Here is a 72,089-nt window from a genome sequence, read left to right on the forward strand (position 1 = left end):
TACGTTTTCTTTACCCGAACAGGTCAGGTCAAAATGGACCCCATTGTTTGGGGATGACAAATCCACAAGTAGGGAGAGTAACACGCTCTCTCTACGTCAAAAACCTTAGCAACATCTCTCTGAGGGGTTCGTAGGTGAGTTTGTTGCAGGGCAATTCTTCTGTTCCTATCCAACACACAAGTAGCCTCATTTTCAAGATGGACTTCAAATTTTCATCCCTTTATCCCGGCCGACTAATTTTGCAGAACACTGCTAACTCGGTTTTATTTTTTATGTTTACTTTCTTAAAAATTCCCAATGGTTAAATCGGATGTAGAAATAATCCTAGCCTTGGACCATCACCTGCTTTAATAAACGGTTCGTCCGTTTGACTTTGCTGGATGCTGAAATACGAAGCTACGTCCGGATAGAATGTTGACCTTACTAAATCATAACTGCCCTGTTCTTATCTTGTCGAAATTAATAATATCTAATATATATATATATATATGTCACAGGATGTTTAGTAATTTTCTGCATTCAAAAAAGTATATCTCCGTCCATTTACCATGCTTCAAATATTTTTCACCGGACCGTCCTCGTAATCAGCAAGTATTCAATTCAATCAATAGAACCTTTTACAATTGTATGGAATGGAAAAATTGTTTAAATGACTTTTACATATGGTATTTGAAAATGCTTCCTTCTTATCACGTTAACGTCAAAACTCAACTGAACGTCCTTTTCGGATTACGGCAGATAAACATGGAATAAAATTTAGCATCCTCATCTTCAAAATTTTTCGGGGAGAACAAAACTATTCAATAACAAATAAATGGCTATCGATTCTGGATCAATTTAAATGTACCTGTATCTGAAATATAAAACCAAATGTCCTCTGCTGCATTTTCATTTCTGACCTCTCTTCACTAGGAATAAGGAAATAAGAGTTAAGCTACACCACTGAAAACTACTTCATAGACTTTCCCCGAGTGGTTATTTTTTATTTTCTTATTTAAAAAAAAACGGTGGTCTTTCCAGTTTATGAAAATATAAGTATGATTTTCGATTTTTTTGTTTTTACGTTGTAAAGTTTGTTGCTGTATCAACTAATGCCACATTTGTGATATTGCAAGAGAGAAAATCAAGCCGTCGATAGAGGGAATATAAAACATCAGATTATTTTCATGGATATGTTTTGATAAGCAAAATTAATATTTAATAAATACTTCAAAGATTTAAATTTTATAAAAGTATTGAGGTCAGTGTTACGTATGTACATTTAAATTTGTTAGGTAACGTTTTAAACATGACCTTAAACCTTAGAAATAAAAGAACAGTACCACAATTCCGTGTTATAACATTCTGTGAAGTTTATTTTATTTGGATATGGTTATTTAACATGGAAATAAGAGAGAATATTAAAATAATGAGCTATTAGTCCACAAAACGGATAACTACGGTCATAACTGGGGCCCATATATAGATGTATTATTTCAAGGTCAAGTTACCTTTCTAATCGCTTTTATATTCAAAGATGACCACTCTCTGGCAATACAGAGGATTTATATATGAACTGATTCAATATAAGCCAAACTTCGAACTTCCTTTCAATAACTTTATCCGTTTAAAAAAAATACAAAGTAAAAAAACATCAACAATATTACGACGAAATAAATGATGGTGAACTAAAGTTATGTTATACACATTTTACGATAATATCCCTTGCATACTTTCATTGTCCATTATTTTTTTTCAGCATGACAGCATAGGAACCAGAAATTAAATACATGTACGGCTGCAACAACTTGCTTTACTTAATCTCAAAAAACGGATAAAAAATTTAACATGTCAATTTCACTTTCTATGCTAGATAGTTCCATTCCTATTGTCTTATTTAACTATGTATATGTTATATTTTAAATTAACACGATTGTGCATTGCAATGTTTCTTTTTTACACAAAATACGCATTACCCTCAAATGACCTCATTTCTATATACAAAAAGTCGCAATTGTATAATATATATTTACTTGAATTTTGAAGGCCATTTACTTTTCAGTCTCCTTATATAATTTTCCAGTACACTTATTTTTATTTTTTCACTTGAATAGGTTTTCTGAATGTTGAAAAATTATATAAATCTACAGTTGTTTACAGTATATACATAAACCTTTATGTGTTGTCACTAAATTAAGAAAATACTTGTGAACAATATTGGAATGTAACTGCATTGCAAGTTTTGTCTTGTATCATAAAGAAGTTTTTGTTTCAGTCAACCAGAATCTATTGCACGGTTTTATTTTGTTTCCAGAAATTGTAATACATTCCCGGAAAATATATCTGTTAGCATAAGTCTGACTTATTTCAACAACACAGTCAACAATTGTGTCCTTTTTTCTGTGACGGTCCGACTAGCGGATGAACAATACATATTTGAGTATAAACGGGAGGCTCCTTCTTTTTTCTGTGACGATCCGACTTGCGGATTAACAATATAAATACTTGAAGTATAAACAATAAATATTTTATAACAATAAATACACATTTACAGTATACATAAACAGGGGTAATAAATCAACTGGGGACAAAGTGAAAGCCGTATATATACAATGAACTTTAATAAATAAAAGATGTGAATTATTTCGTCTTTCTCCATGAAAATTTCTTTTTCTTTTCATTTTGGGGCATTTTGAATGAATGATTCAGAAATAACAATAGATGAATCACTGCAACGGGCTGTGGAAACTTAAGAGGTCCGAGAACGAATATCCCCTTAAAACTGACTAAAGGAAAAAGTTGAATAAATATTTATACATCATTGTACATTATACATGTCTACATTTTCAGTTCATAGAATTAAGCAATTGTGATGAGACTATAAAGTAACAATTCTCTAAGGCTAACTTTTGACTACTCTTTTTGATTTTCATGCTCTCAAATCTTTTGGCTTTCTAAACTTTCGTTCTAGGGCGTTCCTGCGATAAAGTACATTAAGGCCATAATAGAAACATGTGTTTCACGCACGAAAATCACACATATATGTGTGTTTTTGTATAATATTCAATTCTGAAACAAATTGGTATACATCATACAGCAAATGTACCCGACACTTGAACAGCTCAATATACATCTAATAAGGAATTTAAAAGGTTTTGATTGGTCATGTTGAGTTTTGATTGTCTGTTGTTGTTTCACTGCTTTGACTGGGCGTACATCGATCTACTTGGCCCGACGTTTCTGGTGTAAAACCACGATTATCGAACGAGCTTTCCGATATGACATTTTCACCAGTGTCCTCTGGCGATATATGTTCTACTGAGATACTAATATGATTTTCACTACTGTCTGGATTGTCTATGGATGAAGATGGTCCTTGTATAACTGTTCCATCTGTAGTTTGATTATTAGAATGATAGTAAGGATGACTTTGAGACATCACGTATAATGGATTTGGACATTCAGAGTCCATTTTAAGTACTTCAGAATAGGCTGGCGGTAAATATTCATCATTAGATTCTTTAACTACATCTTCGTATGCTGGTGGTGTGATGATCTCCGCAGTTGAATCACATCGATCACGATGTTGGTCTCGAGAAGACATTAACAGATCAGCTATGGTCGTTACCATTAATCTTCGACCTGCAACACAATCATAGTGTGACATTGGTCATAAAACAATCAAATGTAATTTTATTTCAATATTTCAACATACTTTCTCTAATTTTATTTGTTTTTGATCTTGTCCACCCAATTTTCCAATAACTGCAATACATAAGTGTTCCCCCTTCTCTTATTTATCATACTAGCACTATAACACAATTTTGATAATAAATTTTATTAAAGACAGCGATTGAATTCAAGTTTAAGCTACCATGGAAATATTTAAATTCATGGTGGTTTAATATCTTGGCCATTATATAATTAGGTTATTTGTGTATACCAATATTGGCAAACGTGAATATAATATTGCAATCTACTTGCATGAATTTTCGAATTCATATTTCAAAAGATATTTTTTTTTATATTTGTACGGATAAAAAAAAACGACTTTGGATTCATAAATAAATTTAAGGAAAATGATAGATCATTCTTGTTAGGTTATTTCATAATAGAATGTAATGAAGGATTAATTATTTTGTTTTTAGCGAGAAAAGCGGAAAAAAGTGTCCTAGTTTTTTCTCCTAATTTCCTCTTTACTGTACTTGATAATTTATTTCGAAATTCTACAATATAATTTCCCTTTATATCTACGTATTTTATGTTTCTTTTGTTCATATATAATAAGAAAATTCTGCACTACCTTTATTTCAAAAACAGAACAGGTGACATTATGGCATTCACTTTTTATGATTATTTTGGAAATAACATGATAGACCTTACATTTGATCAGTTATGAAAATAATATTTTTATGGCTCAATAATAATGTATAGAATTTTATGAGGGTTTTAATGGATAATTTAGTGCTACAGAAAAACGAAGGCCCTCACTATAATTCATAAACAAACTCATTGGCGGATCCAGGGGAGGGTTCCGGGGGTTGGAACCCCCTTTTTTGGCTGATCAATGCATTTGAATAGGGACATATAGTTGGACCCCCCCCCCCCCTTTTGTCCTGGGTTGGGACCTCCCTTTTAAAATGGCTGGATCGCCCCTGAAACTATACATGATGAGACTGTCGAAAGTGTAAATATGCATTTGTTAATTTCAATTTTATGCATACGATGTTAAATACCTCCATATCCCGGCATGTTGCCTCGTAGGTTCTCTTCGCCTCGGGATCGACCAACAGGAACCGGACGTCGACATCTCTCTCCTGTTCTTCTTAAAACCATTAAACATATTGCACAAGGAATCAGTAATCCAATGGCTAGCAACAAGTAGGAATACTGGGGAGGGTCTTCATTTCTGAAATAAATCAACAAAACATGAATATTTTTACCGCATGTTTCCTTCAGTATGTTGTTTGTATAGATAAGAGTCTCATGTCACTATTACCATAACAGCAGCTACTCCAAAAACTTACGGACAGCATACTGTAACTTATGGACGACACGATATACTAGTAATACTAAAGTGTTATCAAAATAAGCATGCGTACATCATGACGTTACGAAAGGCGTCAAAGAAAAAAATATAATTAGCCTTTCAAGACGTCATAATTATTTGGACTAGGTATAGTACTAAAGCGTATCAAAATATCAAATAACGATGCATGTGGCGTGCTGTTTCCACTAGTGTCAAATACTCACAAACATTATGAAATTACGGTAGATGTATTATGGTATAAAACAATGTTCAGGACTTCAGGTATAACAGATACATGTGTTGCAAGACCAAATATACTAATAGTAACTTCCATAGACAATAAAACTTCTGGATTATATAGTATTACATTCTTAAAATATTTGCTTTAAGTGACGAACCTATAGTCATACAAATGTTACAACTGCATCCATGCACAATACCTACTTACGAAACTAATCATTGGGCTGATTTCTTTAATTTTTTTCAGACTCTAAACAATTTAGAAGGTGTCAAACTGAATAGCTACTAAGTCTTGACATTTTTTGTGGACTTTGTGTTGCTATTTAGATGTCTCATTTGGTTGATGTCTCATTGTCGTATACCTCATATGTCTGTTTATTATCATAAGTACTGAAGCAAAGTCATTAGGCGCAATGTTACTGCCGCTGCCACAATGACTTGTTTAATACTTACCAACAGCTAAGTATATATATATATATCTTGATATATTGTACTACAAAGATATTCAACAGTAATCTTTAAAAGAACACTATATAAATGTACACTACAAATAGGACAGTAAATAATGCACACTACAAAAAGGACAGTATATACTAAAACTAACGGACATCTTGACATAGAGTACTAGAGCCTATTAATTCTACAACCATAATTACAGCTAACTGCAGCTTATCAAATAACTGTCCATGTCAGACGTAGGTTTAGAGGGGGATGAGCATATGCTAAAAGCATAGACACTTTATACGCCCGTCAAAATTTTGACGGGACGTATTATGGTATACAAATGTCCGGCGTCCACATGTTGCACCGTAACTTGAGAACCACTGATCCAAATTTCATGAAAATAAACATAGTTGTTTCTTATGATGGTCAAACGGTCTGTAAAATTTTGTGGTGAAAACAGGATTTAAACTTTTTGAGTTACGGGATGTTATAACTAAACAGGGGTGTGTTTTTTTCACATGTCACGCCGTATCTCAAAAACGATTTATGTTAATTGCTTAAAACTTTACATATTTCTTAGTTATATCAATCTAAATTTCTGTACGCTTTTTGGTGATGATTCAAAATAAATATTAGAGTTATTGAGTTTTTTTTGTAAAAAAGGAAAAAGGGGGGGGGGGGGTTTCACATGTCGCGCCGTATCTCAAAAACGATTTATGATTATTACTTAAAACTTTTCACACTTCTTAGTTATACTAATCAAAAGATCTGTATACTTTTTGGTGATGATTCAAAATTTTATTTTAGAGTTAAGTTTTTTGTAAATAAGGGGGGTTTTCACATATCACGCCATTTATTAGAAACTGTTTATGATTTTTGCATAAAACTTCACACACAAGACGACAGGCGTATCATCCGCTCATGGCGCAGCTGGTTATTACAAGTTTCGCTCCAAACCGCCTTAGCTTGCCCCCCCTTTTTTCCCCCATTTTTCAAAATCCTAGATCTGCACCTACACGCGTTCACAGAAAAGTATTTCAATACTAACACCTAAAACATCATCAGCTATAAGTATAATATACAATCAACTTACTGGCAGCAGGGTGTAGTACCATATCCATTAAATGTTGAGTTACCGCAGCAACCGTAATAACAACTATTCCAGTATGATCCATCTAAAGCCATACATGTTGAACTTCTGGCACATTCTACTGTAAAAGGATAAAGTTTGGTTTAAACATATGTTATTGTCAAAATAAACAATAGGTTTGGATACAAGTTATAACAATTAAAATAATTCTCTCCAAATAAAGTACAATATACAAAATTTTAAGATGACAGCAATCATATAATTCAGTACAATAGGAAAAATATATACAATAAATATATTATGTTTAAAAAATAACAGTTGGAACAGCAATTGTTTTGTATGGCGTATATAACTATGTATGTTTCTGAAAAGGATTGTGTTTTGTTTAACACTAGTTTCGTCTGTTCTAAATAAAATCTGTTCTATGGAAATAGCAACGAAATGTTGGATGTTTTCAAAGAGTTGATTTTCAAAATTCAAGGATAAAGAAAACTGTGACAATGAATGTATTGCGTAAGGAAAGAGTTCTTAAGATGTTTAAACCGACGTTATTTTATTTTCTTTATAAATGTTCATGTTCTACTTGTTGCCCTTTGGTTACGTAAATGGTATTTTTTTTGTTATTTCGCAACGTGTATCGACTATGTGCAAAGTTATATAAATGTTATGAAGCAGAACTTAGAATATTGTCCTTTTTTCGATTTACTCATTATTTTTAATGTAACTTGTAATCTCCCAAATCGCCTTATAATAAATTCCCCGCTTCTTACGAGTGAAGAAGACTGCACTGCATTTTCTCATTAATCCTAAAACTACACCGTCAAAATTTAATCAAATTAGTTATCATTTATTGACCAATTGGTTTTTTTGACAGTCACACAACTGGTCAATTGTTTATTTTAGTCACACAACTTGTTAAGATTTTGTTGAATAGGGGAATATTCTCACTGAATTAGTATAATTTTACATATACTTGTATGCTGTATACGGCTAACGTTTGGAGAAAAAAGGAACGGACAACCTATGTAGTATTTTACCACTGTCTGAAAGCTTAGAAGAATAATTATAATATCCCCCCCCCCCCAAAAAAAATAAATTCACATGCTAATACTTTGTGAAAAAGAAACTGCAATAGACGAAAACTTATATTCTGTTGAACCTTTTCAATAACTTTGACTTGATATCAAGAACAAGAAACAACAAATGGTATTAAACAAATATGTAAATTAAAAAAATGTTGAGCAAAAAGTCAATAAGCATTTAACAGATCAGCTTTCAATATCCCATAATAAAAATTCCCGTACTAAATTATTCATAAATGGTAAAACGAGCTTACAAAGGCTGCCTGTACTGGTTATTACATGACCGAAATATAAAGTTTAAAATGTAAAACGTTTTGGTAGGTGTGGGATAATGCCTACTGCTGAAAAGGACTGAAAAGTCTCTGGTCTTGGATTTGACCTACAAATTGAATGATAAGAAAATTCTGTTGTATTGCATGACTTTGATTCACGATCCTCTATGTATACAATCACATTATGTTTGATAAGACTATTGATGCTCTTAAAGCTGTAAACATATTATATTAGCCCTTGTTATATTTTAATTTCATCGAAAATTAAAAGATTTATCAGGAACTTTTTTTAGCACCAAAAATGATAATATTTATTTAAGTTCTTCATTCCTTTAGATTTTGTTTGGTTTATTGATCAATAATAATAGTGATCTACACTAGTTTTATAAGAACAGATTTTTGATTTTATAAACATATCACAATAGACATGGATTTTGATGATGTCGTGTTATTGTCGTCTTATTAACATTTATTAGCACCATCATTATCAGATGGAACAAGTTTTTCTCAATTATGCGATTTTTGTAGTTTTCCTTTCAAGGCCAGAAGACATACAGATTCCTTCCAGTTCCTATTTCATACAGATGCACAAATATTTGGAAATGCCAGTTATTGTAAACAAACTTATTTTTAATTATATCTAACAATCATGATTGTTAATTGTTACATAGTTTGAAATGAAATTAGTATACTTCCGAGAATTCGTGATTCTTTACTTGAAAGGACACCCATTGATGTAGGATACATGCATTATCGAGCAGTGAACACTTAAAAAGTCTTTCGTTATCAAAAAGTGTTTGTTATGTATAAGTATTTGCTTTCGCGAAAAATACATTTTCTTTTCCCTATTTACAGAAAAATGCTTACTTTGAAAGATCGCATATCGAATATATTGACCGATTTAAATGTGTTGTTAGTATTATACACATTAAAATAACACTTATTAGTTAATAATAATTGATAGTTATGGATTATCAAAGAAGTTTTTTTCTTCAACTGAAATCGCGATTTCTGAATAATATTTTACAGTAATAACCATCACTAATAATTAGAAATATATTCAATAAATTAACGAAAAATTTATTTACCTGTAGTTGAAACAGTCGAAACAAGTAAGCTTAATACTTCTTTCCTTCCTACCATTTTGAAATATTTTTCTTGAATGGCATTTAAAACCCGTGACCGAAAAAAACACAGTGGACTAAAATACACCGTTCTAGTTTAAATATAATCAGATCACTTAGTATAGGAAGCCTACGTTGTTTACATATACAATATTTTGCTTCGTCATACATTACATGTACATATTACACATGTATGACGCGATTTACTGGTAAACCCGGGTGTCATTTTAGATCATTCTAACCAAAATGTGTGAATTACAAAATGTGTGAATTTGAAAAAAAGACATTAATATATTAGAATTACTTTAATTGTTCAAAAAGTTTACCAACAATAGTGACATATGACCTCGAAGGCAATATTTCCAACTTTTTTTTATATTTGTTTTCTTGTATTTACTTTTGACTTATAAGCTCTTGGTTATTTCTGCTTTTTACGATAAATGTGCTGCCCGAGGTCATATCTGACTAGCCAAATATCGCGTAGCAAAATGAAATTTCCAAATACAATTTTTGCTTGAATTATATTGTCAAACTTACTTTCAACTTATAAAATATTCGCATTCCCGATTTTTTTTTTACCATCAAACGTTAGAAATGGAATAAGTATATATATGCGGAGTCACATGTTAATTAGGAAAAATAAACTATTAGAAAAGTAACCCTTCGTGATTTGGAACCTGTATGTGCTATACGATCGAAAATGACAAATAAGTGGGGAGAAAAAAATCAAACACCTTTTTAATTTACTAGAACAATGCAAACTAAAAAAAAGTCTGACCAGGTTAAATTTGGTACATATTTATTCCGATCCCTGCATGAAACTTATTTTTTTTAAGAATCGTTTTATATATAGTCAACAAAAGAAACGATACACGACTTTTTTTTCAAATTAAAGATGAAGTTTTCCGTTTCTAGGACTAATATTGAAGGTAGTAATATTTAATGACCATGGAAATAAATCCGTTTAAAAAAAATGTTTTTTGCTCTCATGACGTCATTTTGCGAAATTTAAATTTTTTGACAAAATTTACATAAAACGACAATTTTAAAAACAGAAGTTCCAACTAATGATGCCAACCTCTCATTTAAAGATAAAGACAATGTTTGCTATAAAGTCTTTTTTTAAAAATCGTACAGTTTCTTTGTTTATTTGTAAAGCAAAGTTCGGTCCGACAAGAATCGTTAAAATGTAAACATTATCAATTGATTTACCATTGACAGTATGTGTAAAGTGAATTTAAAAAAAACGTTAATAATCTTAAAACTAATCCGAAAGGTTCCAAATTTCCTGTGTGCATTTTTTGAGATTTCAAAAAAAACTTTTTTTTACCAAAAATAAAAAAAAAACAATATTTCAACCCATTAGTGACAATATGAACATTACTTGATTAGCATATTGAATATTTTTTAAACAAATTTGAAAATTCATTTAGTACTTAGAAAATTATGTGTCGATTTTGTGTCCAACTTTCCGCAAAAATAATTTGCATCCTTTGATCGTTTACATGGAATTTAGTTACTTTCCGACAGGTTTTGATTTTCATTATCATATGTGCATACATTGCAAATGAAAGCTTTTTAAAATAGTGTATCTCATTTTGTTTTAGTTTTAATACTTTTTGATAAGTTTTTATTCTACGGTCGTGTATCGTTTCTTTTGTTGACTAGTATATATGACAAGGTTGTACATTAAGGATTAAAATATCTAGTGCTCCTCTTTGATGTTTAGATGGTCTATTTAACAATTAAATGTGCAAATATCACGGCTTTTTAAACTATTTGGGTAAGAAATGCAAACATTTTTTGCAAAATTAGTCAAGATGCAACCTCCTAAATCTGTCATTTTCTTCCCGGCGATATTAAAAAAATTGCAGACCTGTTACAGTGAGCTTGAAACATAAAATAATTTTGGATGCAAAATATCTTTTTTATTTTTGTTATATATACTGAGACATGAAACTTCAAAAAACATCGTCTTGTCTTTTATGCAGGTGCGTTGCAGGGATAAAGGAGTGATTTTTTATTTTTCTGAAATAAAAATTAAAGGTAGGACAACTATATAAAATATATAAATGACAATGGAAATATAAGGAGAGAAGCCAGTATAAAAACTTTGAAGTAAAATGGTAAAAAGGAAGTTTAATTAAAAAATGACTAGACTAAATGCATTTTTTTCCACCATGCACCATATAAGCATCTATACAGAGAACGACATACGAATATGGTCGTTGCTTGTCCAAAACACACTTCATGTAGAAAAACCTCACTCAATAATCTTAACTAGCTTTCAAAAAACTTTGTTAAAGATACAAAACTATCAATTTGCGAAAACTTGAAACCTTCGATCGAACATAATGTTCAAATTTACAAACATGTTCAAAATTTCACCAAAAGGTCACAAACAGATTTCATCATCACAGAATTAATAGTATATATGACTTTGTAAATTTTCGTTCTTTTTTTTTTAACCTATATATACAATAGCCCCAGCGTATTTTATTCTATTAAACTGTTTGCTTTACATGCATGTTCATAATACCATTATTGTATTTATTTATATTGTATTATGGAGAAAAACTGGTAGGATTTACTTATGTATAATCCGTGTTGCTTTAATTTGGCAAATAAACTATGTTTCAACTAATGTTTTAATGTGGCCGTCACATAAAACTACAATTACAAAGACCATAATTTAATTTACTGGTTTGACGTGCTATTGTTTTAACAATGGGGCTAATTTGATTTGTTATGAACTGTTCCAAATACAAAAATAAAATGTTCAACATCGATGTCCGACAGTAAGCTAACTGACGATGTCACTGATTAATGACAATTAAGAAGGTAACCCATATTTATGGAACCACGAAATGACAGAAAGACCGCGGACTTCAATCATTACAATGATGTTAATAAATATGCGAAAGCTTCCGATCTTTACAATTTTCCTTCGTGTAGAGCAGTTTCCGATTTGTTCAAGTTCCAACCTTAAAAAAAGTAAAATGAATGCATGACCCTCAATAGTTCTCTATATATCCTTTAGTTAGTAAGTGAACTTTATCCAAACATATCTTTTAGTTAGTGTGTAAACTTCACACACAAATACTTGTTTTTAATTGTAAGGGGAAGCGTTCCCCATTACAATTTATCGGCATGTAAACAGACTGATTTCCCGAAATAATGACTGATTGACTATTGGTTGCTAAACGTTCAGTGACAAATATTTCAATCATGTTCAGGACGAGAACAAATTAACAAACAATACAATAAAGGTAGGTCCTCTAACAAAAGCAGTCCGGGATGGAAGTCGGAGAAATTTGGGAAAATATGGGTATATCAGATAGGAAAATTTAGTCGTGCAACTGGTCACCTTATACGGATCCCACAAAGATTTGCTGCTAAGGGTTATTAACATACAAAAACGTGGCATCTCTCTTATACACGAGGCATCCGATTAATTCAACGTCCTCATTTTTACTAGACGTTGCTGCGAACTTGTACATCCTGCACAGCCAAATGGAAGCCCCACTTTAGTGAGAGCTTTACTGCCGGTCTTTGGAAGACCAATGGTGACCATATGTCTATTCCCCAGTCACCATTGGGGGTCTTTCCTGGAAGAACATGTTCAAACTAAGGATTTGGATCTAAACTGTTTCAAATATTAAGCTTTGAGCGTTCCTTGTGAAGTTAAATCAATGAAGCGCTTCGGACACATGCAATCTCTAACGTGTTGTTTTTCTATTTTCCCGCAGTCCTGGACCGATACCTCTGCTGATGGACTATCAGTATCCGGGGTGAAACAAGTTAGTAGTCGGTACTTTGGTAATGACTGATCTATAACACACCTCTCTAAATTTGCCCGTTTATAAATTTTGGAATTGTAAAGAAACTAAGATTTCAAAACCTACAGCAAAAACGGTTGAGCCAAGTTGATTTAATGTCCTTTCTAATCATATAGCTCCACAGTATAGCTAGCCTCCTCAACAATTTCCGTTATTTTGTCATTTAAGGGCCGAGAGAATGACTCGGCCTCTTAGTGAATCTTAGTAGAAGTAGTCTGACAGTTTTGATATAAATGACCGATTACCGAACTCAACATTCACAAAGAAACTTACGACTAAGATTGATCGTAAGTCATGAACAATTCAGTGTACTTAAGATAAATCTTAGTCGTAAGTTTTTTTGTGAAATCGACTCCTGAACAAAAAAGGGGGAGGGGGTCCCAACCCAGAGTAAAAAGGGGGGGGGGGTTCCAACTATATGCTCCCATTTAAATGCATTCTATTCTATTCTACCATATAGTGACCGCCTTCAACAACTTGAAGATTATGTCACAGGAATTGATCGGCCAAAAAAAGGGGGGTTCCAACCCCCGGAACCCCCCTCCCCTGGATCCGTCACAGCAAGTCTTCTAAACCTTGACCCAGTAGTTTCAAAGGAGATTTTTTTTGTTAAAGTTAACAGACGACGATGGACGCAAGTGATTTGAAAAGCTCATTTGGGTCCGGTGAGTTAATATGTAATAATACCGTAATTTGTCATTCATTTCGGTAACAGTTTTGTAACGACGCAGACGACGACGCCAACGTGATAGCAATATACGACGAAAAAATTTTCAAATTTTGCGGTCGTATAAAAACTATATTAAACCCCAAATAAACTCCTACTACAACAACCTGTTGATGGATAAGTTGAGATCTATAGATGATAGAATTAAATTATTTTTTTATAAAGGACTTCATCCAAATCTGGTCTTCATTTGTTTTTGTTGTTGTTATATGTCACAAACTGTAAAGTTTATATGGCAATAAAAATTGATAATTCAATTAAAAGATTAAAGTGAACTGTTTATTTAGACTAATGATCCAATTGTCACCTAATATCAATATAAGGTGTGAATTACAACCGTCACACGTTCATGTAATTAAATTCCAATCGACGAACACGCGTCTTTAAATCGGGCGTATGACATTTGCGCCGATTTTGAAAATTTTCATTCTTTCATTTGCGCCGATTTCATTTTTTCATTTTCGCCGATTTTATATTTGCTCCTAATTAGATTTACAGGTAAGTTAATACTTGTACAAATACTGTACTATACCATTGATAACATCTGGTTATAATTGTTGTTCATTTATGTTTAAATTACTTTTGATTCATATTGTTCTGGAAGTTCGTTGTAACATGATGGACATATTACACACTGAAACGAGCCAAGTAGTCAATTCTTTAGTCATCGAGGGCCATATATATCGGAAGGTTAGTGTCCTGAAACCTAACAACATATCTTACAAATGTACCACAAGAGTGCACACGCTGAAATGTCTCGCCTTCTATACTAATCATTGATATTATGTTGATAGTCCTAAGTATAAAGCTAAGCTTTAATACAACTGTCACATAAACTTAACATTAACCAAGATAACTAAACAAAGACCAATGAACCTTGAAAATGAGGTCAAGGTCAGATGAACCATGCCAGGCAGACATGTACAGCTAACAATGCTTCTATACAACATATATAGTTGACCTATTACTTATAGTTTAAGAAAAATAGACCAAAACACAAAAACTTAACACTGTGCAATGAACCGTGAAAGTGAGGTCATGGTCAAATAAAATCTGCGCGACTGACATAAAGATCATAAAATATTTCCATACACCAAATATAGATGACCTATGGCATATAGTATTAGATAAAAAGACCAAAACTCAAAAACTTAACTTTGACCACTGAACCATGAAAATGAGGTCAAGGTCAGATGACATCTGCCCGCTAGATAGGTACACCTTACAATCATTCCATACAACAAATATAGTAGACCTATTGCATATAGTATGAGAAAAACAGACCAAAACACAAAAATTTAACTATAACCATTGAACCATGAAAATGACGTCAAGGTCAGATGACACCTGCCAGTTGGACATGTACACCTTACAGTCCTTCCATACACCGAATATACTAGCCCTATTGCTTGTAGTATCTGAGATATGGACTTGACCACCAAAACTTAACCTTGTTCACTGATCCATGAAATGAGGTCGAGGTCAAGTGAAAACTGTCCGACAGACATGAGGACCTTTCAAGGTACGCACATATCAAATATAGTTATCTTATTACTTATAATAAGAGAGAATTCAACATTACAAAAAATCTCAACTTTTTTTTCAAGTGGTCACTGAACCATGAAAATGAGGTCAAGGACATTGGACATATGACTGACGGAAACTTCGTAACATGAGGCATCTATATACAAAGTATGAAGCATCAAGGTCTTCCACCTTCTAAAATATAAAGCTTTTAAGTAGTTAGCTAACACCGCCGCCGCCGGATCACTATCCCTATGTCGAGCTTTCTGCAACAAAAGTTGCAGGCTCGACAATAAATCGTGTAAAGCCATAGTCACCACGGATGCAAGAAAAAATCGGCGCAAATGAAATGCAGATCGGCGCAAATGCAAAACGCCGTTTAAATCACATACGGTTTACGGGGAAGCAATACTATTATTTTTCTTTTTAAGTTTAAGACCTGCTTTAATATAATCAGTTTAAGTAATTTGAATTAGTTTGAATAATTTCAACGGGAAATCTCGGGGTTTTTTTTCATCATCAACAAGGTATTTTGTATTCAAATATGTTCCTGTATAAATATAAAGTCATTCGTTATCTTCAATAGACTATTGACTGAAATAAAAACAAATAGAAAAAACAATTTTGTGCGAGTTTAAATACATTTTCCCCTATGATCCATTCATGTCTTTTATTTTCCCGACAAGGTCCGAATTTTGTAACTCAACCCTTATATTTTCGATAAAATTCTTTATCATTTAAATGATATATTATACCTTTCCTATAACAAAATTCATATTTCAAGGAAATTGACTGAAATCAGTTAAAGAACTTGAATAAATCTGACCGCAGTCTTTTCAAGCAAATTTATGTTATTTAATTTTTCGTTCAGGTCCGAGTTTTCACACCCCAACGAATTTTTCATATAATTATTTTTTTTTATCATATAACTGAACATGTAGTTTCAAAAAATCTAAAGTTGAAAGATAACCATTGAATATTAAAAAAGTTATTGAAGTTAGAATTAGTCCGACCATAGATTTTCAGGTCCCTTTAGGTCTTTTCATTTCTCCGTTCAGGTCCAACTTTTAGCATCAAATTTTTTTTTTAATTTAAAACATTTTAAATTTTAATGAAATATGAATATTTACAATTAATAAAATTCCAATTTGAAGAAATTCCATTCAATAATAAAAAAAGTTATTGCAATTTGAATAATTTTAGTCGTATACTTTCAGGTCCACTTTCAGGTCTTTAGTGTAACCCATTACTTTATTGACTTCCGGTGTGTAAAATGAAAGTAGAAAACGCAAGTTGAAAGTTAAAAAAAAAACGTGACTAGTGTAAGAAATTATGATTGATGTCATTATCTTATATGACGGAATATATTTTATGATTGCAAACCATTATGTCTAAAGAAGAAACTCAAACCAACATAAGAGATAAAGTTACACAATACGAAACATTTCTGAACGAAAAGCTTAGAAAAGATTTAAGGTTTGTACAGCATATCATATATTAATATGTAAACTTGCTTCTAATAACTCTACCCTATGTTGTGACAATACAGTTGTATCGTTTTGTATTTATCTTATTATTTTACCACAAGATTTCAATCTTATATACATTCACAGGGTCGTCCATGACCATGGCATGGTCAGAAATGGATACACTCAAAATTTTACCATCTTAAGAGCGGGTAATAATGGGGTACTTCCATGAAAATAATGATTAAAATTTTACCAAATGACTTTAACAGTCATGCCGATAAAATGTACATAGATAGATAGATATAGGAAGATGTGGTATAAGTGTCAATGAGACAACTCTCTATCCAAGTAACAATTTATAAAAGTAAACCATTAAAGGTCAAGGTATGGTCTTCAACATGGAGCTTTGGTTCACAGCGAACAGAAAGCTACAAAAATACTAGTGTAAAACCGTGTTCAATTGGACGGTAAAAATATTGACTAATTTTGACGAATCATTGTTAAATTTTGTCCAAAATACCAGTTACAATAATTTTTTTAGACCTCTGACGTGTATAAATAAGGATTTTTTTATGATTCACAGTAATATTTTAACCGATTTGACACTAACAGTAGCCAAAAATGTTTGACGTCTGGTGAGTAAATGGCATTAATACCCTCTCTTCAGCACAAGCAAATTTAACAATAAATTAAAATTCATTGTACTGTTTAAGAAAAAAAAAGTCGTTGGTCTAGCCACATAACCATATAACTCCTTCGTGCTGTGATGATTTTCGAGGTAATCATAATTGAAATTAATTGTGAAATTAGCAAAGTAACCCTCATGAAAAAAATTCCTACTTAAAAACATTTATGGTCAATAGTTGAACATGTTTATAACATGAAACATGACATCACAAGCTTTACTAATCTTTAACAATAACAATAAACAAACTGTAGATATATATATACATAAAGCATAATTCATACATTGCAAAAATAGTAATAATATACATGATATACTGATATATAAAGACACAAGCATACAAATGTTACTAGACCCCCTCTTACTAAGCCAACATTTCAAAATAGGAAGCATGAGTTTACACTTTTATCTTTCAAAAGCTTCATCCAAAGAACAATGAATCAGTCGAGTAGTCTAGGTAATAATATTGTAATTGTTAATTTCATGATGAAATGTTGTATTTCCATTCTTTCAGTAAAATATTAGAGCAGAGGGATGAAGTGTACAAACAAACAGCTGAATATCTTCAATTAAAAACAGTCATAGAAACAATTAAGGTAATTATGTTCGATGATCATATATAACCTTATACATGTACATGTATAATATCTCTACTACAGGAATGTAATTGTCATTGATAATAGATAAAACAGTTAATCATTTGCAGTCATTTTGTTCACAGAAAGCTCTTCCCATCAAGAAAGGATTGAAAACAATTCCAAATATCTAGTTTAATGTGACAAAGAAGTGATCTTTCGAAAAATACTGTATATTAGGAAAGATATGAAATTTGAATTAAAATCGACATTATGCAATAAAAAACTACTATCATGAATATGGTTCAGTCCCTTTTGGAAACTTGTCAAGAAATTTTAAAGAAGAAGTCATTCATCTTCCCAGTAAGGCTTGTAGACATAAGGATTGATACTTTGAAAAGCATGATGACATTAGATAAATTTTGTACTATTTGACCTTTTTGAAAAGGTCAGGGTCATAGAAAATTCAGAAAGCACATGAAAATCACCTACATGTATTCCAAAACAACCCATAGTTAAATGCTAACTATTAAGTTAAGTGGAAAATGTTTTGGTGTGGTCTCATAGACCAGCATGTATGTTAATAATATGAGTCTACTTATAATTACTTCAACCTTTCATCAAGTAAATTTAAATTAGAAGCACATAACAAGCATCATCTACCAAAGTTATGATTGGTTTTTGGCTTATAATCTGTCACAAGATGAGAAAAAATCTCCTTCAACTTTGTATAGTTATGCTAAGAACATTTTTAAGGTAGCACAATACAAAGATTTTTTCACCCGCAATGTGACAACTTTAAACTGATGCAATTTCTTTCATCCAGCTTTAAATTTTGTAAATGAGGTACCAAAAGAAAGAAGAAAGATTAATCTTTCAAATTGTGATAATTTTATTATGACATAATTATTACATAATTTTTATTATTATGTATCCTATAAAAACCAAATTTTCTAACATATAATTGAATACCTCTTTGTTCTATAAACATTGTCTTCTTAGTCTTAAGCATAGTAGGGATCTTATTTATTATATTAATAGATGAATGATAGCATTCAGACCAGTAATTCATTTCATAAACGAAATACAAGATGGTCACACTTCATCTAAAAATAAATTTATATTACATACTGAAATGACAGGAACAAATCCATTATTGTAACTTACCAGTACAATGCTTAAATAGATATAAGAAGATACAATGTGACCATGTTTATTTTGTGTTTTTTATTTTTATTTTTATAGCAAACAGATTATACAAAAGAAGAACTGAAGACTAAGATAGATTTAGGATGCAACTTTTATGTTCAAGCTAAAGTGTAAGAATGTCTTATAGACCAACGATTTTTTGTTTATAGATATAAGAAGATGTGGTATGAGTGGCAATGTGACAACTCTCCATCTAAGTCACAATCTGTACAAGTAAACCATTACAGGTCAAAGGACGGTCTTTAACAGGGAGCCTTGGCTCATTGAAAATTATATATAAATGGGAAAAATTGGTACAAAAGGTTGTAGGATAATAAATTACAACACGATCTCCTTCACTTGTTCAAAAACAAACACAAACCATTAAAAAAAATTCTGAAGCAAGCTACTATTATTATGCATATGGGAAGGTTCCTTTATGAGCATTCATGTCTTGCAGACACATCAGTTAATTTAAATATGAGCATTGCATGAATTCCCAATTGCATATACAATTTTTATCTTGAAGATAACACTCACTACCAAGACACATGTCAATTTATTATTCATTATTTGAATAAATTTAAAAGTTTTTTTAATTTGAACTTAAATGTCTAAACTTCAAAATAACTTATTAATGTATTTATGAACAAAGAAAGCCAATGTACATGTGTAATTGTTTACAACAAAGAGTTGTTATTTATTTTGCAGACCTGACACATCAATGATATTTGTTAATATTGGATTTGGGTTTTATGTGGAACTTACCCATGATGAAGCATTGAAGTTTATTACAAAGAAAACCGATAATTTAGATGAAAAAGCAAAGATCCTGACAAAAGATGCCACATCAGTTAAAGCTCACATAAAATTAGTATTAGAGGTAACAAACTTGTTCTGTTTTGTGTTCTATATGTTGTCAGTACTATCAATCTACTAATCTGTGATGTATATTGGATTGGTTGCTATTTTTGTAAAAATAAGCTTTAGTTTTTTTCTTTAATGAAAGAGCAGAGTTACCTATTTCTTTTGGTGTCACTCTATTGGTCAGACCTTTTAATTTCCTGATTTTAGTTATAAATTTTTTTTTTTTGGGGGGGGGGGGAAAGGTTGGGGGCATTCTCTCTATAATGTAACCTGTAAAATCTACCTCCAAGTGCATATTAGTTGAAAACATATGTAAACATCAAAAATTAAAGAAGGGAAAATGTAGATCATTTAACTAATAGAACGAAATTCATAACAGTGTGGTCGACAGTAAAACGTTTATTAGTAATTGTACTGAAAAGTTTACCTTTAACTTGTTTGTCGTGGGCGATGATTTTATGCTCACTCAGTCTATCGGAGGCCTTCAAGTGGGGATTTAAATAATCATTTGTTACACATTTTGATACATAAAATGAAACTTTCTTTTCACATATCATTTAAGGAATTTATTTTAAATAATTGTTATACCATCACTTACAACAGTTTCACTTTTAAGAATATTAATGTCCAGAGCTGATATCAATAAATAATAATAAAAAAAAAAAGTTTATTCATGGTAAAAAAAAAAAAAAAAAAAAAAACTTTTAAGTTAATAGGGACCCGCATTATTTCAGAAAATATCTTATTGATTAAGAGAACAAAAACTTCTACGTTGTGATCATTTAAGAGTGGCCTTCTATTTATTCAATGCTAACCATGTGGGCTTTGGTTTTTTTTTATATACCATAAATCGATTCGTTCATTCAGATATTTGTCAGTTTGCCTTGGCTCTTCAAGTCCAACACACAACTTCTCACGAAATTGGTATTTTTCTTACAAAAATTACATCCATGTGATGTATTCTTTTCATGGAGAATGAATGTTGCACCTTATTTTATTTGTTATCGTTTTTTTTTTTTTTTGTGTGTATCATTGACGTATAAGACAACCTGAATCTTCTTTCAAATTTAAAACATACGAGATGGCAATTATGACACAAAATAACTAAATTAAACTTACAGCAGAAGAAAGATAATGAACATCGCTTTTATAGTCTTCTAAATATCGAAGACGCGTGGTCTTTTTAAAAATGATGTAAATTTATAAAGGAAACAACAAACAAAATAGTTCGAATATTTATATTGGAAAAAGTAACGGTGTGTAAATCATAACAATTATTTTATTTCAATGAAAATCAAACTTGAATTTTTTCCGCTGCGAGCAAATTTTTAATTTTGGTGGCATTTTGAAAATCAATAAATCTTGTATTCTTGTTGGAAGCTGCACTGTGTAGTTTATACCCGTTTTTTTCAATGCCACACAAATCCAACACAGACAAAAAAAATGGTAGGTTCAAGAAATAATTGATGCAAACTATACTTTATTGTAGTTTTAACATGGGTAGGCATTATATTCGTGATTATTTTTGCCCGAGCGATATCGAAAAACTACTATAAAAAGTGTCCTAGTTCAGTGAAAATGTACGTCATACTTATTTCCTAAACAAATAAATAAACAAACATTAATTAACATACAACACTACCAAAGGCCAGAGACTCCTTACTTGTATGATTTTGTAAAAAAATGCATCTTTTTAAAACAGTCGAAAACAAAATTGTCTGTCCAATGGAAAAGTCGAAGCCCAAAAAAGATGAACAGTGCATTATAGAAACATAGAAGCTGGTTGCAAAAGTTGACGACAAGATCTATTTTATAACTTGAGTATGGCCTAATACTATTAACCTGAAATAAATATATTTATAGCAATTCCCTTGATACGAAAGATCTACATGTTGCCTTGGGCTTTTTTTTCTTTTTTTTTTTGCTCTTTGGTTGGGTTTTTGTCTCAATGACAATTCAATTTTCATTCTTATCATAGATATAACTGCATGTTAAAATAAGAATATGCATGAAGTGTGATAGGCAATCAGACACATTCTTTCCAGGGACCAACAGGCGTTATCAAGCTATAGGTCCCCGTATGGCCTTCGACCATTAGCAAAATACACACTTTATAGAATGAAAGCTCCAAGAGGTCTTGGGATGAAAAAAACAAACATAAAAGATGAGCGAGAAAAAAAATAGGGATACCGCATGGAAATTGGAAAATGGTCCGCAACATTAATTTAGTCAACTCACTTAGTTGAAATTAAAAAACTGGCGAATTTTAGCCTTTTGCAATGGATGTGATGTATGTTTAAAAAAAAAATCATGGTTTGTTTGGACATTTTTATAAATCAAGTCTTGTTTTTAAATTATTTGCAAGTAAGTTTTAAGTCATGAACAAATAATCACTCACAGAAAGACGTCAAATCCATCAACAAAAGAAAAAAATTAATAGACGACCGACAACGCACAGAATATCATGTATGTGTTCCGGACCATATGAGTATTTGGACCATACGCATATATCATGACCATAAGGGTATACTAATATGGTCCAACCATACACGTATGGTCCAAATACTCATAAGGTCCGGAACATATTTTATTTGCGATCACAAATGCACGAAGACGTCCATTTCTATGTAAATTGGGTCGATTTTTTTTATATAGATAAGATGAATGCGTTTCTGTTGCCAAGTGTTTTTCACAAGTATAGTAGCAGTATAGCAGAACGGCTTAAGTTTCCTATATACACCAAATGATACATTTTGCCAATACAATAACGTAAATGCATGCAAATTTCACAAGGTTTAATCCAAATAGCTTTCTTACTATCCAATAACTTTCAAGTACGAAAAAGACAGGGCAGAAGTATATTTTGTCTTTATGTTTCGTATTTGCACAACTTTTGAAAGTGGATTATGCATTCGTTCTAAAATAAAATTAGACCAGATAAAAGTTAAAAGATTACATAACTCGACAATCGCAATTGTAAAATCCGAAAAAGATAATCAATCAATACATGCATTCAGTAAGTCATTCTTTTTTTCTGAAAGAACATGGCTTTGCGATATCTTATTATGAAAATTGATTGTCGAAACATAACAAAAACACAAGTAAAGGACGTTTAATTAATCAATATAAATCAAAACACAAATTCCTGATTAGTATTTCGATTTATTTTATATAGGCGTTGAGAACCTTTGGTGACCCCACGGTTTAAATGTTTATATTAAGGACGTCGTGAGCAATGGGCGTTATAGACGAACGTTCACCTAATCTGTCCCAGTCAATGGGATATTAAAGTGCGCCAATCAATGTCCATAGCCACACTGTTATGAATTCGATACTATGTTATTATCAACTTTTTAAATTTTGAAAATACCTTTAATACTTACTTGCATGTATAACCTGCCACATTCATTTGGTTTGGTGGTTATTGTAGGTTCATGTCTGTGGTATTTGATTTTCGAATACTTTATTGTTTCACATTTTTCCTGTTGGTGTCTTTTATAGCTGCCTATCAGTATGGCTTTTTCTCATTCTGGGAGGCTGTTAGATAGCCTATAACTGCTTACATGCACTTCTTATGAACTCTGATGGATAGTTTTCTCATTGGCAATCATACCACATTTTTATATAAGTAAAAATATACTCTTTGTGCATTCTTGCACATGAGGCTAATAGCTGAACATATACCTTTTCATAAGAAAAAGTGGCATAGAATTTTCTAATGTCTCACGTCATATTTGTAGTCCGAAGCAAGAAATAATTACTTAATCATCACAAGTACTACTGGTCATATTAAAATTTAAACAAACAGGATCTAATGATAAAAATTTAATTACAGTGGATTAAAAAAACAGAAATTGTTCGCATCTTGTTTTTTGCAATAAAGTTTATTTATTTATTTCAGGGTTTAAGAGAACTACAACAGATAGCAAGAGAACCTGAGAAAAAGCCATATAGAGATGTGTTGTCTTGAATACAGATGATGTAAAATTGTTAACAGAAAACTCTCCTGTAATGATTGAAGAGTACCGGAAATCTAGAGAATATTGGTTCTTGTCTCCAAGCATTTGACCTATCTACTATTTTGTAAAGAAGCATATAAAATCAGGTGTCAAATTAAAAATATTGTGAAATAAATGTATTAATCATTGAAATTTTGGCATCCTCAAATATATAGGCAACACTAGTTTACTGATAAATCTATTGAGAAGATACAAATCTAGGTAGAAAAAACTTGTGGAATCCCAAAAACTCATATAGGAGGGAAAATAGGGGTTTAGACTAGTTGAGCATCTCCTGCTTTGCATACAAGTTCATACTCTGCCAAAATGTCTGGGTCCAGAATAAAATAGACTACCATTCTAGTATTTTAAAATGTAAGACTATTAAATCATACCAAAGTTATTCGAGATATATATATATAGAGACACTTTGTATCTGTCTGGCAGACATGTTCACATGAATAAATCTTTCTGTTCACCAAATAAATTTAACATATTGCTTATGGACAAAATCATGAAAACTTAACATTGACCAATAAAAATGAGATGATGTCCGATAAATCCTGCCAAATGGACATGATCACCTTACAATTATTTCATACACTGAATGCAGTAGTAGAAATACTGCTTCTTGTATTTGAGGAAAAAGACCAATCACAAGAAGTTACCTTGATAACTGATCTCTGTTATGATACCAAGGTCCAGTGGAGATGAAGACCTTGCAAGAAATACATATACATGTACTAAATATATTCATAATAAGCAAAAAAATACTGTGAAAATAAAATTTCCAAGTTTTTTAAAGCAGTCACCTAACCCTAAAAAAAAACAAGGTCAAAGAATGAATATATGCTAATTGAAACTTTGTAAAATGAGGCATCTGTATACAAGGTATTCAGTATAAGGACTTATGCTTTCTGAAATATAAAGCTTTATACAACTAGCTTGCAGTGTGCTTTTTGCACATTGCCAAAGGTTGTACAATGCCCTTATCCAATTTTACTTTTTGTAAGATGACCTATATTTACATGAACTTAAAATCTTGTTTCTGCTTTAAAAAGATTCAAAATTGACAACCAGAGCATTCTGAACTAAAATAATCAAACATTTGTTGATATTGATATGATTCATCTATTCAAGTCAAATGAAATCCTTTGTGATCACCTCAAACAAAATTGTTTTCAAATCTCAGGAACCTTGGCAATGGATTATAAGATCAAACTGGCCAATAACTACTAACTCTTGTATACTGAAAGTTTCATTCCTTCTTCTTTAAAGTATAATAAAGTATTATTAAATGAAATTGGACAGTCTAGTCTACCAAATTGTTTCAGTCTGCAGAAAATCCTTTGAGGTTGAGAGATTCCATCCAATCCAAACATTTCACATTTATACTGCCATCCTTAGTGATTGCTTTGATTTGTCCATCTGTGCCAGACAGATAGCCTGAAAAGACAGTTTACACCTGTATTGTCTATTAAAAATTTAATAAATAAAAATTGGGTAATGTGTCATGCCCCCATTTGCATATCATGTTATAAAGGGACATAAATCAAGAACAGTAACACTGAGACCACCTCATTTGTTCTTGATCTGAGTTTTGTCGTAATAAGCAGTGTATATAAAAAAAAAATCATTTGATAGAGGCTAACTTAATTTAGAGAAAGGAAAAGAAAAATTCACAATTTGTTTCCCTTTCTAAAGGGACGAAACTCTAGAAAGGTATAAGTGACATCAACCAAATTCAAACTTGATCTGTGTTTTCTGGTAATAAGCCTTGTGTTTTGTTTCATAACATTTGGTTGAGGCAAACTTAAGTTAGAGAACAGAAACCGCTTTTTTTGGACATACTGATGTTCAAAAGTACAGACAGATAAGGTAACACTTAATTCCCCCTCAGCTATGACAGGGGCATACAAAATTACTATTCAGGTGACACTTGTTACGGTTAAACTTGTGTAAAATATACAACACAATTTTCAAATATAACTCCTTTTAGACATTTTTTGCAGAACACATAAAACTTATCTTGTCATTGTCAAAACATTGTTGTACTTTAATTATATTATTTTTGCAATCACTTTAAATCTTTAGTTGTAAACATTTTCAAAAGAGTAATTTAAAACATCAATATCATAAATATAAAAATTAACTATGCTTTTATTTATCCTATTCCGAGGTCAAAATTTGTAAGAAATAATGATTTCATAATGAAGGATTAAAATGGCAAAATGATATATTTCGATTACATAACTCTGACTATTTAAATGGTAGTTTAGATTACACATTTATATAACTAAGAGATTTCCATAACTGTATACCAAAGTCACTCAGTCAACTTTCACCTATTTAAAGTAAGGCAAACTAAAACATTTCTAAAACATGCACAAAGTATGCACAAACCTGAAAGTTTTTGTTTATTCTTTATAGATTCTGTCTTCTCCTCAATAATATTAAGTTTTTCATCACAAGTTACACTGTTCCCTTCTAAATCAATTGAGGTAGAAGTATCTGGAATTTTGATATTGATATCACCTACAATATAAAATTTTAAATACATGAAAGTTATCATGGTTTCCCTAATTTTCACCCATTAATTATCATATATTTTTATACAGTTTTCTAACAAGATAACTTAACAGAGGAGATAACTTAGACATCTTGCTTAAAATTCCAAAAAGGTAAGTTTTCAATGAGCCACATTTACCTGTTTCTGTTTCTATGGTAATTACATCTGGTCTAGAAATAAATATGTCTGTTGATCCATTGTTTACTTTAGCCTCTAAACTTCCATCAAGTGAATCTAAAAATATATCATAATACTGATCAACAATTGTATTCAAAACTTAAGAGGGTGTTTTATTAATTATTAAATCATATTGAGTACATAAATAACAATCTAATAAAAATTCTGTGTTAACAATTTTCCCACAAAGATCAGAAATGCTTGGTTCTACTCATTTTTAAATCATCCTATCAAATTGTGCACTTCAGATTTTTGAAGGTAGAATCATTAAGGCAAAATCTTAGGACCCAAAAGGTGTCTAAAACAGAAAGATGACTGGAGTGTTGTTAGATTCTTGTCAGATGTGCCAGAACAGCTTATTAAGCTTTTCATAGCTTCCCTTATCATAATGGAATGTGACTAATTTATACAATGTTTTTACATCTACCTATGATAAGATTTCCTTTATTTACAGTTGTCTTTGACACACCATGAGTATTCATAAGATTAATGTTTCCATGGTTACATGTAAACTCAGAATCAGTACTATAAACAGAAGTTGCATTTATATTTCCTTCCTCGACATTACATTTTATAGTCTGTCCTTGTATTCGGTCTGTTGAAATACTCTGAAAACACAAAAGAATATTTCATGAAAATTGATAACCTCTCATTCTTTTATCAATATGCATGTCAATTTTTATATATTTGTAACACTCAGAAACGTGTCCTTCCCCTCAAACGTATCCAATTCCACCAAACGTGTCCAAATGGACGTCACTGAACTGCAAAACATGTGTAGTTGTAAAAGGGCGCAAAAGCTAGTCATTTGTGTAAACGCCCAAACGTGTCCAATGCCCCAAACATGTCCATGTCAAGGTAATTTTTTTTCTTTACTGGAACTATAATTCTCGTCCATATTATAAGTACGTAGGTTATCTGGTTACAGACTTTTTTATTAGCATATACTCATTTTACTATTTCATTTAAAATTTATTACAAATAAATTACTTGGTCTTTTTTTAACAGTATAACCTGGGTAAAATGAGGGCGTAAGTTCTGCTATGTTGGATTTAAATGTAAGCAGACATACTCAGTTAAATTGTAGATATTAAATAAGATACCTCGTGTAAGGAGACTGTACCTTTCTCTGCGCATTTAAAAAACTTTTGAAGCAATTTATTGGTTTTATGGTGCCATTAGCTGTATTTTAGAAGGCAACTTTTTTTTTAATTTCCGCAACTTTTCATTAAAACGTAATCTTTTACATAACGAAGATTTGAGTAGTTTCTTACTGAAGTCCAATAAAAGAATCAGTCTTTACTTGCTCTTACATTTGTTTTTAGATTAAAGTCCCAGTTGGAACCCCACTTTTTTTGAAGGATCAATGCATTTGAATGGGGACATGTGTTTGGAATTTTTTAAAAATTTGTTAAAAAAAAACACCTGATAACCAGTTTAAGAGCTTTTAAAATATCAGAATTGTTGACAAAATGGAAGTAATTCTGCTGAAAAACCTGCCGTGCAATATTTGCATTAATATAAAAGGCAGCATCGGAGATTTATTCAACAGTATCTATAAAAATCCTATGTATGTTTGTTCTAAAAGACTTGCAACTGCACAATAATCATTTTCATTCAAAAGTCAATTCACATATATGTTAAATTTGCAATAATTTTTTTATGCTAATCTTTAACAACCAGCTTTGAACAAACTAATGCTAATAAATGTCAAACCACTCCCCAACTATGTCCCCTATCGTAGAATTGCCGTAAATGATATTGATTTCATGTAGTACATGTATTAGCTAAAAGACATGAGACGTTCTGGTGTTTAATAGTGGACACGTTTTGGCGAAAAACAATTATCGGACACGTTTGAGGGTTATGAAATCGGACACATTTGGGCAACATTTAATATTACGGACACTTTTGGGGGTATTAGACAGGTTTGGGGGAATCAGACACTTTTGGGGGAAAGGACACGTTTGGGAGTGTTACATATTGAATCACAATTGTTATAAATAGTTGATAGTCCTCAAAAGGCTTAATTTCAATGTAGCAACTAACATAAAAATTTAGATTTCAACAAGCATAGCTGTAAAATAAATCAACAAAAAACTTATGACACAGCTATGGATGCTGCACAAACTTATTTTTTTTTCAAAAATCATAATTATGAATACTATTTGAATAATGTCTTTCAGTGACCATTTCCTTCATTATGCATGTTAGTCAAAAAATTAATGAACCAGTTTTTCTGTTAATAACATTTCATACTGATAAATATTGGAGCATTTTAAAGAAATGATAAAATTAAAGCTTGACTTATCTCCCCTTGACCATTTTAAAAACCCTATCAATGTTTACTATGATGGTCAATAACAGAATGGAAGTAGTATCGAAAAAAAAGTTATTTCTCAAATGTCACAGTCACTTAAGACTTATAAATATCAAAATCAACAAATGATTTAAAATAATATACATCTCATGATTTCTCTGATTTTGTATCAGATGAAATAAAAATTATCATAGCCAATGCTGAGTCATTATTTCAGTTAAACTATAAATAGATGGCTGTTTATCATCCAGTGGCAGATTAATGCACAGTAAAGACAAGAACTTTATAATTCTAATTTGAATAGAAACCTTGCTTTGCACTACACCAACATGCCAAGCTAGATTTTAAATATGCTAGTTAACAATGGAACAGTTCACCCTAATCAGACACACTATTCTTACTCGAAGCTGAAAAGTCTTTCCTCATAATCCTAATTCAAATATTTTTTTGCATAGAAGCAGCAATATCAAGTTTCTAGTCTTTGATTTGACCTGGCCAGGGTTTGAATCCATAAGTCGATCAATTAAAAATGTTAGTACTTTCTCCTGCCCCTGTAACAGACATATCCAGATTACCCTGTACAACTGTCGGACAAAACAATATCACCAACATTACTCTTTACTTACTCCTGCCCCTGTAACAGACATGTCCAGATTACCCTGTACAATTTTCTGACAAACAATATCACCAACATTACTCTTTACTTACTCCTGCCCCTTTAACAGACATGTCCAGATTACCCTGTACAACTTTCTGACAAACAATATCACCAACATTACTCTTTACTGTCACATTTTCACCCTAAAACAGTTAATTTGTATTACAATTAAAACTAGCATACAAAAACAAGTATTTATTGATAGTGAATAAAACAAATAAGACTATATAGTTTTAAATGAAATTTATTTAGAATGAAACTTTGTCCATCAACATATTTGAACTTAAAACTGTTTGGTTGTTTTGTAAAGGCCCTCTTGGTTTTATGCTCTGATATGTTTGGCCATTTGGTCAGATATTGTAAGTTTCAAACCAAGTTTTTAGAAATGATTTCAAATGTATGTAAACTTGTATAACACATATATATTGACATAAACAGTAAGTGCAAAAATAGATTTTTTGAAGATATAAATGTCATAGACCAGACTCATAGTACATTTGTACCATGGAACAGAGGAGATGTGCTTTTATTCTTAAGTATTGTTGCACTTTAACTTATAAGGTTTGTGTAATGGGTTCAACCATGAGTAAATTGAGTATACATGTACATGTAAGTGTGCATCTACAGAGTAAGTACCTTCAGATTACGTAATGTACATAATGAGTTCTTTGTAGCAATTTTGATTTCATTGGTTTCCAAATTTCTAACAGACACTGATTTCCCGGTACATTCAACATTAAGATCTGTGTAAAAGAAAAATAAAGAAAAGCTTATATATTTATACTGGGACTTAATACTGGGACTGATATACTAACAATATATGATTTATGCTAGTAGACTATATAATTCATTTCAAGTCCATACAAAATATTTTTTTGTTGTTTGGACTTGCTCACACCTACAATCTCTTGTTGAAAGTTCAAACTTCAGTTGTAATTTTAATTTAATATTTTTTTTTTTACCTAAAATTATTTGAAAATTCAGCTTAAAGGTAAAGGTTTGAGACACCAAAGGATTGACTGTGGTACTGCATATGGTCACCTGCACTTCTCACACAGACAAGTAAAAAAAAACAATGCTTTTAAAAATGTTGTGCCTCTTTGTCACATTTTGTCTGGGTGTGTCTTTTATAGCTTACTGTATGGAGCTTACTCATTGTTGAAGCTATAGATTTACCTATAGTTGTACAACATCTTGATCATTTGGTTTCTGGTGAATAGTTGTCTCATTGACCATCACAACATATCTCTGTATTTAAAAGAAGAAGGACACTTGTTTGACAGTGTGATACAAATATACTATATATATAATTAAAAATCATCTATGATCTAAAAATATACCCGAGAGAGTGCCTTTCTCTCTGCATAAAAAAATATATAAAAGCTTGAAACATCTCTTATAGTGGTCCCTACATGCAAGTGGTTTGTTGCAAGGTAATTTTTCAACATGTTTTTCATGTGACATTCTTAATTTCAGATGATGCCCCCACTTGCATATCATATGAAGGTCGAGGCAAACTAAAGTTAGAGAATAAAAAAAAATAAAAATAGCATTTTTATATTTGTAAAGGGGCATACCTCTAGATAATTTAAAAGTGACACCACCAAAATTCGAATTTGATCTGTATTTTATGCTAATAAGCATTGTGTTTAAGTTTCATGACATTTGGTTGAGGCTAACTTGAGTAAGCATGGTAAGAGAACAGGGCAGAAACTAAAAATTCAGCATTTAGTCCATTTTTAAAGGGGCATACTCTAAAACAGCTAAAGTGACACTACAATAATTCAGGGTCACAAAAATTCAAGGTCACAAAAAATCAAAATTGATCTGTATTTTGTGGTAATAAGCATTGTGTGTATGTTTCATAACATTTGGTTGAGGCAAACTATAAAAGTAAGGGAACAGAAAAGAAAAATTAAAAAATTTAGCAATTTTTCCATTTGTAAAGAGGCATTACTTAAGAACGGTTATACATGTAGTGATGCCTAAATTACAAGGAAAATAATATCTGTATACTCGTAGTTAAATATGTATAGACAATACTTTCAGTGCAATAAGGAAAGATATGAAATGAACATTATGTACATATGTGTATAGGTAGAGGCAGGGGTGTCCTGCTTTCCATTGTATAAAGCACCCTATATTTTTAGATTTTAGTTGTGTACAGTAAATCTTATAAATAAATATTGATAGGGCCTAGATATTTTTACCTTTTATTGCGTAAATTATTTTATCAGTCCTTGAATATTTTAGATTTTATCTGTGTACAGTGAATTTAAAATTTTTAAGTTATTTGGGGAAATTTTTTAGTGTATAAATTTTAATTAACTCCCGTCTGGATGATATCCGTTGAGGAGGTGTCCCATAATTGGAAGGATTTACGTATAGAAGAAGAAGAAGATGCCACCAAAATTCAAACTTTATCTGTGTTTTGTGGTAATAAGCATTTTGTATAAGTTTCATAAGATTAAATTTAGTCAAAGTAAAGTTAGAGAACAGAAACCAGCATTTGGATGAACCAACTTACAGGTAAAACTTAATGACCCCTCTGCTTTGGCAGAGGACATAAAAATATTTGTGCAATTGCCATATATAAATTACCATAATTAATTGGCATCTGTATAGAACAAGTAGCTGGGAAATTCACCATTGTATTGAATTTGGCAGTTATTTTAATGTCATTTATATCTGATGTATCAATGTTAAAACTGTACAACTTTGTAAGAGCAGCAAGTGAAATGTTATTGATATGTTCTGTTTGAGATTCCTTCTCTTCTGGGGTATAATTAAGTCTGATGAACAATTTCCCCATGTCTGAATATTCCTGAGGATCTAACGATTCAATATCTAAACTGAATGGTACCGATATATTTAATCTTCCAAATCTTTCGACACCATGAAACCATGTTTCTAGGAGTCCTGGCTGAGATGTTTTTATTTTTGAAGTCTCAGTATCAACATTTGTTTTAGATGAGCAAGACTTATGAGATACAAGTATTCTAGACTTGATTGTTTTGGAGAGTATACTGTGCCTCTGACATAACAAGCTTCGCAATTTAAAGGTCATTTTGTTGCTGGGACAGTAAACCTAGTTCGCTAGTGAGTAGGTTGTTACACAATCCAAGACAGGAAACCAACGTTTGCTTATAAATTATATTTCAACGGACAGCACTGAATGGTTCCGGATTAATAAATTTTGTCAGAGTTGTCTTTCTTTGTATAGAACCGATCAACAAAAAGCACTTAAAAAAAAAAAAGAAAGATGTAATAGTTTCCAATGGTATGTAACTATCCGCCACATACCAAATAACATACAGGTTTACAACTATAACTTAGACTTAACATATTAGGACAGTGTCATTTTAATAATATAAGCTGAGATATATTATACATACGAGATCATTAGACATGATACATTTTACTGGAACTGAGACTATTATAGGCACATTATCTCAGTAGATCTACAAAGTGCAATTGCAATTTAAATATTTTATGAAACCTAGGACTAATCAAAAATTTGTAGGCCTATAGTAAGTCTTACTATACAAAACCTAGGACTAATCAAGGATTTGTATGGTAAGTCTTACTATACAAAACCTAGGACTAATCAAGGATTTGTATAGCAAGTCTTACTAAACAAATCTTTGGACTAATATTTGATATGATAGTGTAGTAGTTCCAAATGAAACGAACTGTCACTCAGTCATTTATTTGGAAATGATAGCATGGACATCCCGATGATACAATAAGGGACTGAAAGCCATGGTTCTCGGCTAACCACTACGCATTTGTTCATAGACAGTTGTTTGAGCGTCGCGTGATACAAGCGGATTCCAGTTTAGATTAACATAGTACTAGGTATTTCCTTGAAAAGGGTTTAAGAACACCATATGCTTAAACGAAGTTATGTTAATTAGAAACTGATAGAATGTCCAAGGATAAACTCGAATTTATCATAAATTAAACATAATGCATCACAAACTATCATGGATTCAAAAGTCTCAAAGCAAACAAATCCTGAATGTGGGATAGGGACCAAATGAAATTTCACAACAATGCGATGTTTAAAATGCTATTGCATATCAAGTAGCATTGATCTAATCATAAGTGGTTTCACTTAAAACTGACTTAATCACAAAATGATTTCTTCGTCATTATTTCCGAATGTTCAAAATCAAATGACAGAGAGGCATGATATATATATCACCATTCAAATTTATAATTCAAATATGCATCTCATACTAAATATATTTCTCATCAGGGCTAATTTCATTTTAACGTCTTTCAATCTTTTTTTCTGAAATTCATAATATAACAGCACAAATTGTGTACCAAATTAGTCTATGTCTTATTTCTAAAAAGGCCACCAAACCATTAACACTTGAAGATAACATCGAACCGCAAAACAGATATATACAAGAGGAACATCGTTAAACAGATATATACAAGAGGAACATCGTTAAACACAACCAAAAGTGAAGGATGATTACCGTTACAGTGAAACAAATACAGGGGGAATTGACAATTTGTTTGTCACACCCTGAATCTGTGGGAATCATTTGTGAAAAAAAATCTTTACTAACATTTATTTAAGTTTGAATCTTGGTAAGGACCGTTTAAGTTAAAAAATAATAATATATATTTGAAAAAACAAACACAAAAACGGCGAAAAGGAATATATGAAAGGTTGAATATATGTGTAATTGTAACTAAATAACATAAACCTACAGACGTCAGCTATATTGTTCCGGTCGAGCTCACACACTGACACAGTCATTCATTTTTTAAAGAGTGATTGTCAAATAAGTTTGATATTCTTTTGTTAAAAAAATTCTATATGATTCGTAATTTAAACCGCACGGAATTGCCTTTATCAATCAAAATTGACAGAAAGGGCATTGTCTTGGGAACTTGCAACAACTGAAATAAAACAAATCACTTAACCGTTACAAATATTATCTCGTTATAATATTTTTAGACTCAAAGGATATCCGTTATTCAAAATGAGGCAAGGGTATGACCATCATTGACCTAGTACAGCGGGATCCGAAAGGTTCTAACCATTATGTTAAGGTGAAATCTTTTGAATACACACTATATATATGTACACAAACACAATGGTATTGGTCTTTTTGGTTGCACATCATTCATATACATATATCTGTTAAGCCATCAATGTCAAGACAAAGGTACCAATGGTTAAAAAGTAAACAAGCTTTTAATGTAGGCAAAGTTTTGGGGAAAATCGACTTTAATCACCCTACAATACGGCTAACTAACACCTCATTCAAAAGACACTGAGTCAGGCATTATTTTTTTTTGTCTGGTCATAATTGAAAAATATCGCATATTTCTGGACTTCAGGTTATAAAATCATTGATATTTTATGAAAGGCTAATGTCAATTGGTTATTTTTGTAGTTAAGTAGCTGTTTCAATGACATATACCGGAACACCATATTTCATTTAATCATTATCTTAATAAGTAAAAAGTGTTTTTTTCTTCTTCCAAAAAAAAACAAAAAACCTGATTATCTTTGTTACTTACATACATATTCGACAAACATTGCATCACATTGCCGTCAAATGACAATGATGATAAAACTACCAATAATGACGGCGTTTATAAAGATTAAATAAATTAACTAATGATAGAGTCTATCGGCATCAGGACATTAAAAGATATACAAGTCTTGTTACGGTAGCTACTCAAATTGAATAGACAATCTTAAACCAAGAACAACAGATCACTGCCATGCTCCCTTATAAACACCATACATATTGAGAATTGTTTGACGTATTGTGAAGAGTTTTATGTGGTCCCTTTCTATATGTATCACAACCGTGTCATAGTTAATCCTTACTAGCATCTGTGTTCAAATTGAAAGACGAACACGTTGTTTCCAATATTTTTGATATATGATTGATAAATTTGTATTTTATTCACGGCTTGTTTCACTCTAACTTTTACATTTTTAGGCTACATTTGAGCATGTTTTGGCAGAAGCAGAAGGTGTCCACAGTTTAGACTGCACTTGGAACTGTGTTCACAGTACTTATACCGGAGCTCGTAACTGTTGCTATGCAACGCTGACATTTGTAATAGGATTGTGTTGCGCACTTTGTTGGGGTTGCCATTTTGGCGTAGTTTCGTTTTTCAATGTATGGTGTATATCACCAACATTAAGTGTCGTGGCATATATGTTGGAATGTTGCTACAGCATAATTGGTAACATTGTCATATGTATCTTTGCGCCTATATGCGACACGTGTGGCATCATGTTTACAAGTATTCAAATAGAAAGACACAATATTTTTAATGCAGATTTTGTTTAAGCTATTTTTGTATAATTGAATATTCCAATAAATTGCATTTTTTGAAAAATGGCCAATATCCTCGTTGTCTATAGCCACCTCCTTAAATATCCTCGTTGTCCATAGCCACCTCCTTAAATATCCTCGTTGTCCATAGCCACCTTAATTATCCTCGTTGTCCATAGCCACCTCCTTAAATATCCTCGTTGTCCATAGCCACCTTAATTATCCTCGTTGTCCATAGCCACGCTTATATCGTATGTATAACGGCAAGAACACATTAAATAAGTAAAATTACAAAAATACCGAACTCCGAGGAAAATTCAAAACGGAAAGTCCGTAATCAAATGGCAAAATCAAAAGCTCAAACACATCAAATGGATGATTAATAACTGTCATATTCCTGACTTTTTACAGTCATTTTCTTATGTAGAAAATGGTGGATAAAACCTGGTTTTATAGCTAGCGCTAAACATCTTACTTGTATGACAGTCGCATAAAAGTCAATTATGTTGACAAAACAAACAGACATGGTAGGTAAAAATTTCATTATGTTATAATCTTAAACACTTTAAATACAAACAATATGTAACAAAGAAACACAAAAGGCATATAGACAAAGCACATTAGCAAAAATTGAAATACAAGAATATAATAATTTACCATAGCACAATAACACAATGACGGGATGTATAAGTACTGAGCCACGTCAAATTGATATCACCAAAATAGACTAAATATTAAAAAGACAAATACAAAAATACTATAACACGTTATGAAGATGATAAACAACTTCAGTACCTAGAACATATACTTCAAGATCTTCGTGCATGATTTGCGAAGTTGATACGGAATATGTATCAATAAAGTCTCGGTACCTTCCGATGAACAATTTTTTTTAGACAACAAGAACAAAACGTTCTATGACATACCCATAGCTCATCCACTTTCGACTCGGACACTGGTGACATTTTACAAAGTCTAAGCAGCAGCTACAAGCTCTTGAATACCGAATAAGCTAAGAAATATATATCACATATTGTGCATGTGAAGTTTGTATATTGCTTCTAAGGGTGCGGGCGGGATTGAAAATTTCAAGATTAAAATCGTCTCGTTTATCAAGGATTTTGATACTGAGATGACTGCGTATGTCAAATTCGAGTTATAAGTCTAAAATGAGGCAGAGGAAGCCGTGTCTGTTGATTCTTTAATCTCTAGTTCTTGTTGATATATTAATGCAATCCAATCATGAAAGTTTGGATTGTTAATAGAATGAAAATCATCAATATATCTGAATGTGAAATTGAATGATCTGGATTCTTTTATCTTATTATTTTTTTCAAGTATCTGAAGGAACCTCGACTCATACGAAAATAAGAAGAGGTCGACAAGCAGAGGCGCACAGTTCGTTCCCATAGGAATGCCGACATTTGTTGAAAAACTCGACATCAAAATTCAACAAATATGTTGACGATAAGAAACTCCACCATACTGATCACTTTTCTCTGTGTAGCATGTTTTACCTTTTTGTCCACTATATTAACAAAATATGCCGTATAGTATACCAAAGTAATAAATTTATATCGTATGCTACCATTTTTATGTTGGAAAGCATTGTGCATTATTTCTTTTAGACGATTTTTTATTTTCACATGGGGAATGGTCGTATACAGGGTTGAAAAATCAAAAAGTGTTGATAGAACTACTTTCCGAAAAATATCTAGATATAAAATTATCCAGAAGCTCTTTACAGTTTTCTAGAATCCACGTATGATTAAAATTACTCATGAGTAAACAGTTTCACAGTATTTCTTAAAACCCTCTTTCACTGTGGAGATTTTTTTTTCAATCGAACGGACAATTCTTTAGTCGAACACGTAGATGAGCCGGCAATGTATCGTTGCTTGTACGGAATTTCGTAAAGCTTAGGTATCCAATACAAACAAGGTAAGCCCTTTGGTCAATCTATCATACATTTTTTCAACTTATGACTGCGACGTTTTTATCAGAGACCTGATTGTTTTTACTCATTTTGACAAAGTATCCAGTTCAACTTCTACTCGTTTAGCCCATGTCTCTGGCGTAGTCCTCAATGGAATCCATAGTTATCTTGAAGTTATGTGTTGGGGTTCTATAATCCTAGAACCATCAGATATCACCTTTCCGGGATTTACTCAAGTTAATTAAAACATCCCGTACAACCAATTTTTTAAAAAGGGGGAGGTTTATTCCTTTGGTATCTTTTGTACCAAAATGGAATAAATATTCGATTCAACTGGTACTCTCATCAACCTATTGCAGAAAAACATGAGATGCACTTGTATAATGATATGTCCACGGATGTTGTTGACATTGAAATATGATATTATTGAAAAGAATGTCCATAGTATTGATTGAAAGATATATATTAATGGTGTTATCATTCATTTAATTGTATTTTGAAAGAAACGTTGAACTCTTAAAATGACGTCTAAGAATGATGAAATATAAATCTCACATAAATTTGTTATTCAAATTAGAATCATATTCAAAACAGTGTGGCTGTGGTCATTGATTGACGAGCTAAATTATCCCATTGACTGGGACAGATTATGTGAACGTTTGTCTGTAACGACCGCTGCTCACTACTTACTTATATGTCGGCCATGATTTTTTGCCCAATCGAAGGGATATGAGAATATCATTGATATGTTTATAATTATAAATTAACTGTTAACAAAACTTTGAATTTTTGAAATACTAAGGCTTTTCTACCTCAGGAATAGATAACCTTAGCTGTATTTGGCAAAACTTTTAGGAATTTTTGGTCCTCAATGCTCTTCAACTTCGTACTTTATTTGGTCTTTTTAACATTTTTTGATTCGAGCGTCACTGTCAGATGTACATCACTTCGGCTAAATTTTATTTGAATTGTCTAAGAATATTTAGAGGAGACATCGAAAACAACCAAATGCTATCAGATGAGTCCTACTGGCGACTAGTTCGGCCAAATGAGATTAATAGAAGAAGATTTGACAAACATGTACAGAAAAACTAGAAGCAAAAACACATTAATCATAAGGTTGTGAACTCAGGTTCACTGGAAAGGTAACAGCTCCTATACCATTATGATGTTCGTTGATAAATGATTCGACATACGAAGCAAATCCATAGTTATCTCTGTGAGATAAATCCACCAAGTGAAAAACATACGTTTTCAAAAATAACAATGTTGCCAGTTACAGCTACAATTTTAATACATTGAACAACGATCTGGAGAATTTAACTTGAAGTGGTCCATTTTCTGATCGATTTATTTATATTGCCTACTTTGACCAGGCTGTTTGTCCGCTTGGCTATCAGCTGAAGTCACATTCTGTTCTTTGACTTATACATACATTTAGTATTTATCCTGCAAATAGACAACTATGGTTCACATAACAGGTACACAGATAGTTTTCTGCTCTATATGTATAAACAGTTTCCTGTTTCCCCTCTCTTCCACCTTGAGCAAGTACCGGGGTGGTATTTTGAATATTTCCTTTTGCATGACAGTTCATTTTGGGGTCCTCTTCACGGTCCGCGTGTCAAGTTTTTTTCGAAAAATAAAGGCACAATTATTTTTATTTCAACAACTGAAGCTATAAGTGATGGGTGTAAATTGTAGGACAAAGACACTATTAATTCTCTATGAAACAGGAGAAAGGGTTGACAACATTTGCTTTTCTTCCTGTTTCTAAAGCTCGTACAAATACATTTGATTTTTTCCGACATGTCCTTTTATGTTGTATACATATGCGAGGTTCGTCCTCATTTCAATACATCGTAACGGACGAGGACTTAATTCAGTTCTCATACATTCACGCAGTGGTTTTTATAAAATTTACTTAAAATAAAATATGCAACTCTAATCTTTATTAATTCACATGCACGAAATTAAAAAAAAAAACAACCCATAAAAGTGCAAGTTTATAAAAAACCAACAAAACACTCATATATGTTATTGGTGATTGGACACACATCGTTATTGGTTAAAGGGAAGAGAAAATACGTACTTATAATGAAATATCATAAACGTTTTGAACTAGTAAACATAAACACATGGAACTTTATTATGATGTCAGTTGTTAGCAACAACAAACACAAACATGAGTTAAAAATAAACATATTCTTCAACCTATTTTCTTTTTGAATGCTGAATTATGTTCAATTTCATGGTCGACACTTTCATTTTTCTATTTGCTTTTAGAAAAATGAAAAACGAAAACACGTTTCGTTTTTCTATTTGGTTTGTGAGTAATCGAAAAATGAAAAAAGAAAACAATGGACGCAAATAAACACGGACCCACTCTTCAGTACATTTTGTTTCATACATATAGGTTTTGTATATTAGCTGAGGTCTCAATCGAAATGGTTTGCTAAACATGTTTTTGTGGCCGTCTTAACACACATGTTTTTGTGGCCGTCTTAACACAAATGTTTTTTTCAGTGGCGTTGCCGATTTCTACTCGACTCTGTTTTGAATGTGACCTTGTTCTTCTCTGCCTATTTAAGAAAAAAAACCATTAAAATAAGAATAATGATAAAAAAGAATTGAAAAACAAATTGATAGATCGGTTTCGTTGGGTAATAAGGTATATGTAATGCATCTGAATCTCTTGTAACTTCATTAGTATTTGCAAAAGACGTTGACATATAAAAATAAGGAGATGTGCCATGATTGTTTGTCAATGAAGAAAATAAAGTTTGTAAGCGCTTAACCGTTACATGGGACATGGAATTAATGTTAATATGTGTTTTAATCCATAATAAAAATATCCGGCATTGATAGTTATTCATACGAGGAAACCAGTTTTTATGGTGACTTCACCAACTTCTAGACACAACGAATTTATAAGTATAAATCTGTGTTATGAAGCTATCATGAACTGGTCAATACTCATGTAAAGTGTGGTTTGTTATTTTAAATTTGCTTAACATTTGTTATTTCTACATGTTAGTAATCAGTTTACAATGCAAGTTTTGAAAATAAACATAATTCAATTCATATGTTATGATTTCCACGGTGTCGTTTAGTGCATGTATACATATATTACATCACTGTATAGCCAGGTGCATGGGAACAAATCAATTGGTTGACTGGTTTCCTTTGTGAATCTGATCTAGCATGTGTCTATCTTTGCACTTTCTGTACCAAAGATATGTAAGAGTAAAGTTAAAGACACACGTCTTACTTTTTTGTTTGTGTATTATATATTTGTTTTTTTTGTTTGTTGTTTTTGCTTATAATTTATCTCGTGTTCAATCTATTATTGCCAAACGTATATAAGTAGAGATATACCATTGGTTTGTGATGCGCTATCAATTTTGTTGATATACATAATACGTTTAGCATAACTTTTAAAATTTGAAAAACATATATTCATATATGTCATATATACTTATTGGCAAAACCATTTTAATTGAAAAAAAGTTTAATCTCCTATTTGTAATTCGTCAACCTTGATTAAAACCAAAATTTGAATTATATATCATTAAAATCTTTTGAACTATAACGAGATATTAATGAAATGAAATAAAAATTGTATAGCAACAACATAACATACTATAAACACAAGTTAAAATAGAAGTTAAAGAATGCATTACATTTCTATTGAGATCAGGTTTGATATATCTGCCAGAAATAAAGTCCATATACCGAAACATCTTTTTCACGTAGATTACTTAAATATAGTAAAAATCGATAGTATCCAAACACCAAAAGTTTACTCATTAAATTTTGGATAAACATAATTATACTAGCATTACTTGTCTTAATAACTCTGTATTTTCATTGACGAAATAAATATATCTTGGTTAATACCAGTAAAAAATATCAGTATAAAAGAATGATGTATAAAATATTAATATAAATGTGGAAGCACTAAAGCAATGACACTGATTAAAAAAATTCAAATCAAACCACTCTATAAATTTCGTGCGTCCAATACGTCATCTGAAGTTATTTATTAATTTGTTATTAATAAATGTCATGTCCATCTTCCCCATCAATATAGGATTGCACAAGTAGCTGAAACAATTTACAACGATGTATTTATCATGTACTAAAAAGAAATCACTTCTTCACGGAAGCTCAAAACCTAATGTTTGGAAAATTACAAACACACACACAAAATAATATGAAGTAAGATATAACCCTCAAAAATGTCATGGAATACTAAATATTCATTACCAGTGTTTTATAGCACATCCATTCCATGTTAAATTCTTTGACTTTTATTCAAAATGTACGTAATTAATTCGCATCTTATTTTTTGTATTGAGCGACACTGAATTTATGTTTCTGATTGATTTTCATGGATATTTGAATCCCTGCTTTCCTCTAGCAATGGTTTTAGTTCCTGTCATAGTTTTCCACAAAAGAGCATATTTCACCTATCAGAATTTTAAACCTGTTTTAGTGTTTTAGTACCATTGGAAGATAGACATTATGCAAATTCACAATTTACTTTTAAACAATAAGCTTCAGGTCGTCGACATTCCTATTCGAACCGACTAGCTGTGCACCTCTCCTGACCGGCCTATTCTTATTTTCAAATCAGACGGAGCTCCGTCAGACACTTTTTTTTAAAAAGAGAATACCAAAGAAGCTAGATTATACAGGTATATTGATATTAACAATCCAAACTTTTCTAATGTGGTCCGATTAATATGTCCTCTTGATCTAGAGATTAAAGAAACCACAGACATAGCTTTCTTTCGTATCATTTCTATACATTAACCCCGAATTTGACAACTGCGGTTATCCCAATATCCAAATCTTAGCCAAACGAGACGATTTCAATTTTGAAATTAAAGTTATCCTCATTTATGCAGCAGTACACCAGCTTTACCCGCGTTAATAGAATATATTTCTTAACTGGACATCCAAGAGCTTGTAGCTGCTACTCAAACTTTGTAAAACGTCATCGGTGTCTGAGCAAAAACTTGAGGAGACATAGTTTGTCATAAAACGTCTCGTCCTTTAAAAAATAAAACTTCATCGGAAAGTACCATGACCTAAAATATAAAATTTTCATTGTCTACTTCAAAAGTGCTACAAGATGGTGTTGAGTAAAAGATTGTAGGTGCTGAAGTTGTATATATTTTTATTTTACTTTTAGTTTATTCGTTATTTTTTTCCACCGTGCTATTATGTTTCTTTTGGTTGTATGACTTTTGACGTGACTCAGTATTTAAGCAGCCCGCAATCGGATTTTTAGGCATAACTTAGGTGCCATTCGGACAAAAAAGTTTTTTACAGTGTTGTTTCTATATTTTTTCACCCCTGTATTTATGTTAAATTTTACTGCATCGAAAACTTGTATAATTTATATGATATCTACGACATAACTTGATGACATCATTGTAAAAAAAAGTAAAGTCACTAAAATACTGAACTCCGAGGAAAATTCAATCGGGAATTCCCTAATCGCATGGCAAAAAAAAAATGACTAAACACATCAAACGAATGGACAACAACGGTCATATTCCTGACTTGGTACAGGCATTTTCAAATGTAGAAAATGGTGGATTGAACCTGGTTTTATAGCGCTAAACCTCTCACTTTTACAACAGTCTCATCAACTTCCGTTATATTTACAACGATGTGTGAACAAAACAGACATAATAAATAAAATAGTCAAAATATTGGTACAGCAGTCATCACTGTGTTACAATCTTCAAACATATACTATCTACAAAAAAGGGTTCTTGTAAATTATTAGCACAATTTATAATATTATGCTTCCAAATAATATCATCTTTTTGATTGTCACAGAGGATTTTCAAAAGATCCATCAAACACTGTGTTTTTATCCACATATCATTATATGAATATATTATTCATCGTGTCTTGTTATGTCAATATTTGAAAATGTATTCAAAGAAGATTTTGATTAGGGATTTTCCTTTTTGAATTTTCCTCGGAGTTTAGTATATTTGTGATTTTACTTTTTTCCCCTAGTTTACTCCAAAATAATTGATTGCGATCACATTTTATATAGATATATTTAATCAACGCTATCTGCGCCTCTATACCATACAAAGCATTTGACAAGAACCCTAGCATCACAGATAAACAATGATACAAGTAAACCAGTGGATAAATGCTATAAGAAAACCAGTGGGTAAATGCTATAAGAAAACCAGTTGGTAAATGCTTTAGTAAACACGTGGGTAAATGCTATAAGAAAACCAGTGGGTATATAGGGAAACTTCGCAAAAAAATCAAAAATTGATATTATGTCCATTATGTATAAAAACGCTCAAATTCATAGATATTAAAGTTTTATTCTGCTTGATAAGAGATCACCATCGATTTTAAATTTAGAGTATCAATTCTCTGCGTTCGGCCATTTTGTCATCTTGTCCGATTTGAAACCACGATATGTCTAACGACCAAAACTACAGTAACCTGATGTAGTCGTAATTGCGTGTCGATATCTTGTCAATCATACGGTTGTTTTATCCGACTAGTTAAAGGGAAAATTCGCGATTTTTTACTTATGGTTTAAATATGTTCATTATGGCATAATATATATATTCACAAAGTTTTATCGCTATAATTGCAGTAATAAAGGAGAAATTCAATAATCAATGAAAAAATATTAACAACTTCCTGTAGGTCGTGACGTTAAACAAGAAAAAAATAATCTAAAAAATATTTTTTTTGATTTTTCTTGAACTGTTATATATAAAGCAACTTTGTAATTAAAATCTATTCAATAAATATCAATAATGATCAAATAATTGTTATGAAAACAAAATGTTAAAGTGACTTGGTACTTAAATGGCTTCATCATGTTCATGGTGCCAAGAAATATCTCCTTTGCATGATTAAAATTTTCAGTTAACAAAGCTTGTGAGCAATGTCCTTTACTTAAAAATGAATAGATGTAATTAAAATAAAATATTTCAAGATCTTTCTCTTATATATTCAAACAATAGTAAAAAAAATAATTGTGACTTTTTGTCCTGTGACTTTTTGTCCTATCAAATTTGTGAGTTTTTGTCCTGTGACTTTTTGTCCTGTGACTTTCTGTCCGTTTATCTGAAACTATTTGAAGATAACTCTACCGAAGCGGAATATAATACGTACAAATAAAGAAAAACTACTGTTGTTTTTAATCTTTGCACATTAATGATTAATTATTGTTATCAATAATATTGTTCATTTAATTACTTAATTAGTACCTAAAATATGTCTACCGCTTGGCATTAAATCTCGGTGTGGTAGGAAACGATTATTACATATATAGATTATATTATTTGGATGAGGATTTGAGCTAGTCTATAAAAACACATTAATTAGTTAACATACATTCGAGACCAAATACAGTTGTTGTAATAAAACTTATATTTTAGTCATGCATAACTGATATTGACGAAATTAGAATAGTTCGTCCCTACATCGTTGTTCTTGAAACAATCATTATTAGTATACATGTAAGTTTCCTGACGTATATAAGCGCCATTGAGGATGAGCTCCAGAGAAAGCAGACTAGTGGCGTTTCGTTAGTTTGTTTGTTGGGAAAGGAGAGGAAATGCAACCAGTTGTACAGATAACTTGAACGACAGAATAACCATACAAGCATATATAGTCAACACAACCAGAAAGAGTTTCAATCGTTGGACGGGGAATATGAAGGCTTCTTAGAATGAACAAGTGACATGTCTAACTCTGAACAGTTAGAAAACGGACTATCGACATCGACCGCTTGTTCTTGATATTTGAAACTGCATGCATATATACGTATACGTTTACGATAGTGATGAGTTCTTGCGTCTGACAAAAACTAAATTCCTTCAATCATGGTTATATCTTTCCATACGTTTATATTGGTTCGTTAGGGGATTACTCAAAATCGTTATTTAAACATCCTGTTTGTGAGATGTAGATTCATTTCAACACCGAAATTTCGTCTATATACTAGTATTAAGATTCACAAGTTATAACACGGAGAAGCTCTGAAGGTACATCACTCCCATTTTGTTTGGGTGTGAACCATTGATGTTAACAGCAATATTAAAGAATAAGATGATGATGGTAGAAAGAACTATGGGCGTCATGTGGCAAATATTACATGCATATCGGACCACGAGTTGTCAATCTGTATGAAAAGATTTCCAATACAACCATATTATTGAGAAGGAATGTTTACATGCTATACTCTCGTACTAGTATTACAGGGTTCTTGTGGCGTTCACCTTAGACACACATCTTTTTAACGATGTTTAAAAAAAAAGACAGAACCAATTAAATGTCATATTTCCCTATTTTTTTAATATAACTAAAAGTCTTTTATCTGACAAGAATACCCCTATTTAGCGGACAAGCAATTTATTTTTATAATTAGTGTCCGTCCAGTGGCATATATAACAATTGTGATGACGAATTCCTTCCTTTATTCGAGAACAATCTTATTGAAAAATAAATCTGTGATTTTACTATGTCCACAACTTCGATGAACCAAAGCAAGTTATACATCGACCTGTATTTAAATCAAATTGGTTCTCTTCTTCCTCTTCTTTTGGTATACAATAGTCTATCGACATTCGATGATTACATACTGTTGGCATACGTGGACTAGTCTATTTACAAAACTTTTACCCCAATTTATTCAAAATATATTTTTTTTCTTATGTTCAATGTATACATGTATATATTTTAAATTGCGCTATAGTTCCGTAACTTTCTACCCAGTTATATAAACGAATCGTCGACAAGTGCGTTCATTTTTTAAATCAATATTTCTGGTAAGTTCCACTCTGTCCTTCACTATTGACAACGAGTATATATTACATTTTCCCAAATTCACCCTTGGAAAAAATATTTAAATAGATTTTAATTTCATCAAATCTTATTTTTTTGGGTATTATTTATATTTTTATGAATAATATTCTTTACACCAGAAATGTTATTTACAAACAAGCGTATGAGTTTAGTAATGACAAGTAAGACAGACTTTTATATTATACATCTGATAGTTCAAAATGGAAAGTTATAAGTTATCGGCCGTGTACACTGATCAATACCTGCAGAAGTGAAACGATGCATGAACTTGCAAGCCCGACAGGAAATCGCTTGAATACCTGGACGTGTCACCTCATACCCCTCACAATACCTTTGGAAGTAATACCTTTAGCCATGCGGGTGATCAGATGAGGGAAGATCAGAATTTGTTTGAAAAAAGTTTATTACTTTAAAGAATTATGAACAAATTAGATTTTCGAAAACAATTTTCACGGAACACTTATTTATGATTTCAACTTTGACTTTTTACCTAATTCCAATATTAACAGTTTAAAAACAACAGACCATGGTCATTAAAAAAAAATAAGAATATTTTCCGTACCAAGTTAGTTAGTCGGATAAAACAACCGTACGAGTGACAAGATATCGACACGCAATTACGACTACATCGGTTACTGTCGTTTTGTTCCTTTGTGGTTTATAGACATATCGTTGTTATTAATCGAGAAAGAAGACAAAATGGCCGAACGCAGAGAATTGATACTCTAAATTTAAAATCGATGGTGATCGCTTATCTAGCGGAATAAAACTATAATATCTATGAATTTGAACATTTCTATACAGAATGAACATAATATCAATTTTTGATTTTTTTGCGAAGTTTCCCTTTAACTAACTTGCTACGGAAAATTTTCTGATTTTTTTTTTTTTTTTTAAATAACCATTGTCTGTTATTTTTAAACTGTTAATATTGGAATTAGTTAAAAAGTCAAAGTTCAAATCATAAATAAGTGTTCCGTGAAAACTGAAATGCTTTCGAAAATCTAATTTGTTCATAATTCTTTTATGTAATAAATTTTATTCAAACAAATTCGGATCTTCTCTCAACTGATCACCCGCATGGCTAAAGGTATTACTCCCAAAGGTATTGTGAGGGGTGTGAAGTGACACGTCCAGGTATTCAAGCGATTTCCTGTCGGGCTTGTAAGTTCATGCATCGTTTCACTTCTGCAGGTATTGATCAGTGTACACGGCCGATAACTTATAACTTTCCGTTTTGAACTATTAGGTGTATAATATACATCTCTGTCTTGCGTGTCCGAAAGTGGTATAATATACTAGTCATTACTAAACGCATACGCTTGTTTATATAAAAATAACATTTCTGGTGTAAAGAATATTATTTATAAAAATATAAAAAATACAAAAAAAAACCAGATTTGATGAAATTAAAATCTATATACATACTTTTTCCAAGAGTATATTTGGTATAATGTAATATATACTCGTTGTCAATAGTGAAGGACAGATTGGAACATACCAGAAATATTGATTTAAAAATGTACGAACTTGTCGACCATTCGTTTATACGCCTGGATATGATCAGTTACGGAACTATAGCACAAATTGAAATATATACATGTATACATTGAACATAAGAAAGAAACATACATTTTGTGTAAAAGAAGAAGAAAGAGAGAGACAATTTGATGTAAATACAGGTCGATATATAACTTGCTTTGGCTCATCGAAGTTATGGACATAGTAAAATCACAGATTTATATATCAATTATATTGTTCTCGAATTAAGGAAGAAATTCGTCATCATCACAATTGTTCCGACATGCATGTAATATATACGCAACTGGGCGTACACTAATGATCCCCAAGGGATGTGAATATTTTCCAGGAAAACTATAGAGTATCAAAGTTTCAAATCAATTTCGGGATTTATTTTCTTTCTTGATATTCGAAGACAGTAAATTAAAGAATAAACTGCTTGTCCGCTTTAGGGGTATACTTGCCAGTTAAAACAGACTTAAAATTCGTTTTTTTTTTTTAAAATATCGTTGGTCAAATAGCTAAAGTATTATACGTTGTGAGACGAAGACTTTTTTTAATAAGGACCTTCCCGATTATGCATAAATTTTGTTGATGTTTTTCACACTTAAAAGAATATCTTTTCGATTCCATTCCAAGAAGATCCTTTAATTTCCTTAATTTTTTAAAACGTCTTTTTCAAATAGCTGAAGTATTCATGCGTTGTGAGATTTGAAATATTTTGATGAGAACATTTATTCCTAAATAGGTAAATAAAGATCGCTTTGGATGGACTAAATTATATAATTGCAATTGTTAATGATCTGTTTGAAATATTTAAGGTTGCCGATTCTAATTTAAAATAGTACAATTTTTAGTTCATACACTCGTGTTTAGAAGGCTATTTTTATTTATAATAAATTTATTCAATTAAAATAATTCAGTATTTTATCGTTACAAAAGTAATCAGAAGTCATAATTCATTTAAAAGTGATCTTATGCAAAATATAAAAATATACAACAGCTATCCAGTTATTGTGCGACCTTATTATTCCCGTTAATTAATTTTAATTCTTTTTTTTTTACATTTCTGTGTCTAAAACTATGGCTGACTCCAGTTTACCATTCCGATACGAAATGTTGTTCACACCTGAAATGCCAGTGAACTGTGACGCCTAGGTTTCACTGAACGAAGATCAAAAGAATAGAATTACATAATGCTAATCTTTTAATTACCTTGAGTTTAACTACGCATTCAACATTCACCAAGTGTCACAAATTAATACACATTTTATTTCCACAGTACAAGCAAGTGAAAATTTTTGCTGGAATGAAGCAAAAAGGTCAGAATACAAACATGTATTTTTAATACACTATCGATCATGTCAGTTTCATATGTTTGTTTAAAGTATTTGTAGAAAAAAAATCATAAAAATATTCTATTGTATGATTTACTTTTATTATTAAAATTTCGTTTAAAAAAATCCACACGATCTAATTTTAAAAGTTGCATGGCTATCACTTATTTTTCGTTGGTTAATAGCTACACCAAAAGTCATCGATGCGCTTTAAATCACGTTATCAGATGGTTAACGAACAAGACTTAAATGAGATTAATTTCACTCCCGGCATGCAAAAAGACTTAAACTACGTCACATAAGTCAGGAAGTTTCAAGAAATAAAATTAATATATCTCAGTTTTCTTCTTTATTAGTTTTCATATCAAAATAAAACTTGGTGAATATGTTTTTTATGGTATTATGAACATAATAAGATGAAAAGTGAAAAATCGTGAATTATCCCTTTAAGCTTTTGATTTTGCCAGTTAGTTAGGGACTTTCCTTTTTTTGAATTTTACTCGGAGTTTAGTATATTTGTGATTTTACTTTTTTCCCCTAGTTTACTCCAAAATAATTGATTGCGATCACATTTTATATAGATATATTTAATCAACGCTATCTGCGCCTCTATACCATACAAAGCATTTGACAAGAACCCTAGCATCACAGATAAACAATGATACAAGTAAACCAGTGGATAAATGCTATAAGAAAACCAGTGGGTAAATGCTATAAGAAAACCAGTTGGTAAATGCTTTAGTAAACACGTGGGTAAATGCTATAAGAAAACCAGTGGGTATATGTTATAAGAAAACCAGTGGGTAAATGCTATAATTAAACCAGTGGGTAAACGCTATAAGAAAACCAGTGGGTAAATGCTATAAGAAAACCAGTGGGTAAATGCTTTAGTAAACAAGTGGGTTAATTCTTTTGTAAACCAGTGGGTAAGCGCTATAAGTAAACCAATGGATAAATGCTTTAGTAAACCAGTGGGTAAATGCTATAAGAAAACCAATGGGTAAAGGCTTCAGTAAACCAGTGGATAAAGGCTATAAGTTAACTAGTGGGAAAATTATTTCCATACAAACAGTTCGGTATTGTGTTTCTGGAATTACTAAATATAAAAAAATACATGCAGTTACATTACATTACGACAACGTAAAGGGAAATTTCATTTTGAGCTAACAAATCGCAAATTGAAATTTCATTGATTGCTTATTGTTGGCTTAGATTTCAATGAAAAATTGTATCATGTACATTCACTTGACTGAACCCGTAAATTTATGCCTTAATCATCAATAAAGCACATAAAGCACACACCGACGTGACGTAGATAAATTCTTTGCTAGCTATCAAACCATGTTCAATCCACCATTTTTTTACAATAGAAAATGCCTGTACCGAGTCAGGAATATAACAGTTGTTATCCATTCGTTTAATGTGTTTAAGCTTTTGATTTTGCCAGTTAGTTAGGGACTTTCCTTTTTTTGAATTTTACTCGGAGTTCAGTATTTTTGTGATTTTACTTTTTGTCATAGAAGTCAATCAATTCGAAATATTAAGCGTATGATTACATGACAACAATAAACAGCGAGGTATGGATACCTCCCGATCTTCATGTGCTTTTCCCGGAAATGTTTCTTTAAAATATCTTGGAGTCATGTTTTGGTTTATAAACGTGTATTGGTATTTGTTGTTTTTGGTCCTTACTTGTGCTTAGTCATAGTGTATACCATAATGGGATGATATTCTTATTTATAAAAGATTGATGTATTTTGTTCTAAACCGGTACTAGATAAACTCATTATAGATACCAGGATTAAATTTTATTTTTACGCCAGACGCGCGTTTCGTCTATAAATCAGTGACGCTCGGATCCAAAAATGTTAAAAAAGGTCAAATAAAATACTAAGTTGAAGAGCATTGAGAACCAAAGTTCCTAAAAGTTTTGCCAAATACCTCTTAGATGATCTATTCTTGAGGTAGAAAAGACTTAGTTTTTCAAAAATTCAAAAGTTTTGTAAACAGTTAATTTATAATTATGACAGTATCAATGATAATGCATGTCAGCACTTAAAGAGTGCTGACTACTGGGCTGGTGATACACTAGGTCTAAACCTGTTCTGACAATCAACTATGGTTAAAGTAATAGATACACGTTTAACCTGAACTTGTATTTCAGCAACAACAAAATTCAAATATTTTTTTAGAGAAGACTTTTAATCAAACAAGGTAATAAGCCAACAAAAAATGAACGTCACAAGTGAAATGATTATACCGCTTGCATCAATATGCAAATGTTGTCATTACTTTATAATAAAAAATATATATATGTCAAACTGATATTTTTGTTATGACTTATTATAAACAGTTATTCTACTGAACCACAGACCGCAAACTTCAAAGAATGGAGCACAACAACAGTTGATGGTAATTCCACAATATTTCTGTAGGTTCCCCATTATTATACTGTATTGACGCAGGAAAGGTGTGGTACACCAGATACAGTTAAAAGCAAGACATCCAAACTCAATTCCCCAATAAAACGCAATACAACAACCACAAAGAGCTGAAGCTAATTTATAACTGCAATTTTTGGCACATTCAAAACACTTGAAACTGCAATCCCACACAATGTCAAAGCTGTGGACCCCATCGGGTTCTGCCAAGATATCTTCGAATGCAACCTGTAAGAAATTCAAATAAATTTATTTTACAAAACAAATTCAATATGAGTATAGGATTTTAACAATGGTTTTTGTTTTGTAAAATTTATCATAATTTATTCAAAATATTCATTTGTATCGTGGTATTTGAATCTATATTCTTATTCGCTGTTAAACAGGGTTTTTTTTAGAATTAACTGACGCATTTACTTTAAAAATCTATTTAAATGGTGTATTGTAATTGAGAATATTTAAGTTTATGTAAATAATGTGTATTCATAATGAACAGTAAAAAGACTAACTTAAAACGAGAATCTTGGCAATTGCCAAATGTTTTAAAACTTTATCTCATATTCTAAAAAGAAAGTTAACGAAACTTCTTTATTTTTTTTAAATTAATGAAATAATAGAATCACAAAAATACTGCACTCCGAGGAAAATTCAAAACAAAAAAGAACCTAATCATATGGCAAAATCAAAAGCCCAAACACATCAAACGAATGGACAATACCTGTCATATTTCTGACTTGGTATATACATTTTCTTATGCAGAAAATGATGGATTAGACCTGGTCATAAAGCAAGCTGAACTTCTCACTTGTATGAAATAGATAGACTTAGATGTTTTTCATATATTTGTTTCGGTAATTAATCATAAAAGGTAAACGGTTTACCTTTCTATGAACTTCAAGGTATCGAAATCCCCCCCAAAAAAACTTAAATTCAAAATATGTTGTAAATGAAAACCAAATCAATCATTTGACAAACCTTAGAGCAGCAAATTTTCAAATTTACAAAAAAATCATCTATCCATGTAAATAATTTCCACATCCAAATAAGTTTTGTCACTTACCCGAACGTGGTCATTAATGTCATGAGGATCCCTGTGTTCTAAGTCTACTAGTTGTCTTTGCGCCATTGTCACAAATTCAAAATAACAGAAAGTTCCTTGTAAACAGTTTTTATATTGACTAAAAATTCTTTGGCCTCTGACTGAAAGATTTTCAACAGTTAATCAAGTTGAATTTTAATAAATCTTTATATATCAACAGGGTTTTAATTTCCGCGATGGTACGATGAAAATCGTGTTAACTCTTTCACGGTTCAGACGTATAGATAATTAGAGATGAGAGATCATGCCACATCTTACGTCAGTACACAATTATCTTGTAATTTAAATTTGATTTTTTTTATATTTCATTGATGGCAGTACATGCAAGTAAAAAAACTACACGAAATTAAACTCGACAGAAACATGTCATATGAAATAAATATTCTTATTGTGTAATGGTGTTAGTTATATTTCTTGTCAAACTTAAAAGTATAGTATCTAGATATTTGATATAAAACATATCATCAGATGCTGAAAACTCACTACTTAAACTAGACCATGATGATGGGAGTTTTGAACGACACAGCTGACTGGCTGTACGTCGGTAAAAAAAAAATAGACCATGGTTTACTTAACATGGTAAAGTATATCTATTTTATAGTTTTCTTTGGTCATTTGGTTTTCAATTGTTTTGTTACGAACAAAACGCTTTGCAGCGTATTATTAAAAAAAGTGTTGCATCTTTGCCAATTCGACAATTGTCAATAGACCAAAAGGACAAATATGTGTTAATGAGGACAATACTAATATGTAAATGTGGTATGATTGTCACCAAGAATACTATCCACCGGAGATCAAAGGATAAAGATGTTAACAAATACAGGTCAATATACATGTACGGTCTTAAACAAGTAGCAAACTCCATACCATAAGCTTTAAAAGGCCATGGTATGAAAAAATGTGAAACAATTCAGAAGAGAAAACCAACACCTGATTTATACTACACCATGCAATAAACGTAATACAAATATGGTGGGGAACAACTAACGGCAACCACTGTATAACAGGATCCTTGCTGGCAGAACATAATACATAAGACACTACTTAAAGATATACGTTTGAGAACTTGCAGTTACTATAGGCTATTGAAATTCTATTTTCCAGTAAAAATACCATGACTTTCTTGACTAAATTACTAATCAGTACACCCTAGACGGATTTAATGTAAAGATTAAGGTCACAAGTTAAGTAGCTCCGTTGGTTATATACCTTCAGTTGGCCATGATATAAACTACAGGTTTAACTTTTTTTCAAAGAACTTCAGATCTCACTTTTCTGAAGCACCTGCGATTAACCCCAGTTATTATTTGGCTTTCTCTTTTTTGCGATTTCTCTGTGAAGTGTCAGTAGACTGTTATTTGTCTGTATGTCTTTTTGTCACAGTATTGTTTGTTTTGTCATTGACTCATGCTTTTTATTGCTCTCTTTGTAAAAAAAAACATTATCCACCTGCTTTTGGTGACAGTTGTTGTCCATCAATTTGATGCATTTATCATTTGATTATGCCATTTGATAAGGGACTTTCCGTTTTAAATTTTCCTCGGAGTTCAGTATTTTTGTGATTTTACTTTTTAGACATTTTTTTTGCTTCATAATTGCCTTGAAATTTTTCTCTGTTTGTCACGTATACCGTATAGAGTAGATTACCTAAGATGTATTTGGCAAAACCTTATTTAAATTTGGGTTAAGAATGCTCTTCTGCTTCGTACTTTATTTTGTGTTTACAACTGTTTTGATTCGAGCGTCAATTTTTTTTCTTACGAAAATATAATCCTATTATATATGATGAGTTCATAAACGACCACTAATGTCTCTGCCTCTGGCAGTTTTATTCCCTCGGTTATCACTAAACCAGTAGTAAGATATGAATAATCATTGATATAGTCATTCATATTCATAATCTGTAATCGACTACATTTCGTGTTTATCATAAATATTGGATACACATTGAGGGTTTTGATTATCCCGAATGTGTATATCTAATTTACACCATGATATTATTGTCAATGCAGAACGATAGCTTTCAATAATTTAGGAAGGGTGTTTTTCAGAAATTTGATCATATGTTATTGAAAATGTATCCAATTTCACATATTTGTGTAAGTTTGTTATTATTTTGCCACTGCAACATACCTGATCACAGAACAACATGTCAGTAGTAATATGTATATAGTTACAAAATTTAAAAACCTCTTTTCACGTTTATCATACAATCATCAATTGACCAACTTTCATCGTATTTCATTAAAAATGTAAATTTCATTTGTACAAAGAGGATCAACAACAGTGATACTTGAAAAATTTCTCCCGGATATGTTTGTCTTTGCGATAATCATCACTATCACTATGTTCTGTGATGTTGAACTAAATTTACATCAATTCTTTCAGCAATTAGAAGTCAATAAATAAATATACAATGAGAATTTTTTTTTTGGTATTGGGCTGAGAAATTGGGGAGGGCGAGGTTATACCGAGCCCTTTCACAGTTTTGTGCTTAATACAAAACAGTTTTTGATATTCATTACATTCACCATGTATGGTTTTTATAATGCAACTTAGATTAAAACATTGATAGCTATTGAAACACAAGCTTAATCCCGTAATGAGCCCCTGATTGCTGAAAAGGTGTTCATGATGAAATTGACATTGCACAGAATAAAGCTGTTAGTTAGTCTAAGTTGTTTTCTGGGTGTCTACCAATGTTTGGGTTTGATGATGTAAGTGCTTCGCCGCTGTGTAATGAAAAGAGTGTCAAAATGTAGGTATCCTATAGTTGTTTATGTCTGTGTAATTTTGGTCTTTTGTGGATAGTTGTCTCATTGGCAATCATACCACATCTTCTTTTTTTATATATTGAACCATTGTCGTCGATTTGGGAATTCAATGTCACTAAATACAAGGTACAATTATATAATTATCTTTGTCTCAAAAACATAGCACAAAGGTGACGTGTTAAGGTACAATAATTTTGAAATGCAATTTGTTTTTAACTATAAATAGATAATATCATATGGCTTTTCCAATATCACATCTGTATCAACCCGAAAAACCAATATAATCCCATGAGCTCTGCACGGGATTTACATTGATTTAGGGTTGGTACGTGTGATATTCAAAAAGCCAGCATATGATATACACTGCATTAAATACCTCAAGTAGATGCTTTTATGTGACATGACGTTAGGGATACGATACAGTAATACAGGGGAGGTAATGACGCAAACTCCCCGGCAGTTCCAGTTCCGATCCGCATACGGGCCCGAATACTACTCTACACTAAGTGATGGAGTAAAGGAAAACAGTTCCGGAACGGAAACGATCACTGTCCGGAGTTTGGTAATGACGTTGCTAACGTAAATTATTATTTTCGCGACGTCAAACAACGATATATCAGGAAAAGATGCATTTTTATCATTCAAACTGATTTAACATGAAAACGAGTTCATGGACCCCTTTTTTGAAATGACATTTGGTTTGATTACGTGTGAAGATTATTTGTACAAATTTTCATGAAAAAGTCAATGATATAATTGTTTTAATTTGATAAGCACACAGCAAAAAATAACGGATTTTTTCTACATTCATGAATATTTGAAATATATGAGTTATTTCAAAAAAAAAAATTGCCTAAATTTATAGGATACTAATATGAAACAGAAATAACAAATAATTTAAAAAAAACAACTTGTGATTATCTTTTAAAACAAAAAAAGTTATGCCTTTCTGTGGAAGGGAAAAAATGTTTGCAAATCCGAATTTCAATCAAAACTATGAAATTTCGAACTCATTTTACTCAAAAGGTAGCTTATGAAGGTATACGTTTAATTACATATTTGATTAAATCAGGTAAAAGAAATAGCCAATATGCAAATTTTCATCAGAATTTAATTATGGGGTGAAAACTGTATCGTATGCCCTTAAACAGATGAAAGGTTTGATAAAGCTTTGCATCCGTAACTGATATCGATATCATTATAGATGGCTGATACAGCACAATTGCCGTTGACCATAACACACATTAAATTTATCTGTATTTATCACGATTTATATAATAAAAATTGTTAGTCGTATTAAACGCTTACAAAGAGACCATAGAAAACTTTCCCCATTCATATATCCAACTGTATTGGGTTATTTATAAGATCTCAACATTTTCCATATCAATAGTATATATTGTATAAGTGTTTTGTACGTTAAAATATGTTTATGCTTCAGTGCAAGTTTATCCATCCTTGCTCCCTGTGTTACCCAATAACGGGCACCAGGTGTGAGTGTATCCATGGTTCATAACAGAAACAAATATAAAAAGGATTTTATATATCGTCAAGGGAGCAAATTGCTGGTGAGAGAGAACGAAAGTTTTCGACCAATTCAGCATGTCACAGCAACAACAATCTAGTGGAGATGCCATGGGCTTGGATATGGAGAACAGAGATCCTAATGACATAAATGATCACATAAAGGTATATTGAAACAAATATTTATCATAAATAGTGATTTGAAAAGTTTACTACATTTATCAGAAATATGACAACCATTACTGTTAAAGTGAAAATATTGATTATTTTCAACCTCTTGCTACTTTCAACCTTACTATGCACACCATGAACATAAAATATCGTTTTATGAATACTTCTCGAAAAAGAAAAAGAAACTGAAAGACGAACAATCATGTACACACATATAGAAATATTACACATCTATAAAAGAAAATATTTTCGTATTTTGGGGGTTTAGAGAAATCTGTTATCAGTAATAAATGTTTAAGATATTATTGTTCTGTAGACAAGTTTTACGACAACAATTCTTTTGCGTATGTCACTCAAACAATAACAGGAAAATATAGATGTTAGTGATAAAGGCTAACTCCGAGGATATAAAACATACGTTTATAGAACGGATTTGTTTTCTTCATATAGTTCTTTCTTTCCAGGTTGCTTTTGAGGATATCCTTGCAGAAGTACCAGGCGCTCACGCCATTGATTGTGTATGGCGAAACAGCTACAGATGTTTCGAAGGAGGAAAGAGTTGCTGTTACAAGTTCTTAACAGCCATCTGTGGAATATGTATCGCTTTATACTGGGGATGTTGTTTTGCCTGCTTGGCTTTCGAACACATCTGGTGTGTCACTCCCAGTTTATCTGCTTTTAGAGTCGAGTGTGGCGCATGGAGAAAGTATTACAGCATTTGCATGGACTGTTTCTGTGCTCCGTGTTGTGAGACCATGGGTCTATGCTTCAGTAACATAAAGGTCCAAAACAAATAACATGACAAGACAAAACTATGTACTACCAGTTTGTGATATGGATATTCCTTGCCAATAAAATCCGTCCGGTTAAAAAAAAAAAGCTGACGATGCTATGTAATCTGATAATATCTTAAAAAATTAACTGAAATATTATTTATGTAAATTTTGTTATATTTTAAACAGTTGTCAAAACATCAGATAATAAACGAAATAAATTCTAAATTTAGAGCATGGAGCTCCTGTTTTTACATACAATTTATCACACATGAGACACACTTATTGCGTAAATTAAGGATTGAAAAGTTGAATTAAAAACATCTCGATAATTTCAATGTGAATGGCATATAGTACTAGCGTGGTCTTTTAAACTCGACTCTGTGTGGACTAAAAACAATGAAATTACATATTTTCTTTATGACTTCTGTTCTTCATTGGATTTCATCCGAATGTTACGTATACGTCAATGAGAAAACAAACCAAGAAATGAAATAATCAAGAGATACATTGAAAATATGCACCTTACTTAGCTTATATATTTGAAACTTTTTTTTAGCTAAAGCTTTATTCTACATTCAAATTGGGATTAAACAAATAAACATCAACTCACACCTGACAAATTATGACAGAATATTAACGAGTATGTGAGCAATGAGTTTATATTTTTCTGTTTTGAGTGCAAACTATACTCATAGATTAGTATTTGTTTAAGAGGAGACGGTACAATAGGCAGGCGTCTCGGAACGCCTATGTAGCCATACGGTGGCCAATATTTTATTCTATATCCTGAAATATTTTGACTTTGTTTCAGAAAAAAAACAGAACATTAATTTCGAACTTATAATTCAAATTTTCATTACATACCTGAAATTCTCATTTTAACATTTGGTGGGTTATTATCTTCGGCAATTTATCATTGGGATTTGTCAGAGGCCAGTGGAACATTTCTGTGACTTGAATTATTATAACGCTTTAGAACTTCTACATGTTTATCTAGCCAGTATTGTCTTTGCATATCTAGCATAGCCATACCACAAAATCTACTTTAAACAACCTGTTCCAAGTTTTGAGTCACTGTAGTGTAAAAAACGTTAACTACTGCAAGATCATCCAAACAATGCTATCTGAACCAATAATACTTGTCTTATATTTGGATAGAACTGCGTATTTCATTTCCCTGACCTATGGTACATTTTGATATTATATCTTTAGATATTCAAAGTTTTAAACAGCAGTGACATAGCCTGTGTAATGAAAGGGTTCATAAGATTTCTAATGTAATATTAATTCTGAGTTTGTACCTGACTGAAAACGTACAGTGGGCAAACTGCTGATAGAATATTATCTCCAATCCAAATCGAGTTTTTAGTTGTTTTGCACATTCTCTTTTAGGCTCGGTGCAATTAATTTAAAGGACAATAATTTTCTTGAATTTGTTATCATTATAAATGATATTACCATACAAAGATTGATGACAAATCCAACTTTTAAGTAAATTCCTGCAATTGACTTAATTGTACCTGAATCGTATGACAAATTCTTATTCTGCTATTCTAGATTCGCCAGTAATTCCACCTGGTTATAAAAATTGTCCAATTTATCATACTAGTTTAACAATATTATGGGTCTACATTATTATCGTGAATTCAACGGAATTTAAAACTTAAAATCAGAACTCCTATTCATATTTAAACCATTACATACTCATGAATTTTAACATATTTGGTAATAAAAGGTGGAACTTGAAATTAAGATTACTACAGAGACAGCTAGGATTGACCGCTTCTTACTATATCTTTTTTTTCTATAAATGATCATAAATGTACATGACTCAAAATTAAGATCTATAAAAAATCAATCTGTTTAATGATTACTTCTACCTTTATTACAACATGTCTGTTACAGTGTCACATACATGTTAACCAAGTCATAGAACTCACATACCAACCGCACTATCACAGACATGTTTATACTGTCATATAACGCACACACCCAACACAATGTCACAGATATGTTTACTTTGTCATACACTCTTAATATTCGGTACAAGGTCTTGGACATGTCTACTCTGTCATAGACCTCACTTGACCATTTCAATGTCTCAGACATGTTTACTCCGTCTTAGAACCCTTACATCTATCACAATGTCACATATGTGTTTACTCTATCATAGAAACCACATACCCATCACAATGACACAGATGTGTTTACTCTACCATAGACTCCCCATATCCCTTACAATGTCTCAGACATGTTTACTCTGTCATAGAACCTACATGACCATCACTATGTCACAGATATGTTTACTCTATCATAGACCCAACAAATCCGACAAATCATCTCAGACATGTTTACTATGTCAAATGTCAAAGACCCTACATGGCCGTCACGATATCTCAGACAAGTGTACTATGTCATAGACCAAACATGCCCACAAACAAACATACCACTTCTTTCTATATCTAGTTACTGCAAGGTGTGTTGCTCGTGCTGAGTGGATGCAGTAGATGGAGAGCTGTAGCATTGTCACATAAACCACTTCTTCTTATATAAATATATGAGGATTCATTTTGTTTTATATTTGCTTTTCGTTCATTCTTTTGTACATAAATTAGGCCGTTAGTTTTTCTCGCTTGAATTGTTTTAAATTTGTCATTTCGTAGAATGATATAGCTGACTATGCGGTATGGGCTTTGCTCATTATTGAAGGTCGCTCGGTGACGTATAGTTGTTAATTTCTGTGTCATTTTGGTTTCTTTGCCATCATACCACATCTTTCTTTTTATATGTTCTGTTTTACATATTTATGCGTTTGGATTAGCAAAATAAAATGTTTACTCAGGCATACATCCTAAGAGTCCATTATTGTAAGTCTGACATCTTTACTTTATTCGTGGTAGTGACACCTTAGAATGGGTATTGATTTGGGTAAGCATGAGAGGTGGTGTGTAAATGCATGGCAGAAATGTTTCACCTTCCGTCGACCTATTTTGGCTATTTATTTGTAGTTTTGGCTATTTATTTGTAATTTATACTTTTCACCACTGAGTTTATATATTTGTATCTGGACTTGCGACAATGGTAGTTTTCCTCATGTCGTGTTCAGAAATAATAAGAGAAATTCTAAGACTTTTGATGTTAATGCTGTCCAACTTAGCTCATGTAGAAAAAAGATTTAACATCATTCAAATACACACCAGTTTGAAACGTTATACAAAAGTACTTAGGTTATAAAGACGCCTGTATTTACATTACAAAAGTCGAAACGAAGGGTCAAAATATCCAACATTTGATTACGAATCAAATAAACATTTTAATAGCATGATTCATTTTAATGTATTAATATAATTATCTTAAACGAAAAAATATACCAATGCAACATGAATTGGCGTTGTGTTTGTCACATTTTATGTTTCTGTCAACACCAAAAATTGGCAAAATTGTCAGTTTGTAAGCTTCAATTCCTAATTTGACTTTTAAAGTTCTATTCATCTTAGCAACGAAAATGCTTGAAACCCTTGAATACCCCCTACACAAGAATATAAGAAGTCTGAAATAATATTTGGTCCGGAGTTTGTATAAGGAAAAGGAGAGGTCTTCGCAAGACAAAATATGGACTTAGATCTTATCAACAGAGACCCGAATGAGCATAATGGTTATATAAAGGTTTGTCACATTCTTGTTGTATTAGTATTGCATAATCATTTCAGAAGAATTATGAGAAAGCACCTTTCATTGTAAACGCTGAAAACTACAAAGCTTTGCATTTGAAATAACTTTCATCAAATATACACGCTAATACGTACAAAGTTAAAGAATCTGAGATAACTTTCATCAGGTACGCTGATACATACAAACTTTAGAAGTCTGAGATAACTTTCATCAGGTACACTGATACGTACAAAGTTTAGGAACATGCTATAACTTTCATCAGGTACGCTGATACATACAAAATTTAGGAATGTGAGATAACTTTCATCAGGCACACTGATACGTACTAAGTATAGAAATATGATATGAATTTCTTCATGTATACTGATACGAAAAAAATTTACGAATATCGGGTTTCTTTCATCATGTACTCTCATATGTACAAAGTTTGGGAAGCCAAACGCATAAACTATAAAAAGGAGCATTAAGCTACAAAGCCCTAGACTAGATTATTTAGGTCGTCCAATTTTTACATTATTTTAAGAAATTGCAACCTTAAATAAGTGTTATTCGTATTTGTTAACTAAAAATTACTCTTCAGATTGCCCTTTTTAATGTATTTCACCCCTTTTTTTGACATGTGTCTTATAAAAGGTGTCAGTTTATACTTGGAATGGCAACTATCTAATGCAAATAATTGTAAAATTACTACATAATCGTACCATAAGTAATGGAGTTTAAGATAGCAGCTGTAATTTCAACAATGTCCACTAGGGGTTCGGAGTGGATGTGTTTATATGTAGTGATGAACGAATACGCAGTTCGATTTTATACATTGACGTTGGTCGTTCGATTGGTTGGTTTCCGTCTGGCGTATTGAATTTTAAACCTGGTACCTTTTGTTAGCTATTATTCGTGTGTTTTACTGTCCTATATGTGCTCCCATTTATTTGTATTGTAGTCCTGTCATGTAATGTTGTCAATTTAATGTTATATTTAACATTGCCATAAAAGCGGGAGGTTTGTCGTGCCACAAAACCAGGTTCAATCCATCATTTTTTTTAAATGTCCTGTACCAATTCAGGAAAATAGCCATTGTTATATTATAGTTCGTTTCTGTGTGTGTTACATTTTAATGTTGTGTTTCTGTTGTGTCGTAGTTCTCCTCTTATATTTGATGCATTTCCTTCAGTTTTAGTTTGTACCGATTTTTTTTTCTCAATCGATTTATGAATTTCGAACAGCGGTATACTAATGTTGCCTTTATTTACATGGGTTTTATCTGACGAAAGACAAGCTCTAAGACACTCATAGGAGTACTATGCTTCATAATTTAATGTTAACTATAGGCTTTTAATATTTTAGGTTGGCTTTGAAGATGTATTGTCTGAACCAGCCGGTGTCCATTCTATTGACTGTGTATGGAAGATCAGTTACCGATGTTTCGAGGCATCAAAAAGTTGTTGTTACAAACTATTGACTCTTTTATGCGGCATATGCATCGCATTATGTTGGGGATGCACTATGGCATGTGTTGCATATGAGCACATTTGGTGTATCACCCCCTTTTTGCGGTACTTTAGAATAGAATGTACGGCTTGGAGGCGATATTACAGTATTATCATGGAATGTTGCTGTGCGCCATGCTGTGAAACAATGGGATTATGTTTTAGTAAAATAAATGTAAAGAACCAGTAGCAATTGGATATTACTTTTAAGAACTAGTTGCAGCAGCATTAGTAATATAGTATATTTTGAAGACTTAAAAATTATTATAATATAACATTTATAATAAAAAGAAGAAAATTAAAAAAAAAGTACTTCTTATTGATATTTCAGAACCAAATTTATTGAAAATTGTCTAGTCTCAGTTTCCAAAGTATTATTTAGTCTAGTACAGAAAGACAACATATTTGCCGGCATACACGACACTGGCAATCTTTGTAGTTGGTAGTCTTATGGTCTCTTATCCAATAAATTTAAAATCTTCCACAAATTATCTATAAAGGTCAGTTTAAAAAGGGAAGCTACGTAAGAATTTTAGATTCTTTCGTTTTTTCTAAGAACATCTTTAAGGTACAAGAACATTTACACAAGTATTCCAAATTCCAAACTAAAAGACAAATTGAAAGAAAGAGTTGGTATTGCTTTGTTTCATAAAAAGAATAGCCAACGCAGATACAAGTAGGGAAGGATAAATCCTACTTTGTAAAGGATCACTCTGATTCAAACAAAAAAAATTTCTGTAACTGACATTATCAAGATGCTTGATTTCTTAATTGACAACATATTTGTTACGTTCGGAGGACGTGTTTTTCAGCAGACTGCCGGCATTCCAATGGGAACCAATTGTGCCCCTCTTCTTGCCGACTTGTTTCTTTATTATTATAAAGCTGACTTCATACAGGAACTTCTTAGGAAGAAAGATAAGAAGTTAGCGATATCCTTTAACTCTACTTTCCGCTATATAGATGATGTTCTTTCACTAAATGATTCAAAATTTGGTGACTTATGGAACGCATCTATCGCATCGAACTAGAGATAAAGGATACTACAGATACAGTTAAGTCGGCCTCATATCTTGACTTACATCTAGAAAATGACAGTGAGGGTCGGTTGAAAACAAAACTTTACGACAAAAGAGATGATTTCAGCTTTCTAATTGTGAACTTTCCATTTCTAAGTAGCAACATTCCAGCAGCACCTGCATACGGGGTATATATCTCCCAATTGATACGATATTCCCGTGCTTGCATTTCCTATCATGATTTTCTTGATAGAGGTGCTGCTCACAAGGAAGCTATTAAACCAAGAGTTCCATATGGTGAAGTTGAAATCATCCCTTCGTACATTTTACGGACGCCATCACAAGTTGGTTGACCGTTATGGAATAACCGTTTCGCAAATGATATCGGATATGTTCCTTACGTCGTAACTACAATCCCTTCCCTTTCATGAATATGATCTACCAAATCAGACTGTTTACCGGATTTGTTATTACATAAGCAACAAGACGGGTGCCACATGTGGAGCAGGACCTGCTTACTCTTCCGGAGCACCTGAGATCACCCCTAGTTTTTGGTGGGGTTCGTGTTGCTTATTTCTTAGTTTTCTATGTTGTGTCATGTGTACTATTGTTTGTCTGTTTGTCTTTTTCATTTTTACTCGATTTATGAGTTTGACTGTCCCTCTGGTATCTTTCGTCCCTCTTTTCGAACTGTGAAGAGCGACCGACAGACAGATGTTTAGACAGTAAAGGCTATTGGAACGATGCAAATATAGACGAATAAACTATAACTCTGCACATATTAATAGATTTTGTTTAGTTGCAATGGCAAACCAATATTATACAAAATTGGTAAAGTATTTTTTTTAGATTGCCAAATAAACAGCTAGCTAGCCAGAAGCACGAGAAAATAAGTTTTTCACTAGAGAATAAGAAATGAACTATTTTTTTAAACGAAGTAGGATTTGATTAAATCTTAGTTATTCACTGGTTTTGCTTCAACACGTTTGTGTACGATTTCATTGAGATATGCAATCAAAATCATGCATGCAAATACTTAATTTAAAATACTTGTTTTAATTGAGTATTTTAGCCTTTTTTATTAAGTATATAAAGTTAAATTGTTATTTACTGTAGGCAAGACTACAAATAAACACAGATTTTTAATTATGTTCGTTTTAATATATCATCAAAAGATGTACAATGAAGCTTGACCTTAAGATTCTGAATACATTACAAATCGAACTGAAGGTTTTTTAAGGTTAGATCAATCTTTACAATATTGACAACTGTAATTATTCCGTTTCAACTTTTGAATGTTTATTTAAATGGATTTTCTTTGTGCTCTTCACCTACAACGGTTGTAATACAGCATAGTTATACGTTATTTGACACATGAAGGATTTTCAAATATTTCAAAGTGCGTTTGTGATTTAAAAAATTTCAATTGTGAAATGTAAAATAAGAATTTATACATGCTTGTCTTTAACTTATTTAAAGGTGACAATTACTTGACGAAAGTAACAATAATGCATTCTATTTTCAACAGAAACTAACACACGATTTAACTACTTTCATGATAATTATTTTAATCTTCGAATATTTCTTGAATTATGATTATTTACATTAACGTTTTTATACAATAATTACACATGTTTTCTTTTAATTGAAGTTTGATTAATTTTGATGCCTCATGCTATGCAGGAATTTGCCTACCGTTCTGGAGCAACAAAGGTCACCGATGTTTTTTGAGGGGTTCGTGTTGTTCAACATTACTTTTTTTATGTTGTGATTTGTGAACTGCTGTTTGTCTTTTGGTCTTTTTTTTTGTTCCATGGCGTTCTCAGTTTATTTTTGACTTATGATTTTGACTGTCCCTATGGTATCTTTTGCCTCTCTTTTATGACAACTAGGTTTATGAACATTTAGGAACTTTGACTTAGCTGTAAGAGATGACAGAAAGAAATAAGGCCAATGTCAGCTGATTTTTTCCCCAAGCAGGGACCATTTTCTAAGTATGAGCCATTAACTAAGTATCCTTGAATCTTGACTGAAATACGCCGTGCTATAGATACCTATAAGTTGTTTGGGATTTCTAACACAATTGGCATATTTTCGAACATTTAGCCAAGTTATAAATGCATTATAAAATTGAGAATGGAAATGGGGAATATTGAAAATAGACAACAACCCGACCAAAGCGCAGATAAAATCAGCAGGCCCATAAATAAAAATGTGTACTAGTTCAGTGTAAATGGACATCATACTAAGGCAGCAACCATTTGATTTTTGGGGGGGGGGGGGGGGGGGGGGGCTATGGATTTTTTTCCCGGACAAACTTTTTTTCAGGGTCAAAAACAAATTATTTTTTTCTTTTTTTCTCCAAAAACTGGAAACAAACTTTTTGTTCCAAAAAAATCTATAGCCCCCCCCCCACCCCCCCCCCCCCCCAGAAAATCAAATGGTTACTGCCTAAACTCCAAAACATATAAATGAACTAAAGTTAAAGAAAACATCAAAACAGCATTTTTGATAAAATTGGGTTAACTTTGGATAATGATTCAAATTATATATACATATAAATAAATAGGAAGCACACTGGTTACTAAAATTAAAGTTATGTAAGAAGCACTTCTTTTACAAAATCATTTATTGTGTTCAGCAGGAAATCTAGAACTAGAAATTATTTCAATATAAAATATATTGCGTATATGTATTTGCCAGAACTCATATTAAACATTCTACAGTATTTTTAAAAAGAGGTAAATATGCTACATACTGACTGGTAGTGTGATGAGAAAATTATAACAGTAAGCAATTTTCCTGACAACATCTATATTCGTTTTTGCTAGTCAATTTATCGACAGGTTGTAGGCATTTATATTGGCATCATTTGAGCCCCTTAAATAACATATTGTTCTTATTTTTTTTTTTATAAATAGCAGTTTCAAACCAAGCTCAATAAATATCCGTCTAGATTCGATATATAAATTCAACAATACTAATAGTTACCTTGATGATGTGTTTGCATTAAATAATGAAGCGTTGTTTTTAATGCTTTGAAAATCAAGGGGGAAATTACTTTAAATAAATTTTTAAAATATTTAATATGCCCATTTCTATATCTAGATATTTCTAGTTTCACACGGGAAACCGTACATAAAAATTTCCGACAGAATGAACGAATTATGGCAGTATTGTTTCTTGAGTCCAACGTGTCAAAGGGTTTATATATCCTAACTCTTTCAATTTGATTTTTTTCACTTTTAATTCATTGCAGAAAACAAATTTTATTTAGGGAATGTGTATGTGTGTGTGTTTGTGGTTATCGGGGTTATAAATCTTCTCTATTTATAAGCCAAAATAAGTAGCATCTCATCGTATCAAAGTTTATATTTATTTAAATGCATTGTTTAATGGAGCGAAGGATATATGCAAACCAATCATTTCCTTTTTTATATTTAATTTTTTCCATTTGATAGTATTGTCAGATTGAAAAACTGAAATAGCTTGTTATCATTTCAGAAAACACAAAGAGTAAAATCATATTGAATTTTGTGAATGCAAATTTTAATGAAAGGTACATTCATTTCCCAATCTCAGTTCTACCTGAATAGAGAAGGAGATCTGTTATTATATATTTTTATTCGATTTTGATATAAAGGTTTCTATTGGGTTTTATGCTTCATCGTGCATTCGAGGGTGATAGAGGGATAAATTAGTAGTTTCATTAGATGTTTTGAATCTCTTGATTGTTTTCAACAAAACTGACTTTGGTTCTTACTTTTATTAGTTTTGAATTTTTTAGAACAAAAAAGATTTTTTTTCTTTTATCAATAATAACAATACCATATACTGTACTTCATTGGAACCTTTATGGAGCCTAAAGAGAGCAGAGAATATTGTAACCATGAGTACTGAGCGGACGTATAAAAGCTAATGTATATGGATGTATACACAGTATTTCATTATAGTTGTTTCGGTGAACCCTTGGCGTCTTTGAAACCATAAAAATGGCAGACCAATTAGATATGGAAAACCGGGATCCTAATAGTATTAATGATCATATAAAGGTATGTAGTTATGCTGTTTATACTTTTATCACAAAATGTTGAATTATTCATTAATTTAACTTATATTTACATTTGAATGCAGTATACCATTTGCATGAACAAACTACTATTTGAAATTAAGAGATAAATTGTGTGTTTGACAAAGGGATGGACACCTGATAACCATACAAAAGAAAATAATGTGGCTTTTTGATAGTTTGACAAGCTATCCTCCAAGACATTATTGATAATAACTTGAACTCCATTTCATACTTTTAAGGAAACTTACGACTTGTTTTTTTAGATGTTTATTACTAAGTTAATATCACATGTCTTTAATAATAACTGTAACACTATATATACAAATATCTCATTCTGTTGGTGTGTACCATGACATATTAAAAAACACACATGCTAACTATTGGTTGTTCTGTATTAAATATATGTTGTTGCTATACAATAATGTTGTCTTAAGTGTCACTTATATATTTGTATACAATATTTTCTTGTATAATCCCATCAACATAAAAATGGGGAAAGTATCTTATCAAGATATCGTGCTAAAAAAAATCGATTCTCAAGTTATGTTTGGGATTTAGAGCAATCTGTGTTTCTACTAATATATTAAATATAACATCATGACATGTTCGAATAAGATGTTATTGTTCTGTGGGCAAGCTTTGTGATACAAATTCTGTTGCGTATACAATTAAAAAACTTTCTTGAAAATACAGATTGTCAGTATAATAAAAGAGGAACTAAGAGAATATAAAAAACATCGTTAATAGAACATATATTTCTTTCATTATAGTTCTTTCTTTGTAGATTGCCTTTGAAGATACCATTGCAGAAGTACCAGGGGCTCACGCCATTGATTGTGTATGGCGAAACAGCTACAGGTGTTTCGAAGGAGGAAAGAGTTGCTGTTATAAGTTCTTGACAGCCATCTGTGGAATATGTATCGCTTTATATTGGGGATGTTGTTTTGCCTGTTTGGCTTTCGAACACATCTGGTGTGTCACTCCCAGTTTATCTGCTTTTAGAATCGAGTGTGGCGCATGGAGAAAGTATTACAGCATTTGTATGGACTGTTTCTGTGCTCCGTGTTGTGAGACCATGGGTCTATTCTTCAGTAACATAAAAGTTCAAAACAAATAGCTAAATTGACTTAAAGAATGTTAATATCTGTGATAATTATTTTAATTTAAAGACGTTTATGTTTCAAGAAAATAATATATGATTTTATATATATTTGTTGTCTTTTATTGTCACTTTTAACAAGAAATGTACTGGCTGTTTTAAGTAATACACAATCATTGAAATAAACTCATCATAGATACCAGGATTGAAATTTTATATTTGAACAAGACACACGCATTTCGTCTACAAAAGACATCAGTGACGCTCGAATAAAAAAAAGTTAAAAAGAACAAATATAGTTCGAAGTTAAAGAGCATTGAGGTAAAAAAAAGTTTTACCAATACAGCTAAGGTAATCTATTCAGATAAAACATTGCAATTCTTATTAATATGATACAATAAAAATAAGGAGATATGGTAGGATTGCCAATGAGACAACTATCCACCAAAATTTAAATGAAGTGGATGTAAGCAATTATATGTAAACATATTAATCAATTTATTTCAATATACAAGACATGTGTTCGTAAAAACTTAATAATAGGAGGAGGCAAAAGAGAAACACATTGAGAAGCATCAAATATATAGACAATAACTGTTTTGTGTCTTTAAATATCAGCTGTATTTGTACGAGGCTAGGAAACAAGGTGTATGCGAGCTTTTAGCGAGCTACTACACCTGTTTCGAGCCGAGTACAAATACAGCTGATATTTAAAGACACTAAACAGTTATTGTCTTTATCCTGCAATTAATTCTGTATATTGTTTGTGTTTTGAAAGACACAAAAACTAACATATTTAGCATTTATTTTCGATTTGTAATTTCTTGAGGCCCGCGTAGTAATATCAAAATCACACATTACGCTGAAGACGGGTTCGCAAAAAAGAATCTCGAATGGTCAACAATAATACATCGCTCAAGGTGAATAATTGTCTATTTTAACGTAACAACTAATTTCAACAGTAAAAACAAATAACAAAACATTGTCAAATTTGAAACAGAAGTGTACGAGTTGTCCTACGCTTCAGACTTGACATTCACTAAACATGCATGCTGAAATTGACATGGTTGATTTTGTAACACAATCATACACATTCACGTTTTGAAATCGACAATTGTCATCGTCATTGGAATGCAACTGGAATACACATTCTGAGGTCACACAGGTTCAAACAATACTCAGTCCGGCAGTGGGCGGAGCTTTAAAGCGATATCTGTATAGTATACATATACAGCATAGCGATATCTGTAGGGCTGTATCTGTATAGTAGGACACCCAATTGAAGGATAAAACAGTCTAATGTCAGCCTTCATATATAAATATAAATGAACAATAAATTGATTAATAACCATTAAAAATTTAATAAATATACCAAAATTATTACTTTGTTTCAACATTGCATGGATTGGATCTGGAATCTTTGACAGAATTTTCAAAAGGGGGAGTGACTATTCGAAATGCTTGCCGAATTTTCCTCAACGTTAAGGATGACTGTCAAAGTTTACAGAATTGAGAACATTATTTCATAAACATTTGATGCTGTAAAAGAACCTGAAAGTATTGGTCTTCTCTGTACGTACGTTTGTAGAAACTACTTGACAGGATTTTAAAGGCTTTTACATATGTCATCATCATCCTTTCGATTGTCAGCATTAAGCATAAAAGGTTTACAGAAATTCTAAAATTATTGGGCAGTAAAACAAACCACAGTAAACATCAACTCCGAGAAAATGAAGACAGACAAACACAGAAAACACATTGTGCAGATAGCCCGACTTTGTGTGAAGGCATGCAATTAGTTGGGAATAAACAAGTTTTACAGAGTCCAACCCAATTTCCATATACGCGAAATGTCGTACTTGTAAAAAAAAGTAAATAAAAAAACCCACTCAATTGCTTACTTGAGCCCTGCTGCTGTTAAAGCCTATAACACCATCTTTAATGACACAATTTTCAATTTATCCACAATACATTGGCCGTATATAATCTTATACATGATGCTCAACATTCATTCGCAAGATCGGTACTTGATTTTTCAACTGAATGTTCAACAGGTGCTTCAAGCATGATATCCATATCTGTTTCAGATTTCTGATTGAAATTTCTCTATTATT

General features: G+C 31.7%; 3 protein-coding genes across 3 annotated transcripts; 1 reads left to right on the top strand and 2 right to left on the bottom strand.

Annotated features, from left to right (window-relative positions):
- Positions 1-2,490: 2,490 nt before the first annotated feature.
- On the bottom strand, positions 2,491-9,382 carry LOC143048475 (uncharacterized). The gene is made up of 4 exons (XM_076222162.1): positions 9,225-9,382; positions 6,786-6,903; positions 4,716-4,888; positions 2,491-3,621 (listed from the first exon to the last, which is right to left on the bottom strand). The coding sequence occupies exons 1-4, from the start codon at positions 9,277-9,279 to the stop codon at positions 3,143-3,145; spliced, it is 825 nt and encodes a 274-aa protein (XP_076078277.1). The 5' UTR covers positions 9,280-9,382; the 3' UTR covers positions 2,491-3,142.
- A 7,216-nt stretch (positions 9,383-16,598) lies between these two features.
- Positions 16,599-24,285, top strand: LOC143048501 (protein UXT-like). Its single transcript, XM_076222187.1, has 5 exons — positions 16,599-16,826; positions 18,019-18,100; positions 19,325-19,398; positions 19,979-20,150; positions 24,036-24,285. Exons 1-5 carry the CDS (start codon positions 16,738-16,740, stop codon positions 24,102-24,104), a joined length of 486 nt encoding a protein of 161 aa, XP_076078302.1. The 5' UTR covers positions 16,599-16,737; the 3' UTR covers positions 24,105-24,285.
- Positions 24,286-25,374: 1,089 nt separating this feature from the next.
- On the bottom strand, positions 25,375-33,006 carry LOC143048491 (protein FAM185A-like). The gene is made up of 7 exons (XM_076222176.1): positions 32,458-33,006; positions 30,493-30,599; positions 29,907-29,999; positions 27,306-27,486; positions 26,840-26,935; positions 26,536-26,667; positions 25,375-25,578 (listed from the first exon to the last, which is right to left on the bottom strand). The coding sequence occupies exons 1-7, from the start codon at positions 32,921-32,923 to the stop codon at positions 25,463-25,465; spliced, it is 1,191 nt and encodes a 396-aa protein (XP_076078291.1). The 5' UTR covers positions 32,924-33,006; the 3' UTR covers positions 25,375-25,462.
- Positions 33,007-72,089: the final 39,083 nt, after the last annotated feature.

This window comes from Mytilus galloprovincialis, chromosome 1 (genome assembly GCF_965363235.1).
Source record: "Mytilus galloprovincialis chromosome 1, xbMytGall1.hap1.1, whole genome shotgun sequence".
In the NCBI taxonomy this organism is placed as follows: Eukaryota; Metazoa; Mollusca; class Bivalvia; order Mytilida; family Mytilidae; genus Mytilus; species Mytilus galloprovincialis.

Excerpts from the sequence above, each read along its gene's own strand:
- LOC143048475 (XM_076222162.1), bottom strand. The coding sequence starts at position 9,279 with ATGGTAGGAAGGAAAGAAGTATTAAGCTTACTTGTTTCGACTGTTTCA. Across the intron at positions 6,904-9,224 it reads TTCGACTGTTTCAACTACAG|TAGAATGTGCCAGAAGTTCA; the intron begins GTAAATAAATTT and ends ATCCTTTTACAG. Across the intron at positions 3,622-4,715 it reads CAACATGCCGGGATATGGAG|GTCGAAGATTAATGGTAACG; the intron begins GTATTTAACATC and ends ATTGTGTTGCAG.
- LOC143048501 (XM_076222187.1), top strand. The coding sequence starts at position 16,738 with ATGTCTAAAGAAGAAACTCAAACCAACATAAGAGATAAAGTTACACAA. Across the intron at positions 16,827-18,018 it reads AAGCTTAGAAAAGATTTAAG|TAAAATATTAGAGCAGAGGG; the intron begins GTTTGTACAGCA and ends CCATTCTTTCAG. Across the intron at positions 20,151-24,035 it reads ACATAAAATTAGTATTAGAG|GGTTTAAGAGAACTACAACA; the intron begins GTAACAAACTTG and ends TATTTATTTCAG.
- LOC143048491 (XM_076222176.1), bottom strand. The coding sequence starts at position 32,923 with ATGACCTTTAAATTGCGAAGCTTGTTATGTCAGAGGCACAGTATACTC. Across the intron at positions 27,487-29,906 it reads TGTCTGTTAAAGGGGCAGGA|AGTATTTCAACAGACCGAAT; the intron begins GTAAGTAAAGAG and ends TTGTGTTTTCAG. Across the intron at positions 26,668-26,839 it reads TACCATAGAAACAGAAACAG|GTGATATCAATATCAAAATT; the intron begins GTAAATGTGGCT and ends TTTATATTGTAG.